Genomic DNA, 72089 nt, shown 5'->3' on the forward strand with positions numbered 1-72089 from the left:
TGTCCAATTTACATAATTCTCACATATCTTCCTGCTTTGTGATAGCTTAAGAAAAGCCATACAGGGACAGAATGAAGTTTCACGTTGCCCTGTGGAGGAGTATCCCTCCAGTAAAGGGATAAATAGTGCCTGAGGAAATATAAAATAGGGCAGTCATAAAAAGTTTGTACCACACCCTATCCATAGTGCTCCAAACATCAGCTATTTTCAGCTTGGGGGACTTTCTTAGATGGACATAGTTCCATATATGCTATTACTTCTATAGATTTCCATTTACTTGCCCTGTCTCTGCTTGAATTCTAATGGGCCATGAACTGTTTTCTGCCTCTGTATTAAAAATAGATTTTGGCCTATTATTTTTCTTCTGGGTGCACACACCCTTCAGCAGCAGTATATGTGCATCTTATTTCTCTTAGCAGAACTCAAAATGAATATGCTTTTGTTTTCTAGTATGTAGCATTGTGAGTGTGACACTCACAAAAAGACAAATTTTAAGAGAATATACTGTTTAAATGTTGATACATCTGCACTTGGATAGTTAGCTTAATATCTGTAAGAAACCACTGTTATGGACATTATGGACTTATATAGAAGTATAAACAGTATTAGCAATTGCAAAAATACATCCCAATTGGCAACAGTCAGAAAATTTTCGCTCTCCTCTCTTCTTCAGTCAAAAATTCTGAAGTCAGAATGAAGATGCATTGTACAAAATGAGTCTTCTTCTGAATGAAGTGTAGAAACACTGTAAATCTTTACTTATAGCACCTGCTTAAACATTAACTACTGGCTAGGATACTGAAGTAAATGAACCTGAACATATTAAGATTTTCTGATACAGTTTCAACTATCTTCATTACCTAGGGAAGCTTTCAGCAGGAGGCTGGACGTCATAAACTCCAGATATCCCTTTAAACCTAAATTAGTCTATGATTCTAGATGTTTAAATAAGAAAAAATATATAAAGAAGACTTCAAATGCTGATCTGTTAAGACACTATCCCATGTTCAAAATTGCCAGGTTTTATTCAGACTAAGTAGTCTTGACATCAGGTTATGAAATTGAATATGTAGGTACTGTAGAATAAAAGCTTTGTTTTCAAGTCCTTATCACTCTAATTAAATGAGACATGTAAATAGCTATAGTGTAAGCAGGGCACAGAGTGGTGAACTGAATTAATCAAGTGTTCAAAAGTAAAGCCCATAAACAGAATGCCAGACAGTGCTTCAAACAAGGTTTCAAGCTGAATTTCTCAAAAGAAAAGAGCATCTAGATGTCAGGGAAACCTGTGAAGTGAAATTTTAGTCTAGGGTCTACAGATTTTTAAAACACAGGTTTATTTATTTTCTTCTCCATAGAAGAGAAGATTTCAAATTTTAAGAATGAAATGCTTCACTGCATGGAAAAGCCACAACAAAATAAAGACTAAAAAAAAAATAAAAATAAAGAAAAGTGAACTGACGTAAATTGCACAAAACCAGGATAAGTTTCCCCTGGTTATTTGCATATTTATTTGTAAATTTATACTTGTTTGTGAAAACATACTAAGCATAAGCATTCAGCTAGCCTTAATAAATATTGCATCTGCAATATTCAGCATTACTTTTTATTAAAATGTGTATAGCTTGTTACAGGATATTCATCTCCACATTGGCTGAGCATTTTGAAAAAGAATAATGGATGAATAATCAGCAATAGTGCATGCTAACAAGTAGAAAAGTATCTGCAGTACACTAACTGCTGTAGGACCATAGCTATGCTTTGAATACTATTAGTTGTCCAAATATTACTTGCTAGAATGAAATTTAACCCAGCTCTGTTGCATGTCACTGCTTTCCCAGCTAAAACCTTTTCTTTGAAAAATTATATGCAATTTAAATCTCACACAAATTAATCTAAATCTCACACAAATTACGTGTTTGCTGTCAATAATGGTGAGAATCAAATGTGTAGCAAATACTGTTTGTAAACATTGTTACGTCATTCAGTTACCAATTGCATTAATTATCTTGTTCTTCCTTTTCATTTAAGTTCCTCACTACTTTTGTACCACTACTTCTGAAATACTCATTTCTTCAATAAGAAACATAGATCTCTGGTCCTTGCTTGAGATTTACTTGCTTACATCCCTTTCTCTGCAAGTTTTCTTCAGCTTTAGTTTAGTTCAAAATCAGAATTTCATTTAGTAGGGTTAATTAATTAATCAGTTGGTCAAGTTACTACTATATCCCCGGAATCTTTTACTAGCTTTGCTCCTTTATCTACCGCAGAGAACTTCACTGTGAATGACAGGTTTTTGGATGTTACTTGTTAAATGCAGGAAACAGCTATTTATGTGGGTTTAAAAAAAAAAAAAAAAAAGGGTTGATTTTGCTTGCTTGCCATCTGAATGTCTGAATGAACATGGCTTCAAGGCTCTCCTCTCCTAGAAAACCTTACTGTACATGCATATGTCAACAAATCACTAAAGGAATTTTACATGGTGTTTACTTATGTTAATCTAAAGATAATAAATAAGCAATGTGCATTTTATTTTTATTTTTTTTAGTGTTAATCACAGATAAATCAATGAAAAATCAAAATGCTCATTTTCTTCTTTTCAGTTACATCTGCAAGGAAAGATGGGAATGAATATTGGAAATTTGGACATTTGTAATTCAAGAGGAACGAAGTTTTGAGGAATGGAGTTTTAAATAGAATCTCTGAGCCCAATGGCTTTTTTTCAAAAGCTGCTGTTTTGCCAGGTAAAAGAGATTACGAGTTAATTAAGCATTCTGAACCTGGGAGTCCTTGATGTGATGCTAATAATTCCTTTTTTTTTTTTTCCTAACTGCAAAAGTAGATCTGTTCTGTCTACAATATTTACCTTGTAAATTTATGTCATTATGAGCTCAGTTTGTAACTCTCTTGTTGCTTAGAATGAGTATAGTATAAATCAAACTCTTATTCAAATTACGTTTGATGGATTTCATATTAGTTATTAGAACTTATAATACAGTTTCTCCCAGAGCAGCTGATCTGTAGCTTAGAGCAGCAAGTTCTTGTAATTTCTTATGCAACATTTTATGAAAGTGAGTAAACTATAGCTAACAGACATGGCACCTACTGTCATATTCACTTTTCAACTATCCTAGCAGGAAAAAAAAAAAAAAAGGTGCAGATGAGCTTTAAAAGACACAAATCAAAAGCTACCACTGGATAAAGCTGCAGACTTAGATTTCTTTTTCCATTAAATTTAATGAAAAAAAAAATCTAAAAGAACTGAGTGAAGCTATGCTACTGCTTGTGCAACATAAGGTTTCAACGAAACTTACCGTAAAATTGTGTCATAAAAATAAATTACATGTTATACATATTGTGAATGGTAAAGAAGTATGGTGTAAGCCTACAGATTTTTTGTGTAATTTATTTTACTTAGGATTTTCTGTCTAAATGCATTCTGGCCCCGAGTGCACCACCAGGCCCTCCTGTCCCAGGTCTGGGCCCCACAGCAGCCCCTGGGCCACCAGCCCTTGCCCCACTGAGGCCGTAGCGGGGCCAGGCTCCAACTCCCCACAGCCCTGCCCTGCCCACAGCCAGCCAGGCCCACACATGGGCCCAAGGCCCGGCCTGGCCTACAACCCTGGCTCCAGGGAGGTGGCCAGTACCCGGGGCTGGGGCTGCCCCAGTGCCCTGCTCCTGGCTGGGGCACTGGGACGGGCCCTGCCTGCTGGGCCCTGCCCTGATTTTCACATTCCCAGTGCTTGGCCCCAGGGAACTGCTGGCCCCCTGCTGTGCCCTGGCATATAGTTCTACCTGCAATTCCTGATTTCTGGTTTGAACACAGAATTAGGCACAACTTGTCATATGTCTTCTCAGAGAAGAGTGACATGTGACAATTGTTTAGGGATTTGCAAGAGTCAGCCTCAGTGTTACCTTCTGAACTGAACTCCATAAACTGCCATCTTTGAAGGACACCAGAAGAAACAGTAGGCTTCTCTAAAGTGAACTGCAGGATTGGAGCTTGAAAAACAAACAACAATTAAAATGTAAATAAATAAACAAACTAGGGTCAGCGACTGTCTAATATAACCATATGAATGATAATTCAATAAATGTAGCATTTTTCATTCACCTCTGCTGAAGTCATTTAGTAGGCTGACAAAGTATATTAGTATCATAAGGTGATTTTAACAAGTTTGTATCTCCTGATGAATAAGGTGTTAAAACTACTAAGAATCGTAAATAATATAGATAATTAAGAATGTCTAGGCAAGATGTGCAGAGCAGCGGAACACCAGATAAAGAACAAGAGCCTCGTCCTTGGAGATGTCAGAACAGGACATTGAAACCAGAGATAAAGGGAAATACCAACCATAAAACCAGTACGAACAGGATTTGTGGTTGGGCAACAGGCCAAAATTGCCCACTCAGCAGAAAACTGGACCAAAGTTGAAAAGTACATTGGGAGGAAGACTCGCAGCCTTCCTCTTCAGGACCACCGCCCACCCTTTGACGACCACTACTCAAGGACTAAAAGCAGATCTGCGCAAGCGTAAGGCACCAAGAGACTAATTAGCATGGAAAGCGAGAGTAGGCGGGGATAGGTCATAAATATATATAGGTGCTTACGAAATATCCATCGTTTTGCTGTATAAATTTGGCATGGCTTTTCGTTTCAGTATGCACAATAGGCAGAGAGATCCCCCATGCATCCAGCGCTGCTAATAAAGAATATACCACTTGAAGAAATTGGAATCTTAATCCTTGAATCACTGAGAAGCTCTGTGTGACAGTGCTTTGTGTTTTGAGGAAATATCTCCATCTCCCACAGATGTAAATGAAAACAAAAAATTCTATGCATAGGGTATAGATCAGAAACTGTTTTTCCACACGCAAAGAAATATGATGGGGATGAGAAGGATGGTATGAAAGCCAGGTTCTGGAATTTATTGAACAATTAATAAAGTGTTTTTGTTTGCTTGTTTGTTTTTAATTTATTGAAATTCATAAAGTTATCTGAGATATATGCCTGAAAGACCATGAAAAAGCATTTGTATCATGTGTCAATGGTACTATCTATCTTTAAGCTTACCTGCCACTCATGGAAGCAATGACTACATCTCTTCCTAAACTGGAATAAGAGCAGTCTGTAAGATAATGTCTTACATGAATTTTATACAGGTGTGAAAAGGATCCCTTGAACATAAACTCCAACTTGGTTCACCCAAGTGGAAATAATTTAATTACAGTACACATCACGATTTTAAATTAATTAAAAAAAATAATAATAATCCTTAATGTTCAACTAGCCTATTTTTTCCCATCTGCATAGAAACATCTGTGAACAGAATTTTTTAAAGCTTGTATTTTCATTAGTATGTGAACTTTGACTGGCTTATCATCTAAAATATGATTCCTGAAATCAAAATCCAGACAACTTGAATGTGTACAATTAATATGAAGTTTACAAGTTATGCTTACATAAACATGTAAAATAAAACAAACAAAAAACAACACAAACTCACTTTCTTAATAAGCACGTTTCAAGACAGCATGAACTTTAGTTAAGTTCTGCACAGTGGTTCTATTTGTTATACATTTTATCAATATTCATTCATAATATTATTTTTTATATTTTATTGTATATTAATATTTAATATAATTTAAAAAGGAAAAACAGTGCTGATTGTTCATCAAAACAAAATTGTGTTGAACATTTAACAACTGCATTATATAACTTTCAATCCTTTTTACTTCATACTGGCCCTAGCCTTGTGCCATGGATATTGTACAGTACCTAAACTCTTGATGAATACTCGGCTTTAATTTGACCAAAATTGAATCTGGTTTGTGTACTGAGTTCACTTTGCAGTCCATTCAAAGCTTTTTAACATGGTCTATCATGAAACTCTTTCAAAAGTTCACTTCCAATAGAAACTAAAACAGTACTGTAAAAACACCCATAAAAAGCTAACATTTCAGGTATCAGTAATAGCAATAATAAAAAATAAAAATAAAATGCATTGGCAGTATGTAAACCAATATTAAAAATTTTTTTGATCTTGCAGAGCTGAAAAAGTAAGCGTATTTTTATATTTCTGATGTTATGGGATCAAGATACATAAACTTGAACTATGAAATTATCATAAAGGTAATAAAAAGAAAAATTAGATTCTCAGTTAAAACAACACAGTTACCAAAACTAAGAAAAGATTAGGAGTGTGAATATGGAACATTAAGCAATAAATAAAAATGATACACTTGACAAATGTTGTAAGAATCAAATTAATGTTTTGTCAATGGATGTAATAAGGAGAAAAGGACCAATATTAATAATTAATAATTATTATTAAAGAGGTAAAATTTTATAATAAATCTAAAATGAGAATAGACAAAACACTAAAGAAATATTCTGTAAACATCACTAATTGCATCTATCTCTGTTATACGGCAATTCCAATGATGGATATCAATGTATATATTTCCAAAGCTACCCCCCAAACTGTCACACTTCTACTCACAGAACCACTGCAAATGCAATAGTTTTATTCACATGGATATGTAAGTATATTATATATACTTTAATTTGTAAAGATTGCAATGGAATTAGCATTTTAGTTTGGCAAAAAAGTGTGCTTTCAAAGTGATTATTACCTTTATGGAGCTTTGGTCATATCATAGACTTAATTTGGAGGATATGAACTGAAATTAATCCAGAAGGTGAAATAGGAGCACACCTAGGCAAACCTTGGTTTGTCTGTGCACCAGGACATTTGGTGTTTTCATTCAGACTGGATCTAATCCAGAGGATAACCCTCCAAAATGACCATAGTGGGGACACATGCTTTTCCGTACCAATGGTTCATCTAATAGCTCCAATCCCACTGACCTGCATTACTTTTGAACATACACAAAGGGTACTAGACAGCCGAGACAGTACTAATATGTTTTGTTTTCTTTTTTTTTCCTCAGAACTTGCAGTAACACAGGCTATATTTGCAAACCTGTAACTTTTGAGCATTCAATGGGAAACAACTTCCCAAGATTAAACAAGAGATAGAATGCAATAAATTTTATTTTTTGGAAATTAAAAATGTTTATAGAAAAAGTGGTTATCATGCTTCATGAAGCAAATTAGATTGTTTCAAGTAAATTTTAGCATCTACTTTAAACTTAGAAGAATATGATATTATAGATAGGAAGTTTAGGGCAAAATATTGCTACCAAAGTGAAGTAAAAAGAACAAATATTGCAAATACCGATTAAATTGTACAGTTTTTAGCTATATAAGCTTTGAAATAATAACATTAATTTGTACCTGAAAATAAAGTGAATGAGATGAAATTAGGAAAAAAAAATAAGGAAATAGACAGAAGATGATTCAATGAGAAAAATATGATGTTTATGTCATGACATTTTATAGGGTTTGCATTATTGATGATGCAAGATGCTACAAATGTTGCGGGGAAACTTTTCCTTCTCATTTTGCAAATGAAATATCTCAAGGAAAAAAAAGAAAAAAAAACTTTGTTGCTGTTGAAAACCTGGCAATATTTGCCTTAGTAATATTTAGCAATTGACAAATTACAGGGTGGCAGCCATTACAGCTATGATAATCACAAAAAATGTAGGAAGCTGTTGTCAGTAACTAACGAAACAGTCATAGTTAATGAGTATGCTTTTCTGATAGCAAGTCTAAACGGTGACTGTTGCCCCATTTGTATTAAAATTACAATAAAAACATTCTGGAGTATCTGTGAGAGGCCAAATGCATAAATGACTGAAGTAAGTAAAATGTTACAGCTTCAGAAAGGATAGCAGTGAAAGTAAATGATTAAAAATCATACCAATGGACAAAAAAAAAAAAAAGGAATTAGCTTAAAAAAATCTAAGTTCTTACTCTACTGTTCATAGACTAGATGTTTTATCTCTATTTTTATGAGCTTTTCTGCTTCAGTGGTATCATTTAACTAAGTAGAGGTAATGTGATTTGCCACCAGTGTATTTTTGGCTGGCTTTCAATGTCTACATCCTCCTGGATAGCTTAATTTGTAGTCTGTAGTCCAATTCCATGAAGATTGACCTGATTTTCTTGCACCCTGCTACAGAATAGTCCAGATATCCAGACCTACATTCTCCCAGGAAGGCATGATGCAATTCAGATCTGGATGCAAACACACTGTCATGATTAATTCCACAACAACAAGTAGATAGGTTGTTTGAGGAGACAAGGATTGACAATTTTACCAATTCACTAGCTGTATAATTACAAGAATGTATTAATATATCATCAAGTGCAATATTCCTCATACCGGAGGAATTCAGAAATTAGGATTTACCAGTCCTGGGGCTCCAGAAATGGCAATTATTACTTAATTACTTAATTATTACTGTAATCAAAGAAAAATTGTCCTTTGACGATGGACAAGGCTATGACCTTAACACATAGATTGTATCTGGCAGTTAAAAATCTATGATTTTTTCAAAATATTTTTTACACAGCAGATAATGCAAGGTTACCCTACTGAAATATATATTCCTCCTAATGTATAGGGAGTTAGTACAAAAAGCGCATGGCTTCTCACTAGTATTATTTTGACAGTAGCTTTCAGAATTTCTACCTTTGCATCAAGTAAGCAAAGTATTTATTCTCAATTCAGATATCACAGATAGTATGTTAGTGTCCCATGTACAGAACTTAGTACAGTAGTGTGATGCTTAAATAGAAGGTAGCTAAGAAAAAAAAGTTATAAGCTAAGCCTAATTAGTTTCCCCTAGGATATATCAATAAAGTGAGCTTAAAATTCTCACTGCTGTTCTGGGTTAATGTAAGAGTAACATCATTGTATTCTCAATGATGTTCATAACCACGATAAAATAATTCTATTTCTTAGGCAAAGAAAAGTTGAAAAAATAGGTTTATTCATTTATTTAGTCAGGTAATAGCAAATTAAATATTAATCAAATGTATATCAAAAATCACAGGTAATATCAAACAACAGTGAAAAATCTGCAAACGTTCATGATGTTAAGAGATGAATTGGTCTTACATATCAAAGGAGCGTATCATAGAAACAGTACGAAAAAGAGTCTACAGGAGTAATTCAAAGTATTCTATTGCCAAGATTCTTGATCTTTCATTGTTGTAATGCCACATTTTTTTTTTCAGTCAAACAGACTTGAAGTAAATGAATTCATGTTGGTTGAATTCATAACACTCAATAAAAACTTTATAATACATAATTTAAATATTATTTAATAATTAAAAACCCAATTATTAAAATAATAATCTGATTGAAGACTTTATGCCTCTTGCAGACTATGGTAGCAGAAATAATTCAACATTGAAATAAAATGGGACTTAAACCTACTGTGTGGAAAAATATTTGCTTATAGAAGAATCAGATCATATGGTTGACACTTTGTGCTTCAGATTCTATAAATTTTTATCAACAGTTTGCTGTTATGGTGCTTAAATTGATGAAAAAATGGCCTCAAGATATGGAAAACTCTGCATCCTATACCACATACATTTGGTGGCTTCCTATAGATCATTATCAGTAGTCTACTTGTACATGCATAATGGCATATCACATTGCAAAGAATAATGCCCCATTTCTTCTGGAGGACAGATTTGTCACATTTTAAAGTCCAATACTTAATTTATGTTCAGTAAATTCATGAACTTTCAGACTAGACATAAAGGAGGCCTTAAAAAACATTATAGATATCTCTATGGTATCCACACTCGGCTGATTAAATACTAACGTTACATCTACCACTACACACAATCACAAATAGATTTTGTGCTGAGAACTTCCCAGTGTTTAAAAATGAAAATCAAGAGATAATAAGATGCATGAAAATTGGATCACATACTATTTTCTCACTGACCTTCTCTTACAGAATGGTTGGAGGCAAGACAAGAATAGAATGAGATCAATTACAAGAGGTTGAAGATTTATCTTTTTAACAGAAGTTGAAAATAATATGCCTATGAGCTGCTAGTATTTGAACTTTCTCAGGAAAATACTGAAAATTCAGGTGACTTAAAATCATCTATGTTTGTTCTCCATCACAAAGCTACATAAAAAATATTAGAGTGGATGTTATTTCTATCACTGTATCATGACTCCAAAGGGACTGTCCCTGAGACATGAAAAACTAGAAGATGTTCTTTTAAACAACTGAAAACGCATCTTAGTTTAGAATCACAGAATGACTTGGTGACCTTAAAGTTCCAACCCCCCTACTATGGACAGGACCATCTTCTGCTAGATCAGGTTGACCAAAGCCCCATCCAATCTGGCCTTGAACACTTCCAGGGATGGGGCATCTCAGCTTCTCTGGCCAGCCTGTGCCAGTACCTCACCACCCTCTGAGTGAAGAATTTCTTCCAAATATCTAACCTAAACCTACCTTCTTTCAGCTTAAAACCATTACCCCATGCCCTACATGTGCTTGTGAAAAGTCCCTCTGCTTATAAGCTCCCTTTATAGGAACTAGAAGGCCTCTAAAAGGTCTCCCCAGAGCCTTCACTACGCTGAACAACCCCAGCTCTCACAGCATTATTTGTAGGAGAGCTTCTCCAGCCCTCTGATCGTTTATTTTTGTGGCCCTTCTCTGAACCCACTCTAACAGGAACATGTCTTGTGCTGGTGGCCCCAGAGCTGGATGAAGTACACTAGGTAGAGTCTCACAAGGCTAGTTAGGGAACTATATGGGAATCAAGAGGTTCAACTTAAGGAGGTTTTGTTTCTAGGGCTAAAGAACGGAATGGAAAGGAAAGGAAAAGAGATTATTCTTTCAATTGTCTTACCCTTTGAAAGTATCCAGTCACCTTCAGGATCTGTATTAATAGTGTTTGCATCAAATTCCCTCCCAAAAAATCTATCGTCAGGTCATCAAAAATCTTCATAATATATTAAGCCATGATAGGTAAAAATCAAGTGTAGAGAAACAATAATAAGACACCTATTAACAGGTCATTAATGTCATCATAATTATGATCATTATTGTAATCTGATCTATTGTTTTTGAGATATATCATCTCACTAAATTAAAATGAGAGAAAAAAAAAGAAAAAAGCAGGTTCCTAAGACCAGTTATCAGTATATGTACATCATTGCATTTAAAAAGTAAAGAGAAACGACCATTCTCTATCTCTACCCAGAGATGTTTGCATGCATGAAGAAAGCAAGCACGTGATCAAGTGTGTAAACAGAAAAACCTCAGGGCTCATTAAATTTGTAGTGATTTGTGATGTTCAGCGTAGACTCTCACTGTTTGGATTCCACAACCTGTAAGAGATTAATATAAACATAAAATAAGAGGCTAAAGCATCAAAATTGTGTTTAATATGAAACGGGTTAATTAAAAGGGATGCATAGTGCATTACATTCATAGCAAAATCACACCATAGAACAAGTAGTGGAGAAAAGAGATCACTGTAGTTAGTGCTTTGTTCTGATGACCCTGGTCAGATAAGTCTATCTATTTGCCATAAGATGAATAACTACTAATTTTGCAGATTTCTTCTCTGAATAGTCATTATACTTTTTAAAATTCTTTCTATGGAACACCAGCTTCAGATATACTATTATACAGATATACCAGCTTCAGATATACTATTTAAGGGAAGGATTCTCCTTGTAAACTTACTTATCTACAAAACCAATAGAACAAGAATGGGAAGAGAGTACTCAAACTCTCTTAGAAACTCAAACAATTGTATGTAGGCTTATATGCAAAGCTTCACTGACTTGAAATAATTTGAAGGAAAAGACGTCTTTCTCACTTCGCTCAGTACTTCTAACATTACAACAAAATCTCTCAACCACCAACACTTCAGTTTACAGCTTGTATGTCATGCCCTCATTTTCAGTGAAACCTAGCAGCCTCTGCTCATCTTTTTCTTGCATATACTATTCTGAAATTAAAGAGCTGACTAAGAATAACTCATACTGCCATAAGAAGAGTCCTTAATCAGTGAAAGGATATTATAAACCCAAATGTATGAAATTTGAACATAATAAACCTGTTTTATTATCTATGAGAAAATATACTCTTCTGTAGCTCAGAAAAAAAAAAATCTGTTATCAAAACCCTTTGCATATTCAGCTATAAATCCAGATAACCTGTGATCCTACCTAATTCAGATGCAATACCCTCAATAAAGCTGATGAGACAACCGTAACACATTTTAAAAGCTTCCATACTTGTTTGCTGCTCCCTGTTTTCTGTTACAAAGAAACATTTCTGTTAAGAAACACTTCTAATAAAATAAAAAATAACCATAGCAAAGCTATGACAACAAGGAAAGAAATGGGAGAAGGAATAAGTTCAGATTTATTTCTGAGTATTTTTTATGAAGTTTAACAGTGTTAATATCAAGCCCATGCACTTCATTTTTTCTGGTAAATATCTGTACAAGGGTCAACATCCATCACCACAAGTATTAAGTCCTTCAACACTGAATTATATATACACGTTAATAGAAAATTCACAATGTAAAAGGAAGAGCTACAATTCTAACCTTGAACACATACATAAAAAGCATTCATTGAACTCATTTGAACTCTAAATTGATTTTTACTAAACATCACTCAAGGCTAAGTGAATTTTAGTTAAAAAGTTACTATGGTATCATCTGTCCCTCTAACAAGGATGTCAAAAATAGCCTCTGGTCTACTTCCAACTGAGCCCTTATCTTTTGCAGCAACCCATCTGCTGTAACATCAATGAAAATGGATTTTTTTTTCTGAGTATATTTAAAATGCATTGACAATTATTTTAGGTATTGCAATATGCATGTGTATTAAATCTGCTTATAACTTAATGTTTGTAAGTGAAATACAGACAACAAAAAGAATCTTTTTGCTATGGTCCATGAAATTCATTTAGGGAAGATTTGTAGAACAAAGTCATTTTAAGAGTTCCTTTTCTTTGATATCTGACACTGTGAATAGAGTGACTAGTTTCTCTAAGTGTAAATTAAAAGGGAGGTAAAGAAATCTCCTGGAGGTATTGAGTCAGACTTAAACCAACCATACACATATGGGAATTAGGAATTATGTGCATTTTCATTTCAGCTAAAATTTATATTTGTAATATTTATTCTATGGTTTGTAAACACAACAAAGAAGACAAGACAAGAGGTAACAAGCACATTGTCTGAACGTAAGGAAACACTCTTTAGTACAAGGGGCTGACTGAGCACTGAAGCAGATTACTCCCAGACATTGTGGAGATGTTCAAAAGCCAACTGGACATGATCCTGGGCAAGCCTCTACATTGTCTTGTTTGAGCAGGGCTTTTAGACAAGATGACCTCCAGAGGTCCCTTTCAAACTCAGCCATTCCATGACTATGCAAATGAAGAGAATGAATTAGGGGATTCAAGTAAAGCAAGGAAAAGGAAAAATGGAGGGAGATCACAGCATACCTGTCAGCTACAGTCACTGGTCTGGAAGATCAGCAATGTAGGGATTAATTTCACTTTTTTTCCCAGCTTCCTGAGTATTTTTAAATGAAATTTGCTCCTCTGCTCTTCAGAATTTTAATGTATAAAAGAAAGAATATTTATCTGTCTTACTAGCTTGTTGATTAATTCATACACCTGGAGGTATTTTACAGAATCATCTAAAGAACTACTAAATTTGCTACCAATAAAATGAGTATGATGTAGTGGTAGTAAAACTGAAATAGAAGTGAAAACGAGAGCAGCAGTGGGAGCAAAAGCATATTTTGAAGATTTGGCTGTACAGCTGAAGGTCTTAGTTTCTTTCTTCAGTGCTAACCAGAAGCATAACATAGAATCATAAAATGATTTGGGTTGGAAGTGACCTTAAAAATGATCTAGTTCCAAACCCCCTGTCACAGGCAGGGACACCTCCCACCAGAAGAGGTTGCTCAAAGCCCCATCCAACCTGGCCTTGAACACTTCCAGGGATAGGGCATCCACAGCTTCTCTGGGCAACCTGTTCCTGTCCCCCATCAACGTAAGTCATTCATGGTCACACATAAATGAAAACAGATTTGGTAAGAGATTTGTGTTTTATTTTAAGATTAAGCAAGGGTACATAATAACAATAGCATAAAATATCATCTGTTGCTCTTAGTTAGGAGTAACAATTTCACCTTCAAAGATGATCAGACTACTGGCTGGTTGTCAAGTTAAATGAACAGATGATGGGTAGTATCTTTTGGAAGTACTTTTTTGGAGTACTCTTTTTATGAGTACTTTTACCTATTTGTTGCTCCCCCACCTTTTTTTTTTTTTTCCAGAATCAGAAAAATGAAGGACCACAAAAAGAAAAACAGCTCATTGTTAAATATCTTCATATTCAGGAAAAAAAATGTCTATACCACTTTTCCAGTGTAATTTTGCTGCAGGGTTTTTCAATGTCAGAGTTGTTTTATTAACTAAAAAAGACATTTGAGTCCAATATTTCTGAAGTGATCCGTGGCAACTGCCCATTATTCATAGAAAACACAATGCAATTCAAATTATCTTAGCCTGTCTCTCACTGAGTGAACCCTGAGCTACTGACTGAGGACAATAGGACTGCTCAGACAAGAAAACAGACCAGAAATGATAAATAAAGGAAAAAAAAATAATAAAGCCATTCCAGTGGAGCAACAGCATTATAAAAATAATAATAATAACATAATAATAATAATAATAATAGTTTCTCAGTTTAAGATGAGAAGCTCCAGGGGCAGAATACTTCATTGGGGTGAGGAATGGGAGCACAGGTAGGGCGGAACACTTCAAAGCAAAGGAAATCTGTCATGCCATAGCTGCAGATGCCTAATGAAGCCTCTGGTACCAAGAATGGTCCTGGCAAGATATTTTACCTCCCCATTTGTAAAACATGGATGATTACTTCCCTTGTCATTTGTTGCTATCAAAAAAGTGTTCATATAAGGATAATCCACCTGCATTTATTTCTGAAACAGTCATCCTCCCAATATTTTGACTTTATGAATTATTTCAAAAATACAGAAGGAAAATTCTGACCCAAACTTCAAATGAAACAATTTAGAAAACATTCTTTACAAATAAGATAAAAGACAAGCTGGGTAACAACAACTTGCCTGATAATATGCTTTAACCACTATTGCATTCAAAAATATAATCTTAATTATATACTTTACGTAATGTGGCAGGGCCAGACTGCTAGGGACAAAGATGATGAAAATCTGCACAGTTTGTGCTTGCTTTCTACTGTTATACAGTGTTTACTGTAGTCTAGTATTTCCAGTTAAGCTTCATACTCTGAGGGAACACTTATCTTCTCTTCCAGTGCCCAGTCAACTGTATTAAAATAGAAAAGGGCAATACTGAATAGTGGATTACTCCAGCTGCATAGGTGTTAAAGAGCCACATTTGCCTTATGTTCAGACACACAGATTTCTTATTATGACATTGTTAAAAATTTGGCCTTCTATCCTTGAAATGGCAACCATGTATAGGAAGCTAACATAGAACTCGTGAACTAGGGATAAAGGACATCAAATAACATCAAATTTGAGTACTTCTGTGCGTGTAAACATGCATAACTCACAAACTACAGATACACAAAAGTACTCAAGAAGACTCCTATCACATTTTTAATAACTTGAGAGATTTAATGATATAAGATTTGACTGCCTTGGTTTCTGGGAACTATATACCATGATGGAAAAAGTGGAAAAGTCATAAAATATATAAACTTGTAAGTGATGAGTTTTATATTGGAAGAGGAAATACATATATAGATTGTAGTACTCAGAAAAATATCTCCCTAGTCGCTGCTGTTTTCAGTAACTACATTTGTGAATGACCCACTCTGTCACTATTACTTCAGAAAGAAGTAGAATCATAGTAGGCCCGAAACTTTTCCAGTCTTTTGTTTTGTTTTTTGAACCTGACAAAATTTGATTACACTACACTTGGTGGATGAGCTGTTATCACACAGTTTCTTCTGTGTTTGGTTATTAAAAACAGAAAATAAATATTAAATGTTAAAGCTTATACTGTTAAAAGTGTGATGCTTTCTATTTTTATTTTTTGCTTTATTCTGCTGGGTTGCTTTTTTTTTTTTTAAACTTTCCCAAAAATGTCAAGAGAAAAATACACAGGAAGTTTGAAAATACACAGGATATCCCTCGTATTTTCCCCAGTTCCCCATGACAGCCCTATTTCTAAATTGGAGAGAGATGGATTTGAAGGCTGGACCATTCAGCAGATAAAGAATTGACTGGATAGCCGCAACCAGAGAGTTGTGGTTCACAACTCTACATCCAGGTGGGGGCTGGTGATGAGTGATGTCCCTCAGGGGTCTATCTTGTGACCGGTGCCATTTAGTATCTTTGTCATAGACAGTGGAATCGAGTGCACCCTCAGCAAGTTTGCGGATGACACCAAGCTGCACTCGACAGAAGGGAGGGATGCCATCCAAAGGGACCTGGACAAGCTTAAAAAGAAGTAGGCCCACATGAACCGCCTGAAGTTGAACAAGTCCAAGTGCAAGGTGCTCTACCTGGGTCAGTGCAATGCCAGACATGAGGACAGACTGGATGAACAACTCATTGAGAGCAACCCTGCGGAGAAGGACTTGGAGGTTCTGGTAGACAAGAAGATCAACATAGGCCAGCATTTTGGGCCCAAAAGGCCAACTGCATCCTGGACTGTTGGCAAGGCCAATGTAGGTCGACAGATGTGACTGTCCCCCTCTGCTCTGCACTTGTGAGGCTCCACTTGGAGTACTGTATCCAGGTCTGAGGCCCCCAGCACAAGAAGAAGCTGTTAGAGCAGGTCCAGAGGAGGGCCATGAAAATGATCAGAGGGCTGGAGCACCTCTCCTATGAAGGAAGGCTGAGAGACCTGAAAATGTTCAGCCCAGAGAAGAGACGGCTTCAGGCCGACCTCATTGTGGACTTTCAGTATTTTAAGGGGGCTTGTAAAAAAGATGGAGAACAACATTTTGCTCAGGCAGATAATGATAGGACAATAGGGAATGGTTTTAAACCAGAAGAAGGAAGATTTAAACTAAACGTAAGGAAGAAAAAACTTCACTCAGAGGGTGGTGGGGCACTGGAGCAGGTTGCCCACAATCATACAATAGAATCGCACAACCATTAGGGCTGGAAAAGACCTCCAAGATAGTCTGGTATAACCATCCCCCTATTACCACTATCACCCACTAAACAATGTCCCTAAGCACCATATCCAACTTTTCCTTTAACTCCCCCAGGGACAGTGACTCCACCGGTTGCCTCCCTGGGCAACCCATCCCAATGCCTTACTAATCATTCTAAGAAATTTCTCCTAATTTACAACCTGATTTGGAAGATGAGGATGCCCCATCCCTGGAGGTGTTAAGACCAAGTTGGACGAGGCCCTGGGCAACCTAATCTAGCGGGTGGCATCCCTACCCATTTCAGGAGGGTTGGTACTAGGTGATCTTTAAGATCCCTTCCAGCCCAAGCCATTCTATGATTCTATGATCTCGTTAACAAAAAATTCTCAACCAGCAACTCTCTTCTTTTATCCCTTTCCCCACCGTTTAGGAAACTCCCTCAGTATCTAGCTATTTAAAACTATGCAGTTAACTGGGCAATGACAAACCATGTAACTTTACAGAGGTAGAATAATACTCTATTTTTCTATTTATTACTTGTTGTAGCCCACATAGTAGATGTTCACAGTAAATACATTCATTTCTCCATCAAAACTCCTGAAAAGCAGGATTGGGTTCTTCATTGCACCCTAGCAGTTTCTGAATTCAACTTAACTGGTTGGCAAAGCTAAAAGCAAAATCTTATAATGTTTAATGCCAAATGAGGAGTGACATTTTTTCTCATATTGCCAGATGTAGAGATTTCTGTCTGTTCTTGTAACACGTCAACTGAAAGAGTGATCTGCAATTAAGGTACAACTCTAACACTGTGGTGTAATCCTTCCCCTCATATTCTCTCTCTTGAGATGTGCTTTGTGCGCATTGCCTAGCACAAACGGACACTATTCCTGATTGTGCTATCAGAATTAATAATAGGAAACAAAATGCCACTGAATTAAGCAGAATTACATACTAATAATTAATACATTAATGTAAATAAACACAGTAAAGATTGCATCCTAGCATGATTAATCTCTTGGACATTGACTACTACTGGCAGGTGAATTACAGTGACTGTGTATAAAACATTTTTTAACATATTTGATTTTTTTTTAATAATTATCATACCAAATTTCGTATTTGATATTCCCAAAGTATCTTTTTCAGGCTGGACTGGCTGATATAGGTGCTCTTATGTTGAGATTTTCTTCATTGGAGAGACATTCTTGAACAACAGTAGGTATTGTAAACTACTATCTGTGCTGAGCACTATTTGTATCTGACATCACAGACCTCTCCTATAATACCAACTGCATGTCCAGATTACTTATCTAGTAGACTCTTCTGTTCTTGAAGTTTTAAATACAGTAATACTGACAGAGACACTGCCATGGATCAGAAATGGTACTATGACAACCACCAGATAAACAGTCATTACCACTTAGCTGCTCTCATGCTTTTGGTAGACAACTGCTTTGAAAGCTTATCATGTTTCCTGAACTTCAGTTCATTTTATGCATGTTTTGTGCCTACATTTCAGTTTACCCTCTAAGGAGTAGTGTTTAGCTGAATACCTATTTGTTATTTTTGTACTGATAGTTGGTTATGCTGATGTGCCAGAGTGGCAAACTGAGTGTAAGTGATTTCTCAAGAACAGGGTAGGCAACTTCTGAAGAACAAGACATTGCACAGAACAGATACAGATGTTTGGGGGAGTGTGGTATGGCCAACTGCTGGCTGAGAAGAGGGGAAGCCTGGGAGCAGTAACAGGCCTCTTTCACTTGCCACCTTCAGGACATTATAAACTTTCCTCAGTAGAGAGCAAAAAATTAAGTAGACGTCTCCACTGAGGTATACCACCATCAAATTGCCAGAGAAACACAAAAACTGTGTTTTTGTGTTCAGTTACACAAAACTGTACCAGAAAGCCCAGTAATCAAAACATTCTGGCTGAACTTGGGCTTTACAGAAAAATCCTTTTGCCCAGCAAAATATTTGTGATTCTTGATAGCTCCATGCTTTGCTTTGAAAACAGGCTGTTTGGTACTCAGTAAACAAGATTTAAAGCCCCTTTTCATGTAGCCTTTGGATGTAACTTTTTAAGTGTTCGTGTCTAAGTATAGTGAATATTTTTGCAAGGACAAGAAAAAGATGTAAATTAGAGCATCTTGGATGATCCTATGGATGTCACCAAGGCTGCACAATTTTTTTGCATCAATCATTCTATTTCAAGTGAAATGCTATAGCATTTCTTTGTAAAAGTGCTTAATTTTGAATATATTATTTTCTATTTGGTCAGCATTTTGTTTTCTGGGATTTGACATAAAAGTACCTGAGAAGATAATTAAGCCTTTTCTTGAATGTCTGAAACTGCAGCTATGCTGAGGGACACAGGACAGTAACAAAATCAGTGCTCTTTAACTCTGCGTATTGGTAAGGAGGTTTGGGGGGGAAAAAAAAAAAAAACAGTGAACCTGAGTATTGGTAATGGGAAGAATGTGATTGTTGATAACAAATATATACATTAAAGACTGGGCATACTACAAGCCAGAAGGCAAAATCTGTTTTTACATTCCTCCAACTACTAATTTTGAAATTTAATATAAAACTATAGGGATTGAACTAATGATTTTAAACAAACAAACAAACAAAGATTTAAAAAACGAGACACAAACTTAAAAGCTGCAAGACTCCCAGGGCAAATTCAGTGTTATCCTACACAGGAAAATGGAAAATAGTAAACACTGGCAAACAATGTTATTTTCATCTCTGCAGCTAAATGAAATATTTTGTTTCATTACAAGTACAATTTCTTGTCAAAAATCATTTTAGGCTAAGTTTTTCATCCCATTTTCCTTACAACCAGTGCTTAGTTTCACTCCCACAGGTGCAGAACTATGGACATTGCACTGTTAAGCACTGTAAAGGCAGATCTGAAGAAGCAAGGAGATTTCATATTGAATAAAGAAGAGAGGGTGGTATCTAGAAAACAGCAGCATTAAGTTCTAGCTCTCATTCCAAAGGAATTGAAATAGGTCATCCCTCCACAGACCATGACTATTTTCCTTTACTGAAATTGTATCACTTCAAAAACATTGCTAATATTTTTGAGCCTTGAACCCATTGCCCCAAGCCTCACCAGAGAACAACATACATCATGCTGTCCGAAGGATAACTTCCTGCTTTATTTTTAAAAATAACTTTACATCTGATACTTATAAGGAATTACTTCATTTTTCATTGTGAAAAGACATTTAGTTAAGGGAACTGTGATGCTACCAGCCTCTATTACCTACCCTAGAATGCTTACTAAAAATGCCTTATTTTTATTAATATATTTTAAATTTCAATATTTCATTTAGAGTTGTCAGTGCTCATACCAAAATAATAAAATAATTGTGTATTAGAGATAAATAATAACAATGAATAATAATGGATAAATAATGATGAATAATAATGAAGATGAAAGACAGCAGTATTTTCAGTTGAGAGACATCGCATTCAGAAAAAAAAATCACAATATGTAGTACATTATGTTGTTGACAAAATATTTTATCTTCATTTCCTCAGGTTTCTTTCTGTCTTAATAAGTTACTGCCTAACTGGTTACCTACCTCAGAAATGCTGAAATTTTCAGCACTACTAGTGTTTTTGGGGAGAACTGATGGATTTTTTGATTACTTATTATAGTCATCCTGATTTTGTTTTCGTGTAATTGTTAACAGGATCAACTCACAGGTACAGATAATAATAGTGACACAATATAGATATTTGAAAGTTTTAGCCATGCAATCTGACTTCCCATTTTTACTAAAGCTGCTCAATATTAATAAAGTTGGAATAGGCCAACCAAATTATTCCTTACCTAGCTTGCAATTCATTATTAACCATCCTTTTCCCCTGTTAAAGTAACTTCTTGTGCAGCACCATACCAAGAACTACCTTACTTTTATTTTCTTAGAAAGTAAATTATACTGTTAAGTTCTTCTAACATAGATTTTTGCCTTTAGTGATTAACTTTACCCCATTTTTATTCACTTCTGTCACCTCTTATTAGGTTTTCCTTTAAAATCTCTTAATTGAGATGAAAAATGTCTATTGAACAGGTCTGTTCTGCCTATTCTTTTTTAAATGTAGGTACAATATTTGTTATTAATCATTCCTAAGGCCTGATGTTTGACTTGATAGATGTATGAATAAGCTCAAGAAACTTGCAATTCCATGTGCCAGCTGCTTCTGGTATGGCAACGCTACAATCATCCTAATTTGAGCACTTTACAGCACAGGGAGTCACAACCACAATCCGAGAGTTTCACCATCACATCCCTATCCCTCACATGCTTCTCTTGATAGTTATGTGATAAAGACAGACTTATTGCACTTCACCTTGATTATGCAGCAATGCACATGTGGCACAGCTGTACATGGGTTAAACTGTACCTGAAAATGTAGCTCCCTGAATGCTTTATCTACTACAGACAAGGAAGTTTCCATGTTCATGGTTTCATTTTCATTCTCCATATTGTCTTTGCTAACACCATGTTTCAGAGTCCTTAACAAAGACTTGTACAAAGCATTTATCTTTCTTTCAAGATAAAGGTAGATTTTTTCTATTTCTACTAGAATAACCCCTCCTTCCCTTACTTCTTTAAAATTTATTTTTTTTATCTAAGTAACTCCTTGATGACTGTCAATATGCTTTGAAAAGTTTAATTTATTATAACTGTTTGTTTCCCATTTCTCTTTTTTTTTTCCCCCCTTTTAAATTATGGGGTTGGTGGTTCTGTTCATTTTCTGGACAGCTTTTTTTTTTGTTGTTTGTTTTCTTCATTCCTTTGGTCTTATATTCAGCTTACCTGGCAACAGACTATCACAGGAATATGACACAGCTGCTTGTTTTTTAGTCTGCAAGAGACTCTAGCCTGAATAAAAATTTTCCAATATAAGAAGTCCACAAAATGACAGGTGATTGTGAGGCAAACTACACATCACCAACAGTTCAAACATTTTGTTGAAACATTACCTTTATAGAAAAAATGTTGTGTGCTAGACTTCTTTTCTGCGTCTGGAAATGGAGAATTCTTGTTTCTAACTGATGAAACTCTAACTCGTGTCTCACCATCTTGAAAAGATCCTGCCTACCAGTTATCAAACACCGTATCTGTGAGAACAGCAGCAACCATTTGAAACGGCTTTTTAACCAATTGTAGCTGTGGTTCTTCAGGGAACTGTCATCAGTTCAGAATTCCCAACAAGTTTTGAAACCCTCAAATAATAATACAAACTTATTATAGATCCTCGCTATGCTAATTCTTGCCTCTTGTATGCACAGCTTTAACACAGCTATTTGGAGGTTTCTGATACGCTGTTGAGAAACGCATACACACAGATGAATGTACAAGCACTTGCAACATGTCTAAGAAATACTTTTCTTTCATAAGCAACTGTTCTTTAGGGACTTTCAAAGCATTGCCCTGAAATTTTGAAAACCATGTTCAGAAACGCAGTAAGGTTCTTTCTTTAAGGTATTTATTCTAAAGTTGTTGTGGTTGACTCTAGCCAGCAGCCAAACAACTACCCAGCTTCTCACTCCCTCCCCTTTCCATGGGATAGAGAGAAAATAGAAGGGTGAAGATAAGACTCATGAATCAAGATAATGATCATTTAACAGGAAAAGAAAAAGTGTGTGTAGCAAAAACAATTCATCCACTACTTCCCATCAGCAGGTGGATGTCCAGCCGTGTCCTAGGAAACAGCAACATAGCAAAGTTGCTTGGGAAGACAAACAATATAACTGTGAATATTCCTCCTTCTTCCACTTTTCGATGATCTCTTATTGCTGAGCATGGCATCACCATATGTTATAGAATATCCCTTTGGTCCACTGGGGTCACTTGTCCTGGCTGTGCGCCCTCCCAGCCTCTTGCCCAACCCAGCCTTCTCACTGGAGTCACAGAGTAGGAAAAAGAGAAAGCCTGGACACTGTACAAGCACTATTCAGTAACAGCCAAAACACCGGGGTGTTATCAACACTGTTTTAGCCACAGCTATGAAGTACAGACTAATTCCAATGAGTGTTAAGAGTTATGGAGTCCTAAGCTCCCTTTAGAAAAATCCACTGTGTGTCATTCCATAATGAGAAATACAATGCAACAGCATGTATTAAGCACAGTCTGACACACCTAGTGATTTTTAATGAAATCTCTGGTGTGGCATCTGTACAATAGTACCACTGCTTATTGTTTTTCCCTCTGATGCTGTGAAGTTACAATTCAGTAAACTTCCACTTATCACCACATTTCTGTACAGACTTACATTGACCAGACAAACAACCTCAGCACACTAAGTTTAGCTAAATTATCTGAAAGAATGTTTGTTTACTTTATGATGTTGCGACTACTTAAGGAAGCTTAGAGGAAAAGATCTAGAAAGCTGAGTTTCCTTGTTTGAGGGAAAGTATAAATTCAACATCATCATTTCTTTTCCTTGTTCAGCTTTGACACTCTGGCCTTCTCTGATGTGGTTTTATTGATTCATCTGAGCATTTCTATCAGTCTGAAGTGTTTCATTCATGAAATATCTTTTTTTTTTTTTTTAACCTTTCAGATCTGTAGCAAAGAGTGTTTCTGTAGGACAAACATGGCTGCAAAGTAAACTTAAAACTCAACAAAACCTTGAGATTTATTCCACGCTGTTAATGAAGAAAACCTTTTTTTTTAAAATCAAAATTCAGCAAGTTGTATGGCATCAATACAATTATGTCCATTCACAATGTGAACTGCTGTAAGAAATCTTTAAAATATCCCAATTAAAGAGAGTCAGACAACTACAAAAATAAGACCACAATTGCATCTTTCTCTCCTCTCAACTTTTTCCTCTGTCTCCCTTTCTCCCTTCCTTCCCCCCAGTCCCTCGAATCAAGTGGACTTACCAGAGCAATGTTAAAAGGTCTAGCTGATGTCTTATCATTCTCTACAGAGCTTTGACGAACATCAAAGTATAAAAGCCTTTACCAGCTGTAAAAAAGTTTTAGGAGAAAACAGAAGTGATTAATAGCAATCACATCCTGTGCATTAAAGAACCCAGGAAAAACTAACAAAACAGACCTAGTTCTTTCCTCAATGATATTTTTTCATCTCCTCTCAAGCATTCTACTTTCTGCTGTTGACTGAAGAGACAAAATGATATGAGAAAGATGGATAAATATTTATCCATATGGTATGAAAGTGCCCATTATAAGCATAACTCGAAAGAATTTTTAAACTTTAACTATGTATTGGATTAAAAAAAAACAAACAATATTAATCCCACACAACAGCACAGTGATTTCTTCCCAGAGCTGTCTAAACAATGCTAGAAGAATATCAGCAACAACTAAAAAGCAAGATACCTATATTCCATTATCACTTTTTTTTTTTAATTTCCAATAATGCAATCACATCAGTGAAGCAAGCATCTGAAAATGACAGACTAAACTACACATTGGTGTTACTGATGCTACATAGAGGACATGGCTTTGCTTTTTTGAGCAAACGGCCTCTTAGCAAAACCGTAGTGTAAAGCAGCCAGGTCTACTCTACTCTCAAGTGGACAGGAGGACTTAGGTAAGACTACTTACACTGCACTTCACACTAAATTAAACACACAGATCCACTAATTCTGACACACATGAAGCTCTTATAGCTCTTAATGCCATGAACTGTAGATATAGCTGATTTGGCTTTTCACAAATGTTAAACTGCTTAATTAGCTTCAATTTAGAGCTAGGTCAAATCCACATACCTCCATCACTTTCTCTTTCAGCCAACCTAATTGCCTGGAAGTCTTTCTAGCACTGACAGCATCATCAGTCTGCTGCTTTCCAGATTACAAAAAGAATAACACAAATGAAAAATTGCAAAGTTAAAGTCAAAGGACAGAGGGAGACTGAAGAGACCTAGAAGCAAAAGAAATGGACAGACCTCAAGAGGTCATAAAAGAATTTGATTCCAACTTGGAAAAACAGTAGTAGTCCTTCAGTTATCTATGCAAGGTAACACCTACCAGAGACAAATAAAAATAGTTTCCATTTAAGAAATAAAATGTATATATAGGTATGTGAGACCAGCCACACTACATACAAGGATACTAAGGGAGATGGACAATACCATTGCAAGGTAGTTCTCCATCATCTTTAAAAGGCCATGGTGATTAGGGAACCTCCCTAATCTGTAATCAACAGCTCAATATCTGAATAGGTGTCAGCGGTGGGTGCAATTATCTTATTACAGGGGCCCGGTACTGTTTAATGTCTTTGATAACAACCTTGATAAAAGGAGAATGCATGGTTGTTAGACAGATATGATGCCTCAATGCCCTGCAAGCTAGAAAGCCATCTAAAGCTGAAGTATGGCTATGAAGGCCTTAGAAAGGCTTACTGCTTTTATGCTCAGGATGATTTTCTCTACAGTTGCACACTATTTAATCTGAATCTCTAAGTACCCAAGCCAAGTTAGCATGTCTTCAAAAACAACAAAAATCCTATACCTCAAAGAGATACCACTAAAAAGAGGTGTCTACATTTTAGAACTTATCTAAATTTGGAAGTGGGAGAAATATTCTGGAATACAACATCATACATATAGTAATGCATTGTGTTTATGTTCACAGTTTTTCAGTGCCTTTGCCTTCCTAATCCATGAGTGCTGGGAGGCATCCACTGGGACATGTAGCAGTCCAGATAACATCAGGTTTTCCGGACACTGTAGAACAGCCAAAGAGCACAGATTTAGAAGAAATAGAGCCTAAGGCCTGAAAACCTGAGTTTAAACAATAACCATAGATGTTAGGGAAATGCATGTAAAACTTTTACAAGCCAGTGTCTCATAGTAACAATTTTCCTGATTTTTCCTGGGATGATAGGGACAGAAGGAAATGTTCTTGAAAAACATGAGGAAAGGCTAACAACTCTCAAAGCTCAGAGACTAAAAACATGATGAGGTATGTAGCTTCTGAACTAAGTATGAGAGTAGGAAACTGTGCTTTGGAAAAATGTTAATTTTTACTCTTTTTTGGGGTGCCAAACTTGTGATTTTACATGTTGATGATTTCTGGCCTGTATTTTTTAGGTTTAAATGTGTGAAGTTTTTGTTGGAGAAGTTCTCACCTTGATTTCCTTTTAGGAAAGATTCAATAGAATGATTTCTTTTATTTAAGAGCAAGACTACATTCATGTTTTTAGCTATTTCTGCAAACTAGTTGCACTTTTTTTTTTTTTTCCGTTTGAAAGAAAATATTTCTAGCCATTTTTTTTCTAGGAAACTAAGCTTTTGCATTATGCCTTTTTCTGGTAGTCTCTGTATGCTGCCTCTGTGTTCTTCCATTGCCTAATGCAGTACAGGGACTTCAATCCAGTGTGAGCATACTGGAACATTTATGTGTCTCTTTATACAGTGTATAGGGCAGTGATGTCAGAAATACTGATCCCAAGAACAAGATGGTTTTAAACAGCATGGTGCAGCACCTCTCCTGGCTTTCCCAAGCAAATGCTGTGATAACACTCATTCCACTTTCACAACAAGCTCATTCAGATGATGATATCTGAAGATAACTGTATTCTACTTTGCAAAGATACCTTTATTCTTCACAGATTTGAGAAAAAAAAAAAAAGTTATTGCAAGAAAGAGTGAGCAAGGGTGCAATAGACTTCTTACCCTTCACACAAACTGAATTCAGATTTACAATTCAGTTTGCAATTTTGGTTATAACAGTAAGCTTCTACATTGCAGGTATATGTTTGAAAGATGGCAGAATATCCAACTAAAAGCAAGAAAGGCTTGTTGAGATTTCATGGGGAGCAGGGCGAGCAACTTCACTGGCTTGTTCTCACACACCACGACCCTTCCACCCTTCTTCCCATCTCCCACTGACTTCTGTGAATCCCTTCTGCTTCTTTTGCTAATACCTTTGCTTTATTTAGTCCACAGTGGCATTTATTAAGTTCAAGAATATGATCTGACACCCCAAAACACTCTGCAACAAAGCAAATCCAAATTAGACTCTCACCAATAAGTAACAAGTGCAGCTATCTTGTCTGTCTGTGATAGGAGGTAAATCTTAGAGATTAACCACCCATAGGTAAGAAATGTAGCTGTCACTCATTCAACATTGTACCCCATCCTTTTTTTCCTTGGCACGGGTGTGATACGGCTGGTATTTATGCACCAGCTGCTTCTGGAAACATCTGCAGTCAGTAGAGCAGAAGGTAGAAGGTGTTTTAATTCTAGCTCATCTGCAGAGAAAAGCTGTTTACTTAACTTTTATTTTTGTGGATTGAAGGTTAAATTTAGCAGTACCTCAGGTTAATCATAGGTAATTATGTTGTACATCTGCCCCCAAGCATGTCTCTGAACTGTCATTTTCAAAGTTTGCTTGTTTTCTGGTGATAGAGTAGGTGTTCAAAAACATACATTTTCAGAAATTTTTAAACCAGTCAGCACAATTTAAGTCAGACATACCAACAAGTCGAACATTTATATTTGATAACTGACACTGAAATGCTAATGTTTGCTTAAATATTTTACTTAAATCCAACATACCACATCATTAAAACGTAAGTGGTTAATTGTTTAATCAGTTAAAAGTTATGAAAATAATGGGAAGATGTTATAAAGGTAACAATAAATATTTGCAGTTATAACCTTCACTTATAGCATGTATCTCAGTGTGATGTTCTTTAAAGTACTGCTTCAGTTTCAGAAACTCTACCCCTGGACAGTTTACGATCTCTCAGCAGTTTATTTTACACAGCTTTTCCTGAGCACAACAGGTACACTCTCTTGATGGCAAATTTCTTGCAATGATTAGACAAAATACATACAATGTCTTACAAAGAAGGAAGCAGAGGGGACTTCCTAACAAAGTGAGGAATGTGACTGCTTGCTCTGACCATAATGGGATTTGAGCTACATATGAGACAGGGGAACAAAAACTAAAATAAGATTAAAAAAGATTAAATCTATTTATTTTTCAATGGTGGTAAAAAATAAATAAATAAAAATAGCAATTTATTGTGGAAAAAAATGCACTATTAAAGTTTGACTTTTCAAAGAACATTCTGGACAGATTGGAGAGCTGTGTGATCACCAACTGCATGAAGCTTAACAAGAGCAAGTGCTGCGTCCTGCACCTGGGACGGGGCAACCCTGGCTATACATACAGACTGGGTGATGAGATGCTGGAGAGCAGCCCTGCACAGAGGGATCTGGGGGCTGTGGTTGACAGCAAGTTGAATATGAGCCAGCAGTGTGCCCTGGCAACCAGGAGGGCCAACCGTATGCTGGGGTGCATCAAGCACGGCATTGCTAGTCAGTCAAGGGAAGTGATTGTCCTGCTCTACTCTGCACTGGTGCGGTCTCACCTCGAGTACTGTGTGCAGTTCTGGGCACCACAGTACAAAAAGGACATTAAACTGTTGGAGAGTGTCCAGAGGAGGGCTACAAAGATGGTGAAGGGCCTAGAGGGGAAGACATAGGAGGAGCGGCTGAGGTAAATTGGCCTGTTCAGCCTGGAAAAGAGGAGGCTGAGGGGAGACCTCATTGCAGTCTACAGCTTCCTCACAAGAGGGAGTGGAGGGGCAGGCGCTGACCTATTCTCCTTAATCACCACTGATAGGACCCGCGGGAATGGTGTCAAGCTGAGGCAGGGGAGGTTTAGGCTAGACATCAGGAAGAGGTTCTTCACCGAGAGGGTTGTTGCGCACTGGAACAGGCTCCCCAGGGAAGTAGTCACTGCACCAAGCCTGTTTGAATTTAAGAAGCGTTTGGACTGTGTGCTTAGTCACATGGTCTAAAATTTTGGGTAGACCTGTGTGGTGCCAGGAGTTGGACTTGATGATCTTTATGGGTCCCTTCCAATTCGGGATATTCTATGATTCTGATTTTTTCCATGCAATTTTTTTATGTCAAAATACTCAATGCCTATCTACATATATAGTTATCTCTGTATTTAATATCCTTCTCCATCTTTTTTATTAATGTTTATCTTACATAGTCTTCTACAAATTATATTCTAAGGCAATGTCCCTATTACATGAGTTCAACCTTTGTATAACAATAGAATAAAACTACACTTTTATGTCAGTTGCAATCATCAGTTCATCTCTTGTTACTCAGAATACATTCCCTTCATTTCATCAAAACCTGAGTACCAGATATCAAAACTAAGGAAAACAGAGTTACCACATTCATCTTTTTGACAGTGCATGTGTAAGATAAAATCTTTATAAAATTTGTGTTTTAAGGCTGTATTTTAAATGGCCTGAAAAAGTGATTTCCTGCATGAAAAGAGAAGTCATGTTCAATAAAGGAATTACATATCCAAAAGGAAAAGACAAATAACAAAGTTACTGGAAAAAAAAAAAAGTGAGAACGATTTAGATACATTTGTAATTAATAAACAGGGAGGGATTTTTCTTTGTTATCTTGTCAAGTTGCAGTTATGAAGACATTGAGCTCTATGATGATAAGGGAATTCCAATGAAGTTATGTCAGCAAGTTATGTCAAAAGGAGGATTGCTATCCTGACTTATATAAAGAATGACAGTTCTTTCCAATACTTCATTTTCTCACTGAGAAAGCTTTAAAAAAGCACTTGGATTAAATAGCTAAATTAACTAATTAAAATCTGTGTGTTGCACTTAGAGAAAAAAATTGTGTGTACTGAGCCTCATAAACCCATGAATGGTAGAGCTCCTGTAATTATAACCCTCTGTGAGCACATAATCTTAAAACAAATCTAAAAATATCATGTTTAATACTGTATTGTGTTTAATCATTTCATCATGAAAAATAATTTGTGAAACAATTAATTTTGGATTCATCACCATTTCCTCAATATACATGGAAAGTTAGTTTTTTTTTTTCCACTATATATCATTGTGTATTAGTTCAGTAAGATTTTATTATTTAGAAATCAGTATCTGTATACCTGAAACATTGCTTCATCAGAATACAAGTCAAGTAAAAAGATTAAAACCTGTTGGAACCAAAAAATATATATAAATAAATAAATATATCCTTTAATTTAAACTATCCTTGCCTGTGTAAGTAAATTCAAATGAGAACAAATTTAACCTTTTGTCTTCCTGTATAACTCAGTTGTTTGAAAACCAGTTAAAGGATCATAAACAGCAAATGAATATTAGTGTTAAAAATAAACTGAATTTTCATTGAGTTTATCATTTTTAGGCTAATGATACAGAAATTAATTTCATATCTGACTTAGGATGGAATATGGAATGGTCTTTAATCAAATTTTATTTTTCTATTGCCTGCAGACTTGTAATGCAATGCCCCATATAATACAGTCTCATTGACCACACTGTTTATTTTATTCTGCTTCTGTTTCAGTTTTAGCTACACTAGCTCAAATAGATCAGCCACCCACTCAGATTAAGACATTCTCAGCAGTTAATCATAACTGGACTCAACAGAGATCCAGTTGTCCAGAACTTCTCAACTAACAGTCTCCCAGCCTATACACATCTTCTTAAACACTCACTTGGAGTACGCAGGTAGCAAGAAAAATTTGGACAGTTTTTTTCATTTCAGTTCCCATTTTTTACTTTGGGGTGGTGAAGGAAGAGGTTGCTTTTTTTTTTTTTTTTTTTTTTTCAGTTAACATTGCTGAATGGTGTAAAAGGACTGGGATTTTAGATTTTTAGAATTAGGTATAATTCAATATTTATGGACTCATGCATATAAATAGAAACTCACATGAAAATCAACAAAGAATAAAATACATGCCTCAGAGTCATTTTTAAAATAATAATTTTTCAAAAGTAAAAATTTCATGGAGATGAACACAGGCATTTGATTTTGCCAAGTAATCTTTTCTAGGCATATTCATGGTAGATAGACAGCAATAACATTTGAGAATATGCTTACAGCATGATATAAAAGCTACTTTTGTATGCTGCTCCAAGCTTCTTCTGAAATTATGACCTGAGAGCTAGAAATCCCAGTCCTGTCAAGAAAATCCCAGTCCTACCAGATGCAACTGACCTAATGTTACTGACTGCAGACAGAACCAAACAGATGTAACAGTTATCCAAGGCAAATAAGCTATCCTGGACACCAGGATTAGCAGAAAGCGTGGTTTACATGAACCTCCCCCCACTTTGGTGATGCAGCTGTAGTGTTCCTGGTCTCTGGTCCATTTAGAACTGGCTTAGCTACCCCTGTTCTATGCTGCTACAGACACCCTCACAGTTAACATTTTCTCATTTTTACTGGTAAACTAACCCATAATTGGTCTCATTGATTTCAGAGTCTATTTACTCATGAGGGCATCTGTAGAAGGATAGCTGAATCTCCCATAGCTGTTTAAACTGATTCGCTCCCTTCTTCCTACATTATTTCTACAGTGTAATTGTAATTACTGTTAATGGAGTTGCACCCATAAAAAACCTGCATAAAGAGCTTAAGGTATTTAAATATCTCAACAGAACTGTAACACTCAAAAAACAGAAACTGTAGAACCATGTATGATTCCATGTTTATTAATGTGTATTTTCATTAAAAACACTCTTCTAAATGCCGAAAATACATTCTCAGAAGAAAAGAAAGATGAACTTCAGCGAATTGAAAGTAATTTGGGATGCTACATACCACAGATTCCTACTCTTCTTTCATATTCTAAAGATGTTCAGAACATTTCTTTTCTGCCACTGTTGTTTACAAGTTATACAAACAAATAAAATAAACTGATTATGTGACTAAGTTTACATGGAAAATGGTGCATTTACCTGTAGATCCCCTTCAGTATGTCTGATTTATCTTAACTATATGTTACCAAAGATTTTAGGCAGAAAAAACAATTCACATGTCTGTATGGAAGTTCACAATAGCACTGCATCAAAATAGGAAAATAAACCTTTTTTCAATTTCATTTTGTTCTCTTTATTTTGGGGGATACTATGGATGGTCAAAACATTGCTTTGAAACATCAGAAGAACTTACAAATTTAATATTTGGGAAAAAAAAAAAGGCAGATAAAAATATTTAGATTGTTCCAAAACTTTTAAATAGATAATATCCCTTCAAGAAGAGACAAAGTAAGGAGGTTCTCTTTGTGACTAAATTAAGAAACGAACAGCTGCACAAGATTCACAGGTATCTTATGCAATACATCCTCAAACAATAGATTTCTTCTTATTTAGTACAAAAGAGAGAAAGAAATTTTTGGCTTTCTCTTTTTCCAAAAACAGCAAGAATATGTTGAGAAAAAAAAAAGAAAGAAAACAAACAGTAAAGAACAGTTAGCAACCTAGTTAAGAGTGTCCCACTACATGTGAAGATGAACTTGAAATCACAGCTTCAAGGAAAAAAAAAAAAAGTTAAAACCAAAAACATTGCATCAGCATCTGCCAGTTGTAATATCAACATAACTGAAGGCAGGAATACGATGGATACACCTATCCAATAGAACATATGCAAAGATTAAACCTCCATACTGCCTGAGGGTCAAGTGAGGTTTGTTTGTTTGTTTGTTTTTCATGGAGTTGAATGGGAAGTAATAAAATCACTTTTAGTACCTCTTCTGTACCCACTCCCCACCACCCAGCAGTCCAAGCTGGCAAGTTACTACTTCTCTAAAGGCAAAACATATCCCGGTGCAGCCCCAACAACCAGAGATAAAAATATGACATATTTCAAAAGAGCTATGCATATTTCATGGGCAAAAAGTTCTCTCCTTATAGACAGCAGGCACAAACACAACAAGCATTTGTTAACTATGTTAATAGCTATCTCCCTGAATACATACCTATTGTCAGAAGGCATTGTTTGAACTAACTGTATGTGTTTGGTTATATGAAATGGCATATGTCTGAACCCAGAAGGTTGTACAGCGAACAATGCCCTGTCATGTGATATGACATATGTATGTATCCAGGCTATAGAGCTGCCACATTAATAAGAGCATTTTAGGTGTAACAGATGAGCTCTCTATTTATATGATACCTTTAAAAGAACATTTTCTGCTTCTTTAAACTTGCTTTTAATAAGAAGAAAAAAATGTGAGTAGAAAACAAGTTGCCTTCTTCCTCCACTCTGTATATTTTAAAAAGTCTATCAGCATAAGAAAATGTATGTGATACTTAACATAACTGAATGTAATTCAACAGCTTACTAATTACAGTTTCCTAAGAGATGCCATTTAGATGATCCTCTGCTATTTTCTGAAGTGATGCACTTAAAAAGTTCAGTATCTTGTAGAAACTTCACATAACACAGGAGCCGTGTGAGCTAATCTGATGCAATTCTATCATGACCATGGAAATATATAGTAGAATAACTAAAATGTTATTAAAGCATTGCAGAGAATATTTATTCAGTGAGCAATGAGTCAGAGAAAAGTGAAAGTTCTGGATTTAAATATGTATGCTTTCTTCCATCTTTCTTTGAAATGAACAGTTATTCAAGAAAGCATATCTATTAACAGTAAAGTGTAATTTGCAAGTAACAAAATCATGGGGAACTACTTGTAGTGCTTATTAGGAACAGCAAACCCCAGCAAGCATTTACAGTGGCCAGCTGTAAAGTACTAAACACATATAATCCAATCTTGCTACACAATTATGTAATTTTAACTTTGCTAATTAAATATTTATTCTGAAAAGAGCAGGAAAGCATCTGCTGTTACGCCTACTCTGTAGGATCACTTTAAAACTTCATTTACCAAGGATTCACAGTATCTGCAGTGGCTGGAGAGGGAGTACTCTCTCCCACTCGCTGGCCACCCTTGCAAGGGACCTTCTTCAAGCACAGCACTTCACAGACTGTTAAGTCTTAGTAGTGTACTGGCCAGGCACGTTTTTGGACACAGACTGTGGATGTGCTGCCCCTGATGGTGCAGAGACATCAAGGTGATGTCAGAGTTCGTTATTGCTGGATACTCACACACCTAAGTCTTATTGGAGATTTTAAAAAGAATTGTGAAATCAATTTTTCATGACAGTCTGGTATATCTCAAATAAAATGCATCTCTGAGTAAAGTACTATAAGAAGAACACAAGAGAGAAGAAGAAAAGAAATGAGTATAAAACTAATGTTGTTGGGGCTGAGTTTTTGATTTCTTTCTATCATTTTTTGCTATGCTTTTTCTCAAGCTCACAGTTAGAATGTGTAAGTTTCCAATTTGGGGAAGCCAAGTTTCAACACCTGTAGAAAATTTGACTCTATCAAGGCATTAAAACTTGGATATCCAAAATTAAGATATTTGTGGTCCCATATACCTTACGAGCATCCAGGTCTTCTTCCAGAACAAATTCATTGATTTAAAACACATCATTCAATATTGTAAATTGTTCCAGTTGGTTAATTATTGTAATTACGTTTGTGCTTCAATTCCCATTTGAATGAAGCCTCCAGCTGAATGCAGCTTCAGATGTGTCCACCTACTGCATCTTCTTTATCTTTGCACAATAAAGCAGAGGGGAGGGGAAGGGGAAAAGAGAGGGGAGGGGAGTGAAACTATTAAGAAACTCGGAGCAGAGAGGCACCACACTGTATTTTCTATCTGATGCTGAAACAAAAGATGCGAGAGCAAAAAGTGAAAGCAAGATGGGATCTGAGGGTTTTGGAAAACTGATAAAATTCTTCAACATGTGCTCCTTAGGTCACACAATAGACTGTTATAGACCTTTAAATTTCTTTCTTTTAAAATTCTGTCCCTTGCAAGAGAGATGAACCTCATTCTTTTTAATGCCAGAGATTTGTTCTCTGTTTGAAGAAGCCCAGATGGCACCACCCTATCTTCAAAAGTGAGGGCAGGATATACAGCTGACAGTCATCCTCACGGAAGAAAAAGCCACCTTCCTTCCCTAAGCCACTTCATATTGTCAGGAAAGGAAATACGGACAGAGAAGAATACTTGAAACAGACATAATCGCTCAAATTATCTACATACTCTTTCAGTATTTGTCAGCACTTCTGATTCATATAGTTTAAGGATAAACATTTTAAAAGGATTTAAATTTGAGATTAAAATATACAATTACACGGGACAAAGCTGATCGGAACCTAAGGATCATCATTAAAAGTGAGATTCTGCCTGGTTTCTTCCTGATATAGGAATTCCGCATTTTCAACAGAACATTTCCAAATTCTACTTAGATGGTAGGACACAGCTTTTGTATATCCTGGACCTCATTACTTTTGTTCATGAGACAGGAAGATAATCCTTTATCCCTTATATTTTCCCCTTGACCCTGCTTATTTTATCAGTGATTTCATCACTACTAAAATTGAGATGAAAATGTTTTACTATGGTCTATAATACTAAGCTCTTATTAAAACTTTATGACTGTTTTCACGCAGATGAATAGCTGTACTGCTTTATCAATAGGTACATGAAACTAACCGTAAGTTTCAAGGAGCAGGAGGTATTTCTAGTCTCTTGCCATCAAAGGTTTACCTTACATATTGGTAGGGAAAACAAAATGAAAGCCTGAGTCAGTAGATAACTTGTATCTTCATATTTTTTGAATCAAATACGTTGCCCAAGGACAATTTATTTATGCTCATGCTAAATTTTGAATAGCGGCATATATTCAAGGTTAGCTACCTGCATGTCATTATGGAATAAGCCATGAGGCATATCTCGGGTATAAGGTTGCTAAATACATTATCTGTAATCTCCTGATAACAAGTTAAATGAAAATGTAAAATGTTACATAAAAATAAATTTACATTAATATATTCACAGTAGCATTCTTTCCTTTGTTTTTCTCAGGTTGTCCTTTGTCATTAAAGAGAAGCACGAGCTATTAAATTGAAGGCTGAGGTACATTCAATGAAGGGCAAAGCTCCAGCACATTGTGAACAACATCTCAGTAAACAAAACTCTTGATGAAAGAATTCTGGAAGTCATAGGTTGGGGTATGAAAAATAGGCCCACTTACTAAGCGTGTATTTCAAAGTAGCTTGAATATGTTATGAATACCTTACTTAAATAATGTTTTTCCTATTTAAAAAAAAAAAAACTCTTGAAGATAATTTTTAGGAAATTTTACATTTCTAAAATGTTTTTGTGAACATCTTAATAAATTTTCAGATTCTTCCATTATTCCACGGCAAAATGAAGCCAAATAAAGTAATATTAAACAAACAAAACACACACACACACTTAATTTGTTGCTCATCAAACAGCTCAACCCAGATACATTCCCATATGTAGGATTTGAATGTCAGAGGACTGCTGTACCAATATATTAATTAAAGGAAGTTAATCTCAGTAGTCAAACATATAATACTGAAAGTCACTACCTACTGAGAACTCAAGTAGAAATTTCTTAAAATCATAGCACACTCTATGTTACACTAGAGTGTTCCTTTAAAGGTTACTTCCTAGCTAGCAAATGTATAATTGCTCCATCTGCCAACCCTACAGCACTGCAGTACTGTCAGAAGTGCCATATGTGGAAAAGTCAGACTGTTGGCCTGTTTATCTAATATATATATTCCATAGAACCTGTCTAATAAAATGTTAACATCTCTCTACAGATCTGAACATACATCAGGAATGTTTGTTTTTCTGATTCCCTGTTAAATAAGTGTAGGTGATTTGGAATAGCTAGAATGAGATCATGAACTCTACTACTGTATCCCAGGAAAATCAATTTGTTCTGTTAACCATTGTAGACCTGAATTTTCTGAAGAGATCTATACACTAAAGAAATATAATTGTATGTTCATACTTCTAAAGCAACATGAATTTTGGCCAAAATAATATCTGAAACCTCTGGTCTTTTTATTTCTATCATGTATACATCTGGGTATAAAAGTTTAAATTTCTGAAGCTAATAATTTAAACTATCAATTGAGAAAAAGCTAAATTAGTCTGAAAAGTCTGGACTAAAAAGAAATGCTGAATTCTACTTGCTCTTGCTTAATAGAGGATGGGCAAATAGGTTTTGTTTGTGCTTGTCTTTTTAGTGCCTAAATATATTTTTGTGTAGAAGAGAACAGAAGCCAATTAATAACTGCAGGCATATTTCTTAGACTTTACACCTAGCTTTACTGTAGGTCAAGTTACTATACATTTTACAGTAGGCTGAGTTACTAAAACAAAATGGTACTGGGAGGAAAAAGGCGTTTTGATTCCAGACTTTACTTTGGGCAATAAATAAATAAATAAATAAATGCAGATTTGATAAAGTTTCCAGACCTTCTACTCTAAGTAGCTGCTTTTCCTGTGATTACGGTGACTCTTCAAATAGAACCCTTACAGAAACTTGACGTCATTTATTGACAGCCTGTAATGCTGCTTTATAAGTTATAATTCAATAAAGCAATTCACTCTACACAAATATTATCTTCCTTTAAAAGAACGTTTATAACCCAAGGCAGCAAGTTAATACATATTTGCCCTGCTAATATATTTACAAGCCATTTCAACTACTTTGTTCGTGCATGAGAGAGTCATCTGAATACTAACTTTGTTTAGAATGGCATTATGAAAAATGCTCAGTAGGAATCAAAGCACTTTTAAAAGACATTGGAAACAGAATCAAGCTAAACTCACACAAGACTGTCTCCAAAGTAGGTAAAAAAGAGCACTCAAGTGTTCAAAGGTCCCTTTCTTACTTACATTAATTCATTCTTTTAAGTCTTTATGAGCTGCTGTGAGTAGTTAGGAATCAACAGCCGATATGCCAGCAAGAATAAAAGCCCACCCCTCCCCTGTAACTCCTAGGCTCCATCGCAAAATACCCATCTGCTGTCCATGCTAGTAGTTATCCCCTGGAGCCTCTGAGAAACCAACTTAAGGACAGCCAATTTTCTGCTCACAGTTCGTAGGTGTCCACCAGAAAAACAACACCTATCACATAGCTGTTGAATTGCCAAATGGCTTCGATGAGGAATGCATAACAGTATTACATAGTGCTAAGCCGAGATGCACAAAACAAAGGAACAAGACTTGCTGGGTTTGTTTAACATTTTTTCATGTCTAGTGTAAAAGGAGTGTCTTCTACCAAAAAACACTGCATTCCAATTTCATTTAAGAAATATTTGTGAGCAATTTTCATAGACTGACATTTCATAATTTATACATAAAAGCATGCATGCACCCACACATAGACAGGATCAGCCTCAGTTCTTTGACAGATAGGGAAAATCATTTCTCCACTCTTGATTATTTGAAGCGGTACCCCTCACTTCTGCTTCTTTGGGCATCTGTCCATTTTCTCAGTAGGACAGATACACTCTTTCAATATGTTTTAGTACTGAGGGTGATTTGAGTTGCACATATAGGAAGAAGAAAGCATTTTCAGAACTCATTGAGTTCATGGTTTTCATAGTTCATTTTCTATTCCAGGTAGTATTTATCAAAGGGTAGACGGACTGATTTTATTTTCCCCCAGAGCGTATTAGGGAACCATGAGTTACTATTACTCACAGTCTAGGAATAACAAAAGTTCAAACACTTGAAGGGAATCAGCTCCACCCCTCACCTATTTTCTGATCAGCTCCTTAATTCCTTATCAATGCAGGTAGAAATATATTTTTTCAATGTACAACTAATATAACTCCAACAGCAAATGTGTGATTTAGAGAACAGCTTTGATTCTGAAGTCAGGGAAGCAAACAGGAACCTCTGAGTAATACATATGAAGTGACGCAATGCCATTGTAGAAATAAAAAAATCATCAACCGAAACATTTTACACTGTAGAAATCATGAAAATCAATGGTGAGATAAACAGAGAGAGCTATATTGCTATGAAGACCAAAATTTCCCCCAAATAATACAAAAATTTCTGACTTAAATACAAGAAAAGAATAGAGCTTTGGATGACATCAAAACAGTCTTTTTACCGCCTCCTTTATTCCTACTGGATTTTGGTTTGTTTGTTTCTCCAACAGATATATCCAGTGCCTTTTCCCTCTCTTCCTAAACCATGTACTTTCCTTTAGGTTGTGGCTCCTTAAATTCTCATTTCTCCTGACATCTTTCCTTCCAATCTAGATGTTCATAAAATACCCAAATGACAAAAAGAAAAGCAACTGCATGGAAGAAAACTTGGGGAATACGATGAAGAGAAAGTTATTCTTGAGCACTTCACAATTTTATAGTATCTCCTATATGATGAACATAAGCAGACTGTTAAAGACTCATAAAACACGGCCAAAATAAAACATTTATCTGTGACATTATGAGGAGGCATACAACATCTGAATCTGAAACAGCACAGTGGCAGGAGGTGATACAGACTTATTCCTCAGCTTGCACACAATTTATATTTGCTTCATCCCTCTGGCCAAACTCATACCCTTCCTGACTGGTTCTGTTTGCTTCTCCAGAACAAAGCTTTCTTATTGTCAAACTTTGTAAGTGTCTCAAACAGCTGTTAAATTTTCTGTGAGCTTCAATTCCCACCTCCTTCTCTTGTGTGCACTTTCAGGCAAATTCTTCTGGATAAGAGAGAAGGAATTAGAGAACATTGCCAGTTTTGATACCTCTACCTATTTTCTACTGAAGTGGGTCCTCGAGAATAGAACTGTTTTTTTTTTTTTGTTTGATTGACTGGTTTACAAGAAAGGGCAAGGAAAAACAGGCTGAACATATTGCTCTTTTATCTTCCTTCCTCACATTGTTATGGGAAAATAAGGAGAAACAAGACAGGCTCACAGCCACCAACCTGCTTTCAAACTACACAAGAAATTGTTTTCCTCCCTAAAAACGCATGCAAAACCTTCCTGTTCTTTTTGCTTGTCCCCTACATACACTTCCCACCTTACCTGGAAATAAGGTCAGTAATTAGGTCTTTCTTCTTTCTTTTCTGTTCAGAAAAAGAGAGGAAAGCAGCAGCACCCAGCTGTAGGGCAGAGATTAGCCCTAGTTTTCAGCAGAAAGAGGTTAATGGACAACATAGATAGATACCTTCTGTGGATCAAGGATAGTTGATACATACTTGTTGTGGTTTAACCCGGCTGGCAACTAAACACCACACAGCCATTCGCTCACCCACCCCCCTCCCTCTCTGGGATGGGGGAGAGAAACGGGAAAGTGAAGCCTGTGAGTTGAGATAAAGACAGTTTATTAAGACAGGAAAATAATAATAATAAATAATAATAATAATAGTATTACTAATAATAATGTGTATGAAACAAGTGATGCACAACGCAATTGCTCACCACCCATTGACCGATGCCCAGCCTATCCCCAAGCAGCCGGCCCCCCAACCCCAGCCAGCCACCCCTATATATTGTTTAGCATGACGTCAGATGGTATGGAATACCCCTTTGGCCAGTTTGGGTCAGCTGTCCTGGGTCTGTCCCCTCCCAGCTCTTGCTGCACCCCTAGCCTGCTCGCTGGCAGGACAGAGCGAGAAGCTGAAAAGTCCTTGGCCTGGTGTAAACACTGCTCTGCAACAATTAAAACATCAGCATGTTATCAGCGCTATTCTCATCCTAATCCAAAACATAGCACCCTACCAGCTACTAGGAGGAAAATTAACTCTGTCCTAACTGGAACCAGGACAATACTTTTAACCATAAAGGTGGTCCTGACTTAATTGCATAAATATCTGGCCATAAAGTGCAATACCGGATACTCCAAAAGCCCTTCTCTCCTGAAACCAAAGCATAGAAACATCCCTTCTTCCTCAGGCCACTTCCAAAGAAGACCTGGCAGAGTTCCCAGTTAAAAAAACATTTATCCTTCCAAAGAGACTGTGTAAGGCTAATTTTCACACTGCCTCTCTCAGACAGAAGTACTGATCTACTTTCCTACCATAGTATCACAATCATTCAAATGTGTCTGAAGTCAGTGCGATAAAAGTTCTGCATCCGGCAGGAACACCTGTTACTTTTGTTACCTTTGTCCAGCAATGTCAGGCTGCAACACAAATCTGCATGGAAAAGGCTGCCATACCAAATGGGCCTTTCTCTTCAGCTTTTAACTTCAAATTTCTCCTCATTCTTTCATTAATCACAAAGCAATATTGCTTTCAGAAATAAACGTAAGTAATTAAAAGAAAACCCATTCTGAAGAAATTCACACTCAATACTCTCTCAAAATGCACAATTTTTATGTGTGGCATGCAAAACATTTCTATTTTCAATTCAAAATATTTCTTTTTTTTCAATAAAAGGTTTTTTAAAAACAGTACTAATTTAAGACTAAAATAAGGACTACAGAAGCTTAACACTGACAAAGTAAAAAGGAGAACAATGTGATCAGCAGCACTTAAGTAAAATGGGTACTTTAACCTTGTTCTTGTTTGTCTAAATTTAATTTTTATGACTTCACCTGTTCTCTTCCTTGTCTCTGAAGAAAAAAACTGTCCTCCTGGCAATAGGGAACTTGTAATAAATTTCTGATAATGTAAATATGCAGTGACCGTTCTTCAGAAGAAGTAAATATATACAGGAGTTTAATACAAGTGGTCTATCATATTATCTAGTGCTGTCTTCTCCCTCACAAGATTTTATTACACAATATAAAGTCATCATGAAGTCAAAAACATTCACAAGTTCGAAAATGCTAGAACATGGTTTGTCTGCAAAGCAGTAATTTAATCCCACTGTGGGTATAATTACGGTAATTCTTTAGATATGTAATTACACAGTGCTTTTTTCCATATCATCATACATCGTTCCTGCTGAGGATGGGCTGTGCTTGGTTAATGAACAGCTAGTCACATTCCGCTCCATTTTGATGTGCAGGTTCAGTTACTGCATGGTATCCAATCCCTGCTCTGAACACAGAATTATTGGGTTCTTCGTGAACTTTTCTACAAGAATTATCAACATAGTGGAAGCACATTTAATATATTTAAATTTGCAATACTATTGTTAATTGTGAGTAATATTGTGATTATACAGATCAGACTACAAAATAAAAGAATTTTCCGTATTTACATAGCCAATATAAGAGTGACAGAATCTAACTTCCCAGATTGCTTTGTATTTTGTAGCTTTGTGTATTTAAAATGCACGGATTTCTGTTGCAATTTTCAGTTCCTCCAAACTGAGCAGCCAGCAAATGAGAAATATACAACTAATAATTGCCTTTGTGTTAAATGACTTATCGAATGTCACACAGCCTCTTTTACAGTGGAGTAGACAGAACTCCAGAGCTTCAGAACAGTAATGAACTATCTTAACGACATGGTTTTCTTTTTCCTCCTTGCTACACCTGGGTCTGTGTAAGACAGTTACCTACCCGAGCTCCCTGTGAACACCCTGATAAGCAGGAGCTATGAAACCATGCCTCTCAGGATTGCCTAGCTGCTAGCTGAGCCCTATGAAAAGCTGCTTCCTCAGTATCACCATCAGGGAATGGGAGCTAGGACTGATGTGCAGCTCTAACCTACTTAGTACACCAGGATACTTCTGGTTATTCTGGTTAAGGGTGGTAAATCTTTTCCTTAAACAATGGAAGGATTTTTTTTTTTCCAGTAAAATTATATCCAGCTGCTTTTTCTGATGTTGGAAGCTAGTTTAGCTACTATGATCCCAATATTGCTTGTGAATGGTCTGTACCCAGTAAACATGTTACAATGAATTTCCACAGGAAACCCCAAAGTAAGCAACGTTGATTTCCAAAAGGAAGTTATTAGGTGAAAAGCCAGTACAAAATCAAGCAGCAAGGAAGGGTGAAAAGCCATCTGGCTTGGCATAATCCTTTTATCAGTTTTGATAATGCTTCTTTGAAGGTGGAAAAAAGAATAAGCCAGGTAATAGATTCAGATTAAAGTAATTTACATAGAGAAAACAGCTCTTCAAAATCTCTGAATTTCAGTGATTAAATTACAATTTATTTAAAAAGGAAATTAGCATTTCTGATTCTTTCCCTTTGAATTTCATTGTAATATATATAAGATTTTATTAAACAAAGAAATGGGAACAATCATGGCTTCTAAACTGAACCCAAACCATTTTCCTCAAATTGGAATTGAACTAAAAAACTGTTCTGAAGTATATATTGAAATTTGGCTTCAAGAGATCAGATTATTTTCTCTTTACTCATTCAGAATACAGGTTTAACTAAAAACAAACAAACAAAAAAACGATTTACCTTATTAGGGATCTATTCAGCAAAGCGCTCACTTGCAGCTGCTCAGGACTTCAGGACAGCAACAAATAGCAGCCTCTTTCTCTGCCTTTTGCTATCTTTGCATTGCCACATGTACAGTACACAAACTTGTTTCAGTCTCATGGCACTATTGTACACTGCTCTGCATGTCAGAGCATGGACTTGTTTGGAATGTCAGATTTTGTACCTGCCTGATACTAGCTCTGGCTAAAGAGCTACACAACTCAGCAGATCCCAAAACGAGAGGACTGCACATCTCTCAGGTTTGCATCTCCACAGTAAACTACCTGTTGCTGCAGCAGCACTCTTCTTCCCATGGGTTTATGTCACTATGCAAATGTATAGGTGCTGCTATACCACTCTGTATGTTATGTGAAGAATTAGAAGAAAGGGAGTGGAGAATACTTCTCATCAGTCCATAACTTAAGCTGCACTGAGAAAACTCCTGTTGCCAGTGAAGCACAGCATCATAGTGTCTTTCAACCTTACTATCTGTATGTGCCAGTGCTAGGGTACTGGGACAGAAATTGAAATGACATGCTAGAAATGCAAATGATGTGTAAGTTCTTACATTAAAAAAAAAAAAAAGGGAGATAAAATCTTTTAACCAGCTGCCCCATACCGTCAGAAGATCCTCCACATAAAATGTGGTCTTTTCATAATTTGTTAAAGAACTGGTGCTGGCTGAACCAAATCAACTTGATCTGTAACAGAGCTAAAATTGTACTGGTATGGTTGTCTGATTTATGCAGATCATTATTTCGGCCTTTCCTTTTCCTTGTAGAAAATATCAATATAAAATTAACAGAAAATCTTCTCATATTATACTCAAAATAAAATAAAGAACATTTTCTCTACTGCAAGTTGAGACAAGGCTGAACATTAAAACAAGAACAAAAACAACAAAAAACAGCACTCTATGTTCCAGTTTGGAAAGAATGCTTTAAGTCGCTGTGATGCTTTTATTTCAGCAACATGCCAAATAATAAGTCTACAATAAGAGAAAACAAAAAAAAAAGCTCCTGGACATGTACAGTTTTGCCATTCCTGAGGTGCTTCAATTTTACTTCTTTAGTGACTGATAGCACTCACAAACTGAAACTTTTTATTCATTCATTGATATGAGAAGACAATGACAGGCAAATGGCTCCTTATTACAGCTCCCGAAGTGCACACAGCACAGTCAGATCATGATACAATTACATGAAGTGACTTCCATCTAGTTGTTCCCACTCATGTTTTCAATATTTTTTTTAAAAAATGCAGAAATATTTAATGTTACTCAAACCTTTACCGTGCAGGATACTCTCCTCATCTAGATCAGTTATATTACTAATTGCAGTGATAGTCCCATGTAGCAATCACATAATCACAAATACAAAATCTGAAGAAAAATCTGAAGAAAATAGTAGTTTCTTAGAAAAATAAGGCAAAAGTGAAAGTCAAGGAAATAATTTGTCTTGCACTGTTAGATAAATAATGCAAGCCTTTAAAAATGTTAATCTGAATTTAAAAAGAATTTCCAAGACTGAATCAGAATAAAATAAAACATATTTAATAAAATGTACAGCTGTATAAACTAAACTAGCAGGTAGAAGATATAACATATTTGTGTATTTTTGCTGAACTATTCAGCAAAACAAACAAAAAACCACACTGCATTATGTTTCAGATGATGCATTTGTTTTCATAAGTAATACACCACGGTGGGCTTTTTTATTATTTTTTTTATTATTTTTTAAGTGAGTTTATAGGAAATTCTTGCTTATGTCTTTGACGTTATTCTGCATATTTGTGAAAACTATTTCATAGTTCACTTAATAGGAGAAATTTTTAATCCATTAAAATCCATTAAACAGTACTGAATGTCAGATGAAGAGCTTGAAGTGTTTGCTCCTTGATTTAGAGATGGGATTTTCCATACTGCAAGTGAATTAGAAACACAAGCTTTCATTAATGTTTTTTTTAAACTCTACCCAAGCTTCTGCTCCTTACGAAACATGCTATTAAACTTTTCCAAAATTACAGAGTAGGAAACCGGTCCAAAGTGTCTAGTACAAAATCAGAGCCATCATCAAATCTCATCCAGCGTATCTTCCTACAAAAGGCAGCACAATATATAGCTGAACTTTAGAATATACTGTTAGTCGAAGTAAAAATTGAAGTCTAATAGTTCCAAACAGTTAATATTTGTGATGGCCCCAGACAAGCCTGTTATAAATGACTGAGTCCCAAATAGGATTACAATCAGAGTTTACAATTTATTAAACGAATAGAGGCAAGCAAACAGCGCTGGGTGCGCCGGGAGTCTCTGCTCCACCGGGACGCACACCTGTTACGTAAGGCGGCTGGTTTTTATGCTCCTAGGCTAATACATATTCATTACTACTTCTAGAAGAGGCAGGGTTATTATAATTGGTTTCCCGAATCCGACGTCCTTCCAAGTGCACCCGCTTATCAGTCCTTGTTACTTTCTCGGGGGCCGCTCGGACAGGGAGACAGGGAGGCTCATATTTTTCCTCCTTATCTAGTGGTCTCTTGGCCGGCTGTCAGAAGTTACTGCACATTCGTGCAAAGTCAGCAGTTTTTTCTCTGAAGAAACCCCTTTGTTCTTTTCTCGCCTAAACCCAGGCCTCAATGTTAACCCTTCAAAACCCCTTAGTGGCACGAATTGCTGGACCATTTCTTACAATTCCTCCCTTTTTTTTTTTTTTTAATCTTCAATTCGTGTCTCTCCTTCAACCTTTGTCAGTAACAATTGGATTTCATCAGTCAGTTCTCGGGGTGTCCACTTTTTAAGCATCATTATCGACACGTCACCTTTTCTCTCCACTGAAGTCATCACAAATTGGGTGCTATTTATTACTCGCCGTATCAACAACGTAAAGCAAGGTATCATACAAGGTATAAACAATAATGTCACTATACCACATAAAAATAAAAACAGCATCCTTTTAACCCATGGTTCACCAGGCAACCATGAAAAGAAATCCCAATCCATACCCTTCCAAGTTTGTACTGGGACGTGGGCTAACTTTCTAATTTCCTTTGTTATCTGCTTGACCACTTTTCCATTATCATCAATCTGTAGACAACAATTAGAATCGTTCAGTTTTCCACATACTCCCCCTTCTTCTGCTAGTAAATAGTCTAAGACCATTCTATGTTGGAATATAGCATTTCTCATTTGAGTGGATTGGTCAGCCAAAAGATCCAAGGCTGTCGCTGTTTGATTTGTTACAACCTCGAGGATAGCTTGCAACCTAATTATTCGGTTCAAATTATAAATAGGTTCTCGGGCTCCTGATATCAACTCATTCGGGTTCCAGGTGGCTGGCCCATAATGCTGTATGATTCTTTCAGGAGGCCATTCATCCTTTCCCCATTTTTGGGCACTACCCCCGGTTAAGGAAGTATCAATAGATCGTTTTACTCTGTTCAGGTCATCATATAATCTTATTCCTAAATGATTTCCTTGTGTTTGTGACAATAAAAAGAACAAGGGTCTTATGTACCCCCATAGCATATTCCCGACCAGTTTCCAGGTAGCCTCTTGTAAGCATGTTTGCCACACACCCAATAATGTCCCTTTAGGGCCCACGTCCCGTTTGGAAAATGACCATCCCATCCATCTTTACCCTTTGGGGCGTGATAATACAGAGTGTCCTTGTTACCGAGTGGTCCTGTTACAATGTCTGCCCCGTTCGTACTCGTATATGCGCACTTCCAAGCTCCCGCATCGGGTTTCCACTTACAGTCACAATTCAGTTCTCCTTGGTGGCCAGTTATATTATAAGCTGACCAGAAATGCTTAAAGAACACTCGCCTCCCATTCTCATTCTGCCATCTCCAGCGATAGACCCGCACCACATGCTGTTCCTTAGTTGTGTTATCATGTTGACAGTCTAAGATTCGACTATCGAATTGTCCCCCCGCTTGGGCTCTTGCCACAGTTTTACATCCGGATCCAAAAAATTCTCTGTATGAGCATTTCAGCCAAGTCCCATTTCTCAGCTGAACATGTGTGGTGTTCCATTTCCCACTACGTGCTGTACAGTTTATAGGACTACATCCAGGATCGGTACAATCATATCCAGGTGACAGAGTCCAATTGCAAATGCTTTTTCCCACCGCCACTGTTCCTGTTCTGTTCAAGCAGTATACACCCCGAGCTGACGAGTGTAACTGCCATGGGCCTCCTTCCTCTTTCCAAAATTGCGTCCCATTATGAACTTCGCTCAGATTACTGACCCACCACTTGGGTTCAACTGGGCCTGCTACCCAGGGCCAACTTTCAGTTCCCCCCCGGTCCTCCACAAATCCAGCAGTTACTAAGGTTAAAGGCCCTAGCCACTTCCTCCCCCAAAGTGAAAAAGTTATTCCTCCATTGTTGCCCATGGCCCAATTGCCCCTGTAAAAACAATACCAGAAAGTATAGCATTTCTTATCCTTTTTCGTCGTCCAATCTTGAGAGTGTGGGAAACGCCTTCAATCATGAGGTCGGGCCCGTTTCAGAGCTTGTGTTACCATTCAGCCCTTCGGGGTGATCCAGCTCCTGGAAAAACTAATCACAATTTCATTATGGGTTTAAGAGATTCTCATGTTACTTTTCTCAGGACAACCTGATCTTAGCGCGGGAGAAGTCCGGTCGAGGCCCTCTCACTCGGCAGTCAATACCCATAGGGGTTGCCTCCCTCGGTAGACCATACACACCGCAGTGGAGGGTCCTACCCCGGTCTTGCCTTCTCCCTTTCCTCCCTTCAGACTTGTCCTCTTTATCCAGTGCCCTTAATTCATGCAGAACCTTATTGCTGGGATATCAGTTCCTCTTTAATCTCAGTTTCAGTTCCCCAGGAGTGGACTCAACCCTCCAGGCTTCGGTAGTTATTGGTCCTTTTATTCTGGATGCGTGGGTCCAACCCCTTTCTGCCGTTCTCACAGCTGTTTCAGTAGTAAGTAAAACAAGGTACGGTCCCTCCCATCGGGGGTTCAATGATTCTTCTCTCCAGGTTTTTATTAAGACCTTGTCTCCTGGTTGTATCTTATGAATAGCAAATCCTAAGGGTGGTGTCTGAGTCATCATCCCAATTTCTCTTAGCTCCTGTAATCTCCTTCCAATGGTAATTATGTATTTCTGGATACTATGATCCTCAACTACATTGTTCCCTAGGGGCATCCCTTGAGAATAAGGCACACCATATAACATTTCATATGATGATAATCCAGTCTCACTGTGTGGTTTAGTTCTTATGTTTAAAAGTGCCAATGGTAAGCATTTCGTCCAGGGCAGCTGTGTCTCGATCATTAACTTAGCCAATTGTTGTTTTATTGTTTGATTCATCCTTTCTACTTTCCCTGAGCTTTGTGGGTGCCACGGAGTGTGGTATTCCCACTGAATACCTTTCAAGGGGTACATCCTTCAAATCTTTGTGGCTGGCGTATGTTCGATTATTTCCACACAATTGTGTTCCAACGGTCCTTCTTCTGGAACGGTTCCTAGAAATACTGCTGGATATAACAGGTTAGTCGTTTTCAAGGTTATGTCATCTTGTTCAGTTAGGATTGCCTGATATTTCATCATCCGGCTGGGTGATAACCAGTGCCCCCCCCCCTTTGTTCCAAAACGGTTGTTACCATATGTGGTCCAAAAACTTCAATACGTTTTCCCATTTGAAGGCAAATAATTTTCTACTATCTTTATCAAGAGGTATGCAAAAGAAGGCATCCTTTAAATCTATCACGGTAAACCATTTATATTTCTCTTTCACAGATGTTAACAATGTGTAAGGATTAGCTACTACCGGGTGAATATCCTTTGTTATTTCATTTATTGCTCTAAGATCTTGTACAGATCTATACTCGCCATTCGGCTTCTTTACTGGAAAAATTGGAGTATTGTATTCCCATTTACATTCTTCCAGAATCTGATATTTGAGAAATTTGTCAATAATTTTCACTATTTCTGTGCCTAGCTTCTATCTTAAGTGGATATTGTTTGATTCAAACAGGTTTGGCTCCTTCCTTTAATTCCACCTTTACCAGTTGTGCCAGTTTCGACTTCCCTGGTACATCTGTTTCCCGTACTGTTGCTATAACTGCATTTTCTACTTCTCTTGGAATATTAACAAAGGGTTTATCTTTGATCATTAGGATTTGGCCTACTTTGGACTCAGGTACCTTCATTATTAATTCTCCATCCTCAAAGGTTATTGTTGCATCTAATTTGGCTAATAGATCCCGTCCCAAGAGTGGCATCGGGCATTCTGGTACATACTAAAATTTATGGGTTAGTTCCTCACCCCCAAAACGCAAATCAAGGGGTCGTAAGAATGACCATTCTTCCTCTTTCCCTGTGGCTCCAATTATTGTAGTTGTCTTAGTTCCTAATCGTCCTTTTAAACTATTTAACACTGAATATGTTGCTCCTATTACATTTACAGCCTAATTAACACAGAGAAAGAAGCTCCCATAACCAACAAAAAATTCAAGCCTGTCTTCGTTTCCTAGCTTTATTTCAACTAGTGGACCTGCTAGGGTAGATGCCCCAGGTCCCCATCATTCCTGACTGTTGTAAGTTTGTCCTGCAGCCTAAGACAATTTCTTTCTGATATCAGGGGCTGATTGCCCTGGAAAGAGGTTAGCCAGTTGCCTCTCTCTCTTTTTTTTTTTTTTTTTTAAGCCAGGTCCATTTTTTTTTTTTTCATTGCATTTCAAAGTTGGTCCAGAAATTCAAAAATTCCATAAATTCCATAGGGGTTTCTTTTGGACCTTGTTGGAACAGATTCTCAATTCCCAATAGCCAATTTAACCAGATTTTAGTATTTACATAATTTCCGGGGTGATTAGGGTCTCAGTGAGGGGGTCGGTCAGGGGAATGCAATCGTTGAAAGTTCCCTGAGCCGTCCCATTGGCAATCTGAGCTCACACAGGAACTCAGGTTGTTTCAAAAGTTAGCTGCTTTTCTGTTTCCACGACAACTCTCTCGGACCCATCACGGTCCCCCTGCCCCAGAGGGCTCACACCCGCGATTTAGAGATCTCAGCCTCGGGTTGAGACGGAACTATTAACATTCCTACATCCTCTTCCCCTGCTCATTCAACTTCAAACAGCTCTGTTAAATACTACATGCCACACAACCTTTAACACCTTCAACAACCCTTTTAACACTTCCTTTATCTTTCTCCAGCCCGTACTTTTCTAATGCCAACACCAAATGCTCAGTCAGGGGCCAACTTAATTCCAAACCTTTTCCCTCCAACATGCTGAAACAACATATCACTATACAACATTTCATCCTATTTTCCTTCTCTCCTCAAAAACATTAATTGCAAGACACTGTTATAGTCGATTGATCCATAAAGTGGCCATTTAGTTTATATAGTGGCCACCATTGATTGCAATACTTAGTGAAAGTCCTCTTGCTTTCTGTGCCCCCATTTCTAACAATATCCTTCCAATGTGCCAATATGCACCCAAGGAGGCTTTTTCTTTTTTAGGACGTCTTTTTTTTTTTTTTTTTTGGATTTTCCCCTTTTCCTTGATTTCCCATTCCCTTTTATTTATTTATATTAGTTACTGTCCCTTGTTTCAATTTCCACGCAAACCTTTTTATTGCAGGTTTTTACTATCTTTTCCTAATCTTCTTCCCAAATGTCCCAATTCTCTGGGATTAAACTCTTCTTTCCACATACAAACTTTACTATTTCAGATTATTAATGAGCCCCATTCCAATCATAAATCCGCAGGACTTCGGAAAAACACCTGAAGCACTCAGCCTTCTGTCTTCTAGACAAACAATAACACCTTTTCCACAAAATTTACATTTCAATAAGACCGAATTTCAAGCCGAATGCTAATTTTTCTCATGCACTTTGTTAGTAAGCCTACACAAAACAAGGAATCACTCCTGTGTATCCGTCAAGATGGGGTTTTAAAAAGGTATTGAGGCCTAAATAAATTCGCTCTCCCCCTTCTTACCAAATTCCCAGGGCTCAGGCCCGAACCACCAAAGAAGTGACTCTCCGTTCTACCACTTTGATAATCAGTCAGCCCCACTCCCCCGATACTTGGGAAACTGACCAAACACCACCGCGAATATACCCAAACTTCTAAACTGTTACTTAGATAATGCTCCCACCTTCCTCCTTGACACAGTCAAAACATTTAAGAACAAAACAGGATTACAAGATGCACCACCGGGGGTGGATTGTTAGGATATAGAGGTGGTAGGTTATCCAATGACTCCCATTCATCATCTTTTTCTTTTTCCTTTTTTTTTTTTTATTTTTTTATTTTTTTGTTCTCTTCTTCGTCAAACTTCTCGTCTGCTTTTAGTGTAAATATTGAGGCTGGAAAAGGACGTGAGATCCTGATCCATAATCCTGCATAATCACTTTCCTCCTGGCTAAAAGGTTCCTTTGAATTAACATGTATATTTAAGGCCTGGCAAACCCAGTCTTCAAAGGATCCGAAAACGGGCCAAAAGACATGTGGTCTTAAAGGCTCCTTTGGCCATTCTGTCATACAATACTGAACCATTTTTAATTTACTTTTTCCCTTTTCTGGGGCCCCTATCGTTCCAATTTCTAATCATTATCCCTAATGGACTTTCTGGTGGTATGTCTGGTAATTTGCTCCCTTTTCTCTGGTCCCGGGTCTTCAATTTTGTCTGACCCATCTAGGAATTTTACTGTGGCAATTCCTACAGCCCTTGGTTGCCTTAGTGAGAGTGTCTTGCAGGGGGTTTAGGACCTATCACCCACCCACGAATCCTATAGGAATCGCTTCGGTCCTTCACCGGCCAAGTCCCTCGCGGGAGATTGGAACCGCGGTTAGAAGACCTCCACAATCGCTTCGGAACTACGTTCCGTCTCAATCACACTCTCACACACACACAGGCAACCGAAACCCACCCAACCGAACGGTATACGCCTTAAATACTTACGACTCCGTCGTCTTCGTTCGGATCTTCGCGCGCAGAATTACGGGCAAAATATAGTGCTGCAGCCGGCAAAGGGAGCTCATAAAAAAATCTAAATCTTTGCTTGCCCTTATTCAGGTTCAAGATGGCATTAGCCCCGACCTGACTCGAACAGGAGCCACCAAATGGTGGGGGCGCCCCTCCTAGATCAAGTCAGAATTCAGGGACCAAGACCATCCCGGACGAGCCCCCAATTGTTATAAATGACTGAGTCCCAAATAGGATTACAATCAGAGTTTACAATTTATTAAACGAATAGAGGCAAGCAAACAGCGCTGGGTGCGCCGGGAGTCTCTGCTCCACCGGGACGCACACCTGTTACGTAAGGCGGCTGGTTTTTATGCTCCTAGGCTAATACATATTCATTACTACTTCTAGAAGAGGCAGGGTTATTATAATTGGTTTCCCGAATCCGACGTCCTTCCAAGTGCACCCGCTTATCAGTCCTTGTTACTTTCTCGGGGGCCGCTCGGACAGGGAGACAGGGAGGCTCATATTTTTCCTCCTTATCTAGTGGTCTCTTGGCCGGCTGTCAGAAGTTACTGCACATTCGTGCAAAGTCAGCAGTTTTTTCTCCGAAGAAACCCCTTTGTTCTTTTCTCGCCTAAACCCAGGCCTCAATGTTAACCCTTCAAAACCCCTTAGTGGCACGAATTGCTGGACCATTTCTTACAAGCCCTTGCTAATTAAGTTAAAATTGCAATAGCAAAAATCTCCTCATCATCCTACTGTTGCCTCTCTTTCCCAGTGTTAATGCTCACCCCTTGGGAATCCTTCTGGGTCCTCAGGTGGACAGCTTCACTCTCCCTCAGGACAATGGGAGGTGGACTACAAGCTTTCAGCATCCTCAGAGCTTCAGTGAGGTCACAGAATCACGGAATCACAGAATTGTAGGGGTTGGAAGGGAACTCAGAGCAGAACCTAGAGCAGGTTGGCCAGGTAGGCGTCCAGACAGGCCTTGAATATCTCCAGAGAAGGAGACTCCACAACCTCCCTGGGCAGCCTGTTCCAGTGCTCCGTCACCCTCACGGTGAAGAAGTTCTTTTGCATATTGGTGTGGAACTTCCTGTGCTCCATTTTGTGGCCATTGCCCCTTGTCCTGTCCCCACAAACCACTGAAAAGAGGTTGGCCAAATCCCTCTGTCTCCCACACTTAAGATATTTATAAACATTAATAAGATCCCCTGAGTCTTCTTTTGTCAAGGCTGAACAGACCAAGGTCTCAGTCATTACTCATAGGGGAAATGCTCCAGGCCCTGTATCATCTTTGTGGCCTTCCACTGGACTCTTTCCAGGAGATAAGCCTGATGCTCCTGGAGGGGGCCCCTTCCTCCTCAGTTTGGGTACACTTAGGTGTATTTTTGTAGCCTTCCTCAACACAGCGCACATCACTGACAGTATCACACAGCCCCAGCTCACCCTGGCTAAGTCAAAGTCACAGCATGTGACTAAGTCACTGTCACAGTATGTGCATACCATACTTCAATATACTATATACATTCCATGGAATCCCATAATCCTAGACTGGCTGAGGTTGGAAGAGACCTCTTGAGGTCACCTGGTCCAGCCTCTTTGGTATCTGGTGTGGCCAGTGACACCTGGACCAGGACCAGAACCAGGGCAGTCCTGCAGGCACCAGACCCTGCACGCCCAGGGCACCATGGGGCTTCTGCTAGTGTGGTGGTATTATGCAGCTGGGCAGCTGAACTCCACCACAACTGCTCACTCACTCCTCGTCCTCAAAGGGTAAATACTATGAAATGAAAAAAAGGGCTCAAGGGTTGAAACAAGGACAAGGAGATCGCTCAACAATTATCATCATGGGCAAAACAGACTCAGCACAAGGAGATTAAAATAACATTGCCTATTACTAACAGACGAGAACAGTGAGAAACCAAAAGCAAACTAAAAACACTTTACCCCTATCCACCCTCATCTACGTCCTCCCGCCGAGCGGCACAGAGGAACAGGGAATGGGGGCTGCAGTCAGTCCCTAAACACTTCATCTCCACCACTCCTTCACGGTCACTCTCTGCCCCTACTCCACGTGAGGTCCCTCCCACAGGATGCCATCCTTCCCGAACTGAGCCTGCAGGGGCTGCCCACAGGCAGCAGCTCTTCAAGAACTGCTCCCACATGGCTCCATACCACGGGGTCCATCTGTCAGGAGCAAACTGCTCCAGCACGGGTCCCCCACAGGCGGCAGCTCCCCCCAGACCCCCTGCTCCTGCGTGGGCTCCTCTCCACGGGCTGCAGCTCCGGCCTGGGGCCTGCTCCTGCGGGGGCTCTCCATGGGCCGCAGCCTCCTCCAGGCCACATCCACCTGCTCCACCGGGGGCTCCTCCACGGGCTGCAGCGTGGAGATCTGCTCCGTGTGGGACCCATGGGCTGCAGGGAGACAGCCTGCTCCACCAGGGGCCTCTCCACAGGCCGCAGGGGAACTGCTGCTGCATGCCTGGAGCACCTCCTGCCCTCCTTCTGCACTGACCTTGGGGTCTGCAGGGATGGTTCTCACTCCTTGCTCTACCAGCTGCTGTTGTGCACCAGGTGTTTTTATTATTTGTTTTTTTGTTTGTTTTCCCTCTCCTTTCTTAAATCTGCACTTGCTTATTGGCTCAGCTCTGGCCAGCGGCGGGTCCCTTTGGGGCCAGCTGGAACTGGCTCTTATCTAACTTGGGGCAGCTGCTGGACTCTTCTCACAGAGGCCACCCCTGCAGCCGCCTGCTACCAAAACCTTGCCATGTAAACCAACACAGATAGTGACAGCAAAAATCACATTTACTGGGCTACACATCTGGTACAAGAATGAGGGAACATCAGATGAAATTGGTAGAAGTTTCAAAATAAACAAAAAGTAGCTTTTTCTTCAGAGGACACATCTCCTGGGAGATATGGATAATAAGAATTAGTAAGGTTTCCAAAAGTGGTTAGTTCCATGATTCAAATTCATGAGAATAAAAGCAAACTGCTAAGTCTAGAAAAAAGGCACCACTTGGAAATCAGAAATTAAGCTACAAATTAATGGAAGCTGGGATAGTGTCAGTGTATTCACACTGTGCTGCTCTATTCTTACTCTTAACTAAGCAACTGCTGCAGACAGCATGTCAGAAACATGGTAGTTTGTTTGGCAAAACCTGGATCTGACCTATATCACTTTTTGTCCGCTATTATCATTTGGAGATATAAGAATTTAACATGTTCTGTAATAAAGATTCTAGTATAATAAAATAATTTACAGTGTATTCAAAATATATTTCTTATAGGTGCTGTTCATAGTTCTTCCTCTCACATGTCTGGATTCACAAAATTACATAAAAGCAAAATCTTATCCCAAACTGCAAGTGTCCAGGCTAATACAGCGGTCAAGTACCTAATGAGACAAAACTGCTGGGAGCAATAGGATAACTATGTGGTCTATAATAAGCGTAATAGAACAGAAGAATTCTGTGTACAATGAGTCACTCACCCTACTTACCCCAGCTTTGCACATTAAATTTCCATTAACTAATGGGGAAGAACAATGAAGTTCATATACTTTAAATTCTGGGAACAACAAACAAAAGCTTTGCTCAATTTACACCATTGAAATCAAGAACATTACATTGCTGAGAAATTGAGCACAAGTAGGACCAAAGTTGGGACAAATATTTTAATGTTACTCTGAGTTTCCAAAAGGGAATTTAAGTTAGATTAACTGTATTCCTGTTACAGAATATGCAGCTTGTGTGCATATTAATTGACCTATAATATTTCAGATTTATGAAGGCTTCCACTTGTCCTAGACATGCAGAGAGAAATACAAGATAAAAGGATTGTGGTTTAATTAGGTTTCAGTGTATTAATTCATCTGAGAGCTATCTGGCAGTAACTCATACAGTGCAGGTCATGATTCATTTTTATTTCTATCTGGCCAAGAGATTGTCATGAGTTCCTTTTGTCCACCTGCCCACCAGACAAATAACCATTTAATATGAAGACCTGTCATCACAAGGCACCTCCATTTAGTCATTTGCCTAACAGTCAGGTGAATTTAACAGTCAGGTAGTTAGCTGTTTCCCTGATAACATGGGCAAAAAATATATTCACTACCTAATAAAACAAAGCACAGCCATTAGTCCTTGGAAAATTCAGGTAATAGCTGTGTTATTTCAATACGAATTAATTCTGTCTTTATCCTGCAATTCATGCACTTTTTGGATCGTCAACACCCCCAAAATTTAATTGTTCCCCATCTTACCTGATTGCTTACCACTTTACCTTTTGCTGCAGCATTTCAGAGCACTTTAGTCAGGGAGAATTATTTCTCCCTCTCTTATATCTCTTTGTCTTATAATGACTACAGGCATGTTATGTGATGTGGCCAGCACAGGCCTGTTGCATGCACTAAACAGATACATACTAAGCAAGATCCAAGTAAAATTTACTGTCTTGAACCCAGATGGAAGTACACAAAATTGTGTAACTGGTGATGAGGTGTAAATATTCTATGAAGTTTTTATATGGTTCAGGAGCATAGCAAAGCTGTAACTGCTAAAAGGAAAACAGAGACTTATAATGCAGTTGCATGAACGAAGGAAAATATATGCAAGAGAAAATCTGCAGGCAGGAGAAAAGACCTTATAGTGGCCTTCCAGTTCCTACAGGGGGCCTACAAGAAAGCTGGAGAGGGACTCTTTATCAGAGAGTGTACTGGCACAAAAAGGGGTAATGGCTTTAAACTAAAAGAAGGTAGATTTAGATTAGATATATGGAAGAAATTCTTTACTATGAAGGTGGTGAGGCATTGGAATAGGTTGCCCAGAGAAGCTGTGGATGCCCCATCCCTGTAAGTGTTCAAGACCAAGCTGGACAGGGCTTTAACAACCTGGTCTAGTGCAAGTGTCCCAGCCCATGGCAGGGGAGCTGGAACTAGATGATACTTAAGGGTCTCTTCCAACCCAAACTATTCTGTAATTCTATAAAATGGCTCAGAAAAGTAATTTTGCAGAACAAGCAAGAAGGGTGCATGGCAGAATTAGGATAATCCCGCAGAAGAAACAGGAAAGACTACAGAATCTTACAACTACAACAAAGTCTAGCTCAGAAGGGACCTCTCAAGAGCATCTGATCCAATTATTTTATAAGCAGGGTCTTAGATTATTTTATACAGGGATCTGTCAAGCTAAGTCTTAATTATTTGCAACAAGAAAGATACTGCCACTTTTCTGGACAACCTATACCATTGTTTAACTCTTCCCACAGTGAAGATATTTTTTTTCTTATATCCATAGAAAGTTTCCCCTCCAGCAGCTTGTGCTCACATCTTCTTGCCCCATCAACTTATTCCTGTGAGGAAAACACATCTGCCTTCTCTGTAACTACCTTTCAGGTACTGGAAGTCTGGGATAACTCCTTCCACACGAACGTGTCTTCTCTTCTCTAGAATGAACAAATTCTTTTTACTTTCCCTTGTATTTTATTTTTTCCAACCCTCCTATCATCTTGATAGGTGTCGTTGGTGATTCACAAACCCTCTCAAGCTTTATGATGTCTCTTGATCTGGGGGGGACCAAAACCAGACACAGTATCCCAATTACAGTCAAAAAGTATCAAGTAGAATGAAGTAATTACATCCCTTTATCTGCTGGCTATACTCTTGTTGATCTAACCCAGGATACAATTAGCTTTCATTGCCGCAAGGGTGCTTTGATAGCATGTTCAACTTCTGGTCCACCAAGACCCCCAGGTCTTTTTCTTTCTGTAGGCGTACCACAGTTGATCAGACCCCAGCTCTTACTGCTGCTTGGGATTATTCCATCTTTGTTAAACATGATGCAGTTCTTGCTTACCCAGTCTTCCAGCCCATCTAGGTGTCTTTCAATGGTGGCTTTTCCTTCTAGAATATCTACCTTGTCTCCTAGTTTGCTGATCCATATAGCTGACATACAGGTGTGGTTCATTCAACCCCTTCATGCAGGTCCTTTAAAAAGATATTGAATAGTATCAAACCCCTACAGAACTCCACTCATGACCAGCTGCCAGTCTGATGGAACCAGAAAAATACTGCAGAATAAAAGAAGCCAGAATAAGTCTGGATTCCAAAAATAGGATGTCAAAGGCAGATGAAGTCACGCCCTTTTCTTGTGGGGGTGGGGCTGAAACATCTCCGAGGAATGAGAGTGAAAAAAGTATGCAGCCCTCCTTCAGGCATTTCTATCTTGGCTTCCCTTATTAACAGACTCTTAAGACCAATCAGCTTGACCTTGGCAACGCAGAACCACAGATATCAGTTCAAACTACAGTGCCTCAAGTTATATGGTATTGTGTGATGACAGATAATTTATGTTAAGTGTCTAACAAACCATTGCTTTGTATATGTAGTGATAATGATTGATAGTGATTAAGAACAGAACACTGGAAATGTGTATCCAATCCATTAAAGAGTTGTTCTGAAGTTTGAAACTGTTTTGTTAGTTTTAAACAATTTCATCAGTGACATCTACTTAGATCTTAATGTTCAGCTGCAACTGTGGTAGAACACAACTGTGCAGTGTAGTTGTGCTGCAGGGGAACTGTGAGAGGCAGGCCTTTTTAGCAGAGTAATTTCCAAGCAGCTCAAGAAGCAGATCTGTGTCATTTTTCTACTTAATTACAGCACAGATAGAAATGCTATAATTGCTCTTTGCAGATGGAGTCCCATAATTTCCCTGAGACAATTTTCACATTATTCCCAGACCATTCAACATTCTTTTTGTCACACTTCGTGATGTAAGATTTAGTTCATGAATGAGAACCAAACATAAACCCACTAAACTCGGTCTACCTGCCTGGGGATCCATTGCCTACAGGTTGAAATGCTATTTATAGGGAAGATTAGCTCTTTAGGTCTTCATCTCTGTTTTAACAGATTCCTTCAGCTGTGCTTAGTCTGATGTGTCTCATCATCGATGTATTGGTAAAATGCATGATATAGTGCCTGCACATGTTCACCCATTCGTACAGTCCTACTTATGTTTATGATCCTGAAGTAAAAGACAGACAAGAGCATTAATTTTAATACATATAAAATAAATAAAACATTGAGTAGATATTTCCCTAGAGTTTATGAATTTGGATGCTAATGCCAATGGATGTTGCTGTTTGGAATTTTATTTTAGGGGGTGCTGTGTTTCTAGCTAAACTGAATGTAAACAAATAAAATCTCACTTCACCATACCAGTTTGAACAGTACGTGCTCTTCTCTGATATTAAAATAAATTTTCATTTCCCTTTCCTATTTAAAAGGGGAAACTATCAGTACTAGTAGCCTCAGCATATCATTACGTGAATTGGTCCTAGCCTCGTCAGTCATATATTAGCAACTCCGTCAACTTAGACTGCACTCACTCCTTTTGCCACCTATGAGTGGTTTTAATAGTTAAAACATTAGTTATTCTCCAATTATGATAAATTTCTGCATTCCAGAACAAAGATATCTTAACAAAGCTATATATAGTATCAGATATTCTATGTTAATCACAGGAATACGTTAAAATACCTGCCTCCATGTACCACAGTAAACAGAAGCAGGCTATCCACCATATAAAGTTCAAAGAAGAGGTGAGACATCATATTTATTCTGACATGCTGTGAGGTAGGAGCATGCATACAAGGATGCGTATGCGATTTGTGGAGAAGCTAATACACAGAAAAGTCATATTGCAGTTTGATATCCAACAACAGCCATACTTTTGCCTTGTAACATTCCACTACAAAAAATACAAATCCTAAGACCTCCTCCCCTAGCAAGTTGAAGAGAACTGAACATTGAACTGATAAAAATTCTTTTACTATACATTCATTCATCACAAATAGTTAATTGCCTTCTCTGTCAATCCTCTGATGTGCACGCATGAGTGTATGTGTGTGCCTGTATATTCGTGAGCTCTCCACCTATCACTGTCTGAAAGTATTCTATTATGTAAGTACAAATTCTCTGCAGCCATGGGTTTCTATCACTTCTTCAGCTTATCTATGCTGTGACCTTGAACAAAATACAATGCCAGGCTTCTACTTAATAGAAATGGAGAAGGTGCTCAAGTCTTACCCCAAATAATGGGGATATGTCTGGGAAACCCCAAAGCAAACTTCATTCTCCAGGTTGCTGTTTCTTGAGCTTGTTCATACTGGCCATCTGTCCCTATACTATGCTAACAGACCTGCTCTTTGCTTTCAGCACCATGGTTGAAAGTTCATGCAATTGCAAGAGGCTTTTGCTGTATCCAAATACCTGGCTGTACCCTATGGCTGAATATATATGAAAAAATATCTCACTTCTTTAGGATAACCTTCCCCAAAGGCAGTGTTCTCTCTGTCGTACCTATTTTAGACTAAATCAGTCTCCCCTATCTGGGGCTATCCTACGAAGAAGTATCCCCATTCTAATATGCTCATTCGTCTACAGTGTCTTTATTTCTAAACACTCTAGTGAAAGATTATTTTCCACTTTGGTGATGAACACATTAATAGATGATGGGAACAAGAGTTTGCAAACTTTTTTGGATAAAGCTTTCTCAATTTTACTGCATGTTAAGATAAAGTGATGGGAAAGAAAGACATCACAGAAAAGAGAGAGGAAAAACAGAAAAGAGCAATGTTAACTATGTTAAAAGAAGTAGTGTTCTAATGCGAGGAAAAGCCAAATGAGGAGTATTAATCTTGTAGCACTCCAAAGAAGGAAGAGGGGAGGCGGGGGCGTCAACAAATCACTGACAACCTTTTTGCTAATGCACATTTCAGTAGCTTTTCAATTATTTTTAATCCTTCTCCTAATTAGAAGTCCCTGGATTTATTGAGATATGGTAATTTGTCATTTTTTGTTCTTAAATATAAACACATAGTCTACATCTAATAAGGAACATAAGGATCCTTGTCTGAATTCACATCTCCCCAGGTAAACATAGCATCAAACACCAGATAGAGGAGAAGAAGCAGGAAAGCCACCCTGATTCTCCTCTAGAACTGAGATTTTGCCATGCAACAACATACACCAGACAAATCCAGATAGATGAAGTCTGTAGTGCAGCAAGCCAACCACAGATTCTGTAAGGAGATATACTTTGACTTAAATCAGAAGTAAAACTTGCAAGATAACCTATTTTCTGGCCTCTACATGCTATTCAGGTTCTCCAAAATCTTAAACCTGGTATACAGCTTCCATGTTCCCCTCCCTGCTAACCACCAAATGAGAGAGACGCTGCCATGTGCTTCTAATTCACTTGCACATTCCAAATCGGCAAGATGCTTGAACTGACACCAGAAATGCCTGAGTCACCTCATTGATCTTAGCACTCATGCTCACATGTAGGTATACTTTTAAGTACCTTGTTGAATCAGGACCTTAAAGTGCATTTAAGAAGCTCATGAACCCTGTTAGCACTGAAAGTTAATATTAAATGCATCAATAAATGGTGAAAGATAAGATGGCTCCTTAATACCACATTACAGAGCAAAATATTTCTGTAAATTAACTCAGCCTTCAGAATGGGTGGACTGCAAGAAAATTATGTTAAATAGCCAAATATTATATAAAATCAAATTCATTCTGGGAATTTGCCCTGTCAGGCATGTATTTCTCCAGTAAAATGGGTGTATTTTTATTGAGACTAACATTTAAAATATTGCCCACTAATGTGGTTTCATTGCTCATGCAGAATCCAATTTCTATTTATTCTGTACAGAGGTTACAAGAGGCGTCTACTTACTGAAGCCAGTTCAATAACTGAATGCAGAAACGTGTATATTTACATTTACTCACAGTAATCTATCATTTAGCTGTTTGTACTGCACAGACCCATTATTGAAATATATTGCTTTTTCTCCATAATTTTCTCCTGTCTTGTTTCATGTAGACTTTCTATTACATTTCTTGTACCAGCCACCTCCACCCCTCTAATTGCTTCTCTTACCAACAATCTCAGTGTTTAAAATGTGGTAGACTCTTTTACATAAAGATCTGCTGAGAGGTTCCGTTTTTCTTTTACATTTTGTCAAAAACCCATAGATAAGAATACAGGGGCAGGCCAGAGGCAGGCTATGTAAAAGACTGACATAGTTGACACAAGAAATATATTTTTAAGTCTAAATGTTAAGAGCAGTGCTTTGTACCAGTTACCAGGTTATTACAGGAGCTCTTTGCTCACTCGGGTCAGGATCCAGTAAGTACCAAATCAGAAACTCACCAAGGAGGTTTTAAGGCTCCCTGGAATGCCTGACCTCATACAGAAAACAAGAGGAAATCCATTATCAGGATACATTCACAGAAGTAACCACTTAAATCACAGCCTGCACACATTCTTCCTGGAACTAAAAATGGCTTTCACGAAGAGTAACCAAACAACCAAACACTCACCACCTTAAGTGCTGACAGACATGAAACATTTTAGTAGGTGCAAACATGTTGCACTCTACAAATTTATTTTTTTAAATGCTAGTTTGTTTTATAAATGTTCCCCAGAACTATTTTAAAGCCAGTATAAACTTATAACCAAGTATAACCAGAAGCTATACATTGAAAAATATATATATATATGTTGCATTTAGCATTTCAACTGGCCTTCTGATAATACTGGAACATTTTCCATATAGAATTCAATATATTAGTTTCCCAGATGTTGCTGGTACATTTAAGATAAGTATTTACAATACTTCCCGGCATGTAAAGGCAGGTAGGGTACTCTCACAGGCTCTATTATTTATTGTTACTCAGTCACATGGTAACATGAAATGAAAAGCAAAGGTGATCAGAATAAACAACAAATGGAATAAAATAATTCAACTCACTTCTGAAGCCATAATGTAAGGCTGAAAATTTCAGTAGCTGATTAAAAGCAGAAATTCCTTTTAAACTTTATTTTGTGTCATCATTTCCTTTACTGACTTCCACTGTTCAGGTAAGGTTTTGCCTTTTATCTTTTTGTTTTATCTTTTTCCAAAAATCATAAACTGAATTAATAAGAAACAATATTCTATTCATCACATATACACATATGTGGCAGGTGAAATTTTTGTATTACATGCAGACAAGGTGAATCAACTGCACTATATAGACTGTTTCACTGAAGAACTCCTAGTAACTGTGTAAAGGTTAAATTTCTCATACAACAAATGACATTCAAGTTGCACTTTTCCTGCATATTGGGACCAGTATTACTATTGCTGGAATTAGTTATGTTTACAAAGGTGAGATCCACCTCTGCCTGGGAAGGGAAAGTATTTAGCTGCATAAGTACAGTTCATATAGATTAATATGGAATTTCGTTCATATGGCTATGGTGTGATGAAAACAGATCTGTTGTTTTACAATGTTGTCCATGACAAAGGGAAGAACTCAAAGAAACGTTGAACTCTGACACATTTTTCTATGACTGCTCACTGTTTACTTTTATCCAAAACAGACCTGACTCCAACCTTGCTCAAGCTGCTGTAAATTAGGAAAAATTCTATTTAACTGAGTTACATTAACATGGAATCACCTAATCCCATGGCTCTTTTAGGATAAAATGCTATTATTTCATATTTCTAAATTCATTTTCACAAAAAGGCAGGGAAACAGCTAATAAAGAGAAAATTCTGAGTGCATTTTATATAAAATATTTCCGGGTTGGCAATTGACATTTTGATCTTTTTAAGAATTTGTTTTGGCTTTGGTAACATTATCATACAGGCTCCAGATAAATGGATATTTTACTGTCACAAATTGCTAGCATAGTAATGAACTGCCAGGCTGGTCTTAACATATTCCCATTTGACTTTCCTTTAGCTATTAAATTTACTAATTGCTTTCTTGTACTGTGGGTTACCAGCTTTGAGTATGTGTTGATTAAAGATCAGCATGCCCAGTAGTCGATCACCTGCTTTGTAATTATACCTCTAAGGCTTCGTAGCTGATTGAACAGTCTGGTTCTGAATATTACAAGTGGTTTTATTTTCATCTCCCTGGAATATGACTCTCAAGAATTGAATGGACATCCAGAGCCAGATGTAGTTTGCTTCTGGCAACAAAGAGTGGAGGAGTTGTTTTAGCAAGAAACAAATTCTATGTGCAGGGAAATTATGCTCAACAACATAGTAAATATAGGAATTTACATCTCCAAGGTCAGTGTCAGAGCCTGTCTTACACTCCTTGCATAATTGTCTGATGAAAGCTATGGGTTCTGATGATAAAGTCCTTTTTCTACCATCTGCATAATTTCATGAATTTGCTAGTCCCTTTCTAGCCTGAAGCTGCTTTTCTACCCAATTGTCAATGCATCAGCATTCTTTCTCAAATTTTAATTATTCTTTAAGTGATTCCCCAGTGAACTCCACATATGCTGTAGAGGCAGAAGGCTGGAATCTTTCTGAACAGTGTTCATCCAAGTCCAGTCTGTTTTCTGTATACCAGCTGGCATTCACTAGCCAAGGGTATAACAGGGAAAACAGGAGTAACTTGCAACTGCCTATTAAGATATCATTATTCAGTCTGCTTAAAATCAAAGCTCCAGGAATTTCTTCCTGTCAGTGCAGTTTTTTAATTTTCGCTTTTTTTTTTTTGCTGCTTAAAGAGAATTCATGAGTTCGTGATCTACTATTTGTAAGAATACAAATAATGCAACAAATATGTCAAGTTGTGAAGCTACAGACACTTCATCAAAAAGCAAATATGTATTTCACACCGAAGTATGAAGTAAATCAGAATTCCGTTGTCATTTCCAAAGAAAGTAAAGAAAACTCTACTCATACTGCCACTGGAGGCATAAAATCCATACAGAAGTCCTAAATAAGACAGGACAAGTTCTTTACCAGTCTGAGACTCAGCAGCCAATTCCATGCTCACTCTAAAAATGGATTCAGGACAAATGTCAGCCTCGCAGCACAGAGGGCTTCCTAAATGTCTGTGACAGTTTGCCAGATATTGCTCATGTTCCATGAACTGCTGGCTGAAATCAGTGTCAGGCAGATATCACTATCATAATTACTCAGGAAATACTATTATTAAACTAGCAGAGGCTGAAACTAAAAAACAAACAAACAAAACATATATTCTGATTTATAGAAAAAAATATTTTGAAGTCGATTATCCCTTCTTCTGGCATTTACATATTTAATGATAGCATAAGAAAATGAAGGTGAACTTTTCACAGAATTTGAGTCAGTATCCAAAAACAGCATACAAACATGAAAAAAGACTTAAAATGATAATTTCTTTATTTTTCAATATTTTTGTTGTCACTATGTACCATATTTATTTCATTGTCATATATTTATCATATATCATCAGTGCTTCTTTAGTGTCAAATACTGAGGCACTGACTATGTTTCAGGTGCAAGTCCATTAACTTTTGAGGCTCAATTAAAATTTGCAATATTACTATGCTAAGTGGCTTATGAAGAATCAACAAAAAAAAATACAGTCTTTAGATACTGAAAAGCTGATTTTTTTTTCTAAGTAATCATGTCTCCTGCACAGCTGAGGCATCTCCTTTATCAACTAATGGGAAATAATGAAATGATTCCCTGATGACAGTGAATCTTTGTTGAAATTTTTTTAAAATGTATTGTTCAAGTGTTTTCAGCAGTTAGCCAGCTTGTGGTCTCTCTTGTGGCTGTCAGCTGAGAGACCCAAGTATATGACAAAGTGACAAGAGAAGTTAGCATCCCCATTAGGCACAAAAACAAGACCAAAACAAATTGACTAGGAAACTGTTGAACCTGTCTCTGGCTATGAACTCATGACAATCAGGTAGCTTCCAAGGTGTAACACTTGTGAAAAATCCACATTATTCTTCAAAAATATAACTGCATTGATTTAAATTATTATGTTAGTTTATACCCTATGCATGTTGGTTTTTAAATAATAAATAATTTTTAAATAATAAATCATGCAGGTAGAGAAGGTTTGCCTATTTCACTGATGTGTTTAACTTCATCACTGGATTTTAGCAGAACATTCAATACAGCTTTTTTCTTTTTTTGAAAGTTTTTAAATTATAATTGTACTAAAAGCTAGTGCCTGTAAGGTGAGAAAACAGTATTTTAGACAAGTGATTCATTAAATCCTACCTTCAAGAAGATGATCTTGCTCTAATAAATCAGCAATACACATATAGTGTATTTAAGACAACAGTGGGATTCAAGTAGCAAAATTGAAATAAAATAATGTGTGCAAAAAGATTAGCCACCTTATCTAGAATTTAGATTTCCTGGTGAAAAATGTAATATGAAGTAATACCGTTCTGTAACTATTACATCCAAAAATTGTCTTACAATACAAAATATTTGGTGGAATATCAAGCTTAACGTAATAACATAATATTTTCCATTTTTCTTCTGATAATTTAATAAATGATAGAAAAAGCTGGAAGAGACTTCTTTAGACCACCCTAGAAGTTGTCATATCAAGACCGATTTAAGGCATAAAATTGGGAATATAAATTCTCTGAATTAATTTCAGTTGCAGATGAATAAAATTTCAATCTGAATTTTGAATCCAGAGTAAATGAGTGTATCAGAATCCCTGAGAAATTCCTTCAGTGGTCAACTATCTTTAATATTTAGAATCTGCATCTAATTAACAATAAAAAATTTCCAAGCTATAAAATCCCTGTGTATAGAGGTACTATTATTAGTGTTAAGTTGTGCAATACTTTTCAAGTAAGTGAAGTTAATTTAGTTTTACTACAATGTATATGGTATGCTGTTTTTTTATATTAGAAGTTATTTCCTTTCTCCTTTAAGTTAGTTAATTGCACTCTTTCCAGTTTGCACTACATCTGGGTATCACAGGCAAATTGTTAATAATTTCCCTTATATTTTATATTTTCAGCATACATACTATGTATTTAATTCTACATATTCTATAATTGCATTGTACAATTTCAGTTATAGGTATCAGTGTAATCCTAATTTAAAACATACATATAAATTATTGAGATTGTGAAGAAAAGTTCCGAACATTAAAAGTAGCTTTGCACATCCAAGACTTTGGTTCTAGGAATTGCTACGGCCACTTTACATTGCACATCAGCTAATTCCTAGCCAATTTGTTGCACCACCCCCAGCCCCGATGCAGGTGATATTAGCAACAGTTCTTCTGTAGTCAATTTTTTTAACAGATGAAGAATACAAAATAGTTGGGGATCATTCCTGATTCAAAAATGGTATACAGTATCAATAGCTAGAATTCGGGTAATATGACTCACAAATTCATAACACTCTATCTCATACTCTGCTACTGTTAAAGAATTGAACTGTTTATAAACATCATTCAGTTTTGGCCCCCTCACTACAAGAAGGACATCAAGGCCCTGGAGGGTGTCCAGAGAAGGGCTACAAAGCTGGTGAAGGGCCTGGAACGCAAGTCCTATGGGGAGCAGCTGGAGGAACTGGGGTTTAGTCTGGAGAAGAGGAGGCTCAGGAAAGACCTTATTGCTCTGCAACTACCTGAAAGGAAGGTAGGGAGCTGGGGTTTGGCCTGTTCTCTCAGAAAACTAGCAATAGGACAAGAGGAAATGGCCTCAAGTTGTGCCAGGGGAGGTTTAGGTTAGAAATTAGGAGACATTTCTTCTCAGAAAGAGTAGTCAGGCACTGGAATTGGTTGCCCAGGGAGGTGGTGGAATTACTGTCCCTGGGTGTGTTCAAGGAAAGGTTGGATGTGGTGCTCAGGGACATGGTTTAGTGGGTGACATTGGTAGTAGGGTGATGGTTGGACCAGATGATCCAGAAGGTCTTTTCCAACCTTAATGATTCTATGACCATGAGGAAGGAACCAGGAATCCTTTGATCAAAACTTAAAACTTGGGTATTGTGGGAAAATCTCACCAAACCATATGCACTCTACCTGTGATCATTGGTACTGGAGACAAAAAAGGCTAAGATGTTTGTCTCTAATTAGTAAGATTTTTCATTTTAATGGATTTAGACTGCTGATGATTACCTAGCAACTATTAAACAAAAAAAATAAGACGACTTACATCCCCTGCTATGATCAGTTGATAATTCTGTTTATGAGTTTAAAACAGGAGACTCACACTTTCACAGCTGTCTTTCCATCAAAAGATGGACTTTTGGAAAATATACATGATGTATATTATGTGCCATACATGATGTATATTATATGCCCCCCCGTGACATCAGAAAAAAAAGAGACTGGAAAGGGAGGAACATGCCATTTGTAGCTGTTTTCCATTTAAGTGTATTTTACCTCTTCTGCCTTTCAAATACTTAAAGAATAACTCAATCCTCTGATGTAATGATGCTCACATAATAAGACGAGTACCTGTGGTCAATAAATACTAAGAATGTCCAGTGTACTAATGAAATCAGCAAGGTTCAGTAGTTTTTTGCTGTATAGGATGAAATCTCCCTCCTTGAGATGTAAGCAATGCAGAGTGTCCAATTATCTGTCGGCAAAGGTGTATTTACCTTTCAAAATTTCAGTTCACTTGCAATGCTATGTGCATTGCCTGACAGTTTCTGTTAGATCTGCCATGGAAAAAATTCACATTTAGATCAGATCCTAAACTTTACTAAATAGAAAACAACTGTTTTTCCACTCTATTAAATTATCACTGTGAACAGGATTTTGGCAGCAGGTTATCACAGAGTTTCAAAATACTTTTTATACAATCCATGTTTAAATTTAAAGTGACACACAAGCAATGATTCTTAGCTACGTAGCAAGAAAAGCTACAGATTTTCTTACCATATGAGATATATTTGTAGGTTCACAGATGGCCAATGAATATTTCTAAAGAAATTTAATACAGAGTACCAAAAAAGTTTGAAACCTGACTGCTGAAAGTTAAGATTCTGTAGTGATATTTACCTCTGGAAACAAATAAATACATCCTTTTTCACAATACTGCTGAGCATGTGAAATTTGAATTGAAGAAAAATAAGTTATAAGTGCTGAGCACTTTGGAAAACCAGACAAAATACCTTTTTCAGTAAGTAGGCACAACATGTAGCGCACTACAATTAAATATGGATGAGCCTAACTTTAAGCACATGGCTTTAAAAATCTTTGGCTGACATTTTCTAACAAAAATATATGATTCACATATTTAAAATTCTTTAGATTGAAGTGAAAATGAGGAGATAGCATTTACAAATATGATTATTTCTAATAGCCTCAAAAATTATTTGTTGGCTGTTATGTTTTCAAAGCTTAGTCTAAACAAGTTAGTGTCCTCCAACAGGTGTACAGCCAAGTTTTCTTGGGTCCAGAACATTCTGTTTATTTTTGCTCTGTAGATACACATGCATGTAATTTATCTTTTTTTCCTGGGAATGTCTTTTATGACTATTTTCATTGGAGTTATTTTTTTCACAAAACCAGATGTATCTAGCTTTGAGAAATCTCATCAGATCTATGAGGGGAACTCTTTTGCAGGAATGGCCAATTAAGAGGTAAAGTTCGACTAAGGACATGAGTTCAGTTGGATATGAGAGCTCATGAGAAGGTGGCACAGGATACTGGCAACTAATGCAGGGGCTAAGGTCACAGCATGAAGTGCAAGGCAGAAGTGAGAGTGACAGGACTAAGCCGCAGCAGCTCCTGGGGGCTGTGCAATTAAGCTGGAGAGGAAGTTCTGCCTAGCATTGCACTATTTGTGACAAGGCAGAGGCTGAGTGAAATCATTTACATTGTTCCTCACAATCATTTGCATCCCTCCTTGCTGATGTTTGCTTTCACTGACCCAAGCAAAGCTGCAACAATCTCCTAACCTCCAGAGCAGGTAGGTACCCTGAGATACACAAATCTCCATGCCAGGCAGTTATCCGCTGGGCTTCTCTCATCTCTGTAGTCTGTGCCTTCCACCACAACATCCTTTAGACCATAAGCCACATCTGGAAGCCCCAAATCCATGAGAATTTATTTAGTTAGGTGGTCTCTAGAGGTCAGCCCTACCCAGCATTTGCCAGGAATCACACCTGCCTAGCATAGCCTCTGCTCCGCTGTTGATTAAAATATCCTCCCTGGCAGAAAAAGGTGAGATGTCAAAAGGTGAATATGAAGACAATGAAAGCAGATCATTAGGAAGTTTTTACAGAACTGGTCTCCACAGAGAGGTGGCATGAACAGGGAGTTCAGGAACAGAGCAGCAGGAAGATGGGTGTTTGTATGCGAGGGCCTGATTCTCTGGAATAATGCAAGAAGTACCAGCAATGGACTGGACTGGGAGAAGCTCTACATCAGGAGGGCCGGGGACTGGTGGTCTGAATTGGAGACCTAGCTTATATATCCACACTACAGACCTCCCTACTTGGAGGCAGCGTTCAGAGAAGAGAACTTCCAGTGGCAGACAAGATTCAAGAGAGAGGTTACTGCAAGAACTCAATATGTAAAAATTGATGGGGCCAGATGAACTACATGAAGCTATATCTCAGGGTGCTGAAAGAAAAGGCTGACTCTTACCAAGTCTGCTATCCACTTTGAAAAGTCATGAAGATGCAGCAGGTGTCCCTGATGTTTGGAGAAAAAAAAATCTTGCAAACACCTTCAGAAACCCAGGGAACATGCCATTTAGCCTCACCTAGGCCCCTTGGAAAATCCTGAAACAAGTCCTCTGGGAACACATTTCCAAGCACAAGAAGAAGGTAGTTAACTGGAACAATAAACATTAGCTTACCAAGGCTAAATCATACCTGACCAACCTGATTGCCTCCTGGGATGCTATCACAGACCGATGTCCCTGGGCAGGGGGCTGAAGTGGGGTCCACTGCTGGGCAGGGACAATAAGAACTAACAGCACCCTCAAGGCCCTGACATCTTCTTTCCCTCAGTCTGCTCTACTGAGCAAGATGAAATACTACGCTGTATCAAAGCCTTACATTCCAAATATAGTTATTTTCTCTTTAATTTTGCAATACAGTTCCAGCTTCTACTGCTTACTCACTTAATCTTTTGCCTTGTTTCTGACATAATGACAAAACTTATGAAATCCTGTGTGTCGGCATCTCCAAATAACGAAACAAAATCAAAAGGTACTCACCAGTTCAATTCTAGTCCAACAGATAGCTATTTAGTAGTTATATAGTTCCATCTTGCTTATCCACTACTAACCAAGAAACCAACTCTGTAGCACGGTCTACAAGCAGAGTTCTCTGAGATCCTTTCTACAGGCAAAACTCAATGCAGCTTTGGATGAAAGGGATCTTGACAATTTTTTTTTTCTATTGATGTTTGCACAGATTATAACTAGATCAGATTAACTTCACGTGAGACAAGTTTTTGTATTGGGTTTGTATTGTATTTTAACTGGCCATTTGTACATTCTGATTTTAGTTACCTTTTGCTCCTTCACCTTTTCCGTATCACTGTAAAAAAAAAGACTATCATATTTAAAATGAAAGCAAAGTATGTAACAAAGAACTAAATGCTGTTTAAAAAAATAAATAAAATAATGGTGTCCTTTCAGAAAATAGCAAAAATTGTGCTGGCAAACAGGATCTATGTTGTGTGCATGAAAAACCATTTTGCCAGCTGGAACAATGAAAATGTTTACAGTATGTTCACAATATGATTTATTGGAGTTTACAGCTCTGGGATGGTTACATTCTCTAAGGTACTAGATTGCCTGGAGCCTACACATTTCTCCATGTTCTTAAATCATTTCCAAACAACTTTTAAAGTATATTACGTACATTTGCTAAGCCTTCTTGTTCTCTGACAGCCAGAACAACACGTACAATCTGTGGGATCTATGCAAACAGATGGATGTTAAAAAAAAAAAGAAAAAAAAAAAAGAAAAAAAAAAAAGAGCTTGCCCAAGTGAATTCACCCCAAATGCATAACCAATGACTTGTAGATACCATTTCTACAGTAAGTGGCAATGCATTAACACTTTGATATTACTGGAGGTAATGTCTATTTTTTAGTTTTTTGTTTGTTTTTAATGCACAATACATCCAGAAATAGTACATTTGTTTTCGTAAA

At 37.4% G+C, this 72089-nt stretch overlaps 1 long non-coding RNA gene across 1 annotated transcript; it reads right to left on the bottom strand.

Annotated features, from left to right (window-relative positions):
• Positions 1-4903: 4903 nt before the first annotated feature.
• On the bottom strand, positions 4904-25335 carry LOC310895429. Its single transcript, XR_014580681.1, has 4 exons — positions 25048-25335; positions 24869-24940; positions 24018-24102; positions 4904-11282 (listed from the first exon to the last, which is right to left on the bottom strand). It is a non-coding gene; the product is annotated as an uncharacterized lncRNA (long non-coding RNA).
• Positions 25336-72089: the final 46754 nt, after the last annotated feature.

Source organism: Anser anser (genome assembly GCF_964211835.1).
Source record: "Anser anser genome assembly, chromosome: 2".
Classification (NCBI taxonomy): Eukaryota; Metazoa; Chordata; class Aves; order Anseriformes; family Anatidae; genus Anser; species Anser anser.